The sequence below is a fragment of the Setaria viridis genome, chromosome 3 (assembly GCF_005286985.2).
Source record: "Setaria viridis chromosome 3, Setaria_viridis_v4.0, whole genome shotgun sequence".
Taxonomy (NCBI): Eukaryota; Viridiplantae; Streptophyta; class Magnoliopsida; order Poales; family Poaceae; genus Setaria; species Setaria viridis.
The window spans coordinates 36,957,098-37,027,562 of NC_048265.2; the positions used below are offsets into that span (position 1 = coordinate 36,957,098).

The following is a 70,465-nucleotide window of genomic DNA, read 5'->3' on the forward strand; positions in this document are numbered from 1 at the left end:
CCTCCCAAGTTGCATGCATTTCATGAGCATTTGCACTCATAGCATCATCTCTAATGCATGCACACATTTCATTCTTTTAGAGAGAAATTTACCGGAGAACGTAACCCTTGAGCCGAGACCGGCATAAAAGTCTAATTTGAGCCCGAAAAGAACCAAGGAAAGCCGCTAAACATGTTTGTCTCCTACTGTTTAGAATGAAAGTGTTACTATGTTTCACTATGGGTTGCATGCGGTCACCTTATTGCATTAGCAGAACCTAGGTTTTTATTGTTATGGACTTCCTTGCCTTGTTATCATACACCTCGTTGCTCGAGTAGTGTGAGTTATAATAACTTAATCTTGCAAATCGCTTAGTCCTGCTTAGTCATAAAATGATCACTTAGTAAAAGAATTAGTTGTAGGTTCATCAAAACCTTTTCTAATAAGGTTCTTTAACGTCGTTGAACAATTGAATATGATGGGTAATGTTAGATACGATACTTAAGCAGTGTGTAGGAGTTGCAAACCAAAGTTCACAAGTTTAACACATAGGGCACAATACATGTTAAGCGTCTTACATCACAATACAAGACTACTCAAGTTAACGGTGCAACTTATCATCCAATCTTAACCAACAAGTGCTTCTAAAAACATCCCTAAGTACTTTAGGACAACCCCCACATGAGACAAGATAAGTTAAGAGCATCTTAAATAAACAAGTAAGTGAATACAAACAACGGGAACATGATTAAGTTGGAACAAAACTTGTATTCATCGTTATTTCACAAAAACTTCATTAAGAGGGTTGAAACACTCAAGTAATAAGTAGGGTCCATTAAAGGTAGAAAACGAAGGGACATCGTTGTAAACCTTAAAAAGTTCTAAGGGTCGTGCTGTAAAAAGAGGAATTTCAAATTTGAATAACATGCATTGAAATGGGTGAAACTTTGGAAATCCGTAGAAAAGCATAGAGAATAGATAAAAATGCAAGATAAATGTTGTTAGACTCCTGATGTACATATCTGACTAGGAAAAATAATGGCTTCTATAAAATGTGTGCTTAACATTGCTTAAATAAATACATGTGGTTTAATGTACTTACTATGTGATGAATAGTTTTCATGCTTATAAAATCCTGATAAATTCATAGTAGTTTCTCTTAGTGTTTAAAACCCTACCGTAAAATTTGTAGAGCTAAAATGATAATAGAACTCCAGTTATAAATCATTCTTTATAGATGCAGAATAACCATATTTATTTTTTAATAAATTATGTAGAAGTCAAATGCATCTCAAATCATATCTTAACAAATGCTTCCAGAAACTTTTGTTCATGTTTAAAGGCTAATTTAATAATAACAATTGTAATTAAAAGGGGTCACCTAGTAAATGCTTAATTGTATTTGTTTAATAATTCAGAAATAGGATAACTTTCCAAATAAATGCCAAGCAACACTAAAATGACCCCCACCTTTCTTTTATGAATTCTAAGCTATTCAATCTTATATGTGTACACAATCACCATCAACGTAAAGCACGATTTTTAATCACGTCACACCTTACTTTACAAGAAAAGAAATGGTTATAACCTTGTCTAGGTGAAGTGGTCAAAATGAAAGAAACGTTTATAAACTTGTCCAAGTAAATATGGTCCAAAATACACCCTATACTTGTGCAATAATTAACGAAATGAAACCTATGTTATAAAAGCTTGTAATTAAAATCTTGCATATGCATCTCATGTAGGAGCTAACCTTGCCAACGGAACGTACGAGCTCGGCCCAGAACGTGAAGAAGGACACCCTCCTGCTGAGTTGAATGTGATCAAGGCAAATCAAGGCCCAAACCAAAGTTCGGAAGAGCCCAAGGCTAAGTTAGGGCAAAAAGGCAAGCCCCGGAGCATAACCTTGGTTTCTAAAATTTTGCACTACTCATGCTCGTTATGTTTGTGCATTAAGTTTTCATTGGAGTTGCTTGAAACCTTAGTTGCATGATCCTAAGTACCTATGTTTGAATACTAGCTTTATAGGTTGTGTAGTTGCTATGCTAAATAGGAACTCGGTAAAAGTCGAGTGATTTCCAGTCACTCGCGAGTTATAGGAGTTGTCTGTTTACTTATGCTGGAACCATAAGGATGACGGGCGGGGCCAGGCAATTGGTTCTGAATTGGTGGATTGCCCCGACTATCTAGAAGAAAGCTGCTAAGGTCGAAATGTGTTTAGAGTTGTGCTCAAGTGTTTGAAAGTACTATACTCATACCTAGTATGGGATAGGAAACCTAGTACTTGATTGATCCGGGACGTGGGCATACCTCCCCACTCTCTCTGGAACTAGGTTCCCCTGCTGCAGCATGTGGGTACAAGTGCAGTCATGGTACGGCATCGTTCTGGGACCGTGGGGTATTGCATCCAAGGGAAGTGGGCCTGACCATGTGCCTGAGGATTGATGGGGACAGTTGACATGTGTGGACCCATCGTGGTATGCATCTGTCGTGGGTTTAGGTCACCTTGCAAGGTTAAGAAACTTGATTCGAATCATCAGCCGCTCACAGTTTGAGACTGCTTGACCGCATTTCTACACTGAGTAAGAAGTCAAACAAATTATTATGATTAATAATAATGCTTGAATTAATTGTTTGTTCACCATGCTTGCTTAGAATAGGTGCTTACCTAGAATGGATAATCAACTAGAACCTGATGCTAAAACTTGAAAGTAAGGATCCACTTTAAAAGCTTTTGGCAAACAAACCCCTCAATCAAAAATCCTTGCATGTCTAGGAGTCGGTGGAGTAGTTACCATCTAACAGGTAAGTCTTGCTGAGTATTAGTATACTCAGCCTTGCTTGTGGCTTTGTTTTTCAAGTTTTGTTGTTGAGTTGGCTGCTAGTGCGACTTGGCCTGTAATAATTATTTGGATTGTTGTAATCTATGGACTCGCCTTCGTGTGAGTATATTTTGTTTCGATCCGAGACATGTGGTTTTATAGGGTGAAACCCGATGGACTGTCATTTTAGTTCGATTAAATTGACCCTTTGCATTTGAGGCGAGGTTGAGTACACTTTAGCCGGGTTAATCTGGGCGGCTCCGCCAGAGCTTCAGTGATAGGCATTGGCGATTATTCCCTTCTACCCCCACAATTTTTTCCCTAATTACGATTATCAATTTTCTATACTTCACATTTCCTTGTATAGTCTTTAATTCATGCATGGTAATTTATCTCCGCCTAACCTCCGGTATATCCAATTTTGTTATTCCTTTCCTTCTATAAAGTAGACATGACTTGCCTATATATTCCGTCCAATTACCACTTCACAACCGTTCTCTCTTTTTCCTCGTGCACGCCACCCAGACGTGTACCTGCAGTTTCCTCTTTGATGTCTCCTATTAGCGCATCAAACAAATGGAGGTTCATGTTCCTTTACTCTCCAAATGCCTCACAATTGTATCACTTTAAGTTGATGACGAAAACTTCTCGTGCTTGTGATTTTCTTTATATTATAGGCTTTCTTGATTTTTGCTATTATAATATAATGCAGGGATACGTTGCTGCATCAGATGATATTGATGTTCCTTCCGAGCAGGACACAGGGTTAGGTGAAGGAGGGCTTGCCAATGGCAATCCGGAAGAAACCACCATCGACATGTTCAAGTCAGATGGGTCTACTATCACCCAATGCCTGGTACATATATATTTCATCTGTATCTATACTTATATGGTGTTATGATTACTCGGTAGGTTTTATACGTATTTCATCTCGGTTTCTACATGTATTAACCGTTGTTTATGAAACATGTAATCGCAAAGGCCTATAAGGTTAGTTTGATTATAGATGTGGAAGCCATTTTAAGGACCTATTATTTTCAGATTAGTTTAACATGTCATTTCAATTGTGTTGTTTTCCCATTGCTCCGGATGCCTTATCTTCCCATTGAATTTTCTTATTACCTTCCAAATCATGGTAGTGCATGAACACTCATGCTTTTTTTTCATCTGATGTTTAATTAATATTTCTTCTTTGTATTTCATCTGAACACTATGGACCTTTATTTCTCGAACACTCATGTTGTATTTCACGCACATGCACATCCACTACATCAACATCTGTTATATATTTATTCAGAACAATTCTGGTGATTTCATGAATCTAGCGACTGCGATGGCTCGACCTCATGGGACTGAGGTGGATGTAATAGTGGTGGTAGCATTTGTTGGTCCAATGGACTACAAATTACTTCATCCATATGAAGCAAGGGAGATCTGTTTGGCGCGCACAAAGTTAATTTTGTTTAGTTACACATTTATTTAAATAAGTACATTATAAACTATCTCTATTAAAGTACACTAGCATTCCTCCGATTGGTGGTCGATCAAAACAATGTCGATGGGCATAAACAAATTCTCGCAACAGATGTTCACAACCACATTGCAATGGTTGCAAAGGTTGTTGTAGACCAGAATATGCGTAAGTACCAACGTTCCATCTATTTTGTTGTGGATTATGTTTATTTTGACTTGTGATGCATTTTGATGTTATCATGATCTCCAATTATAAGGTGCCTGGCGGGAACTACATTCACTACAATCACTTTTTGTGAAACTGCAGCACACATGTGGATGACATCACTCGAAGGTAAACCATTATCATTATTTTGATATAATTCAATAAAAAGTATTGCTTGTGAAAAAAATGGCGTTATTTTTTTCATATGTTAGAAATTCTTTATGAATGGACTTCGAGGTTCATGAATGCGTTAAAGAGGCAGTGGCCGCTCGATCTGACTATATTCGTATATACTTCAATACACCGCCCTTACAGTCTGTGGGAAAAAAATATCAGACAACCTTTGAAGTATCTTTTTGACTATATGTTTAGGTCAGGTGAAGAAGACGGTAAATGCACCCGCGTTCTATAGCCCAATCTGACAATTGTCCAATTGTTTATTTTCAAAGTTTTAGTTTTCCATATCTAAACTTCTTGTGGGAGTGTCAACTGATGAATGTAGTTTGTTTAATTTTTAATAAATATTTGAATTTGGATTGTTAGTTATATGTTATTTCAGTTTCAATAATATAATAACTATTTATTATTACATTATATATGTTATGCAATCCTTTTTATATCACATGCGTGCTGCAGTGCACGTCCACTGGTGACTTTTTGAACAATTTCACCTATAAATTGAAAAATGAGAGATCCCATTATATGTTAGTCCATTCAATTTTTCTATGTCTCCAATTGCCAAGCAATCATAACCACCCGTTCTTTGACAATAGGATATTGCATTTCTGAGCCTGCACTCCTCGAATCTGTCCACCATGGATAATGAGAGATCCCAATGAAATACTACCTCCATTTCAAATTATATATCGTTTTGGCTTTTCTAGATTCATAGTATTTACTATGTGAAGCATATACTCCCTCCATCCTATTTTGATAGTTTTATTCCACCGTGGCACAATGACAAAGGTAAAACAATCTTGCGTATCATCCATTTAACCATGTCATTAGCTACTTCTCGTAAACAAGCGATTCATTAAAACTCAGACTTCTTGATGCCCACGTGGCCAATCTCGCGTGGAAGAATGAAGGATCGAGCCCGGGATAACAATTAAATGGATGGACAATTCAATTGAAATAAGACTATAAAAAATTCAGATTTAGAAATATCCCTATCAAAAGAGAAGGGGGGAGTACCTAGGTGCATAGCTAAAACTACGCACGTAGAAAAGTCAAAACGACTTGTAAATTGGGATAGAGGGAGTACCAGCAGATGTCAGCATCCTTAGCTGAACGGGCTGAGGATGGTCAAAAGGTAAATGATCCAGGGTTTCTTCCTCCGCTGTTGCACATAAAAAGGTATATACTTGTATGATTCAATTTCAAAGGTTTCTTCTGTTTTATCTGTCAAGCAAGACTGCAAGAGGAGCAAAAAAGAACAAAAACGTATGATTGCTTCAGCATGAGGATATCCAAAGCCAATTGAAGTAACTTTTTTTGGGGGGTGTCTATAGCTGAAGCCTCTACACTCGAATTTTTCCACCATTGGATGCCCATCCAACGATTCCAGGTCATCTTCAACCTTGAGCTGCAGCAGGTCAACCGGCAAGCCCCCGCCCCCACATGTTGCTGCACGTACCTCCGGCGCGACCCTACCCCGCCCGTAGCTCCCTCCTTCCCCATCCCCGCCTCCCCACCACCACCGTTGTCGCCATTGATACCCCCACCCCAGCTCCGCCCACCAGATATCCACCGCTGCCCTCGCCGCCCTGCGCCCGCCACCGCCGTCGGGCCCTCCTGCCACCCCCAAAACTGTTCCGGTGAACCTCCAACCCCAACCCCGAAACTGAACCCCGAACGCTAACCTTATCAGAGCCGTCGCTGAGGTTGGGAGGGATGAGCTCCTCTGCGGCTCTTGCTGCGGTGGCGGCGGCGCGTGCGCTTGGAGAAATTCTGGTGTGAGAGGCCTCCCCAACACTCGTCCGCTGGATAGCTTCCCCCCTTTTTCAGGGCACAGTTGAAGTAAGTTGTCAATTGGTAAGAGCAACGCCAAGAGTTCCCAAAAAATTCTTCATCAAAATAAGGTATCGGGGGCTATGCTAAAAAAAATTTCCCTCAAAAATATATTAGAGCATCTCCAAGAGTTCCCCAAAAATCCTTCCCCAAAACGAGGTATTGGGGACTATGCTAAACAAACTTTCCCCAAAAACATATCAGCCCACAGCAGAATTCTAGAAACTACACCCCAATAATTCAAAATAGGTCATGTCATTGTATTGGGCCCATTATAATCTGTTGCTTTTATTTTTCCACCACCGTGACCAGAAGCCCTGCACACGGACACCGCCAGCCCTGTGCACGGACGCCGCGACTCACGCCGCCAGCCCTGCACGGCAGCCCCCTCACTGGCAGCCCCTGCGCAGGACAGTCACGCCGGCAGCGTCCTGCACCAAGTAAGGATTGACGTTGTTTTTTTTTTCATTTTTTTCTGGTTTATAATGACAAAATCAGAATTCCCTGGATTGGTTTCATTCATCATCATGTTGGAAAAATATTCATTTCCTACCCAGTGGATAGAAAATAAACATCAAGAATTTTAGCAAGGGTCTAAGAAATTACCAGTGACATTTAATAAGAAGTCATACCAGAATATGAACAGCTATAGACGGACAGAGACAACGTTTGTTGTGCTCATGCCAACACATCTATAAAATTTAAGCACAATTTAAAACTACTTGCAAACACAAACCATACTGTTTGTTGTGCTAGATGCTGTTGCAACCATACTCCAGGTTGCAACTCTCCCCTCTGCCCTCCCTGTTGCCTAAAAACTTTGGCCATGTATTGTGACCCAGGGCCCAAAACAGGAAACCAAGGTGCTGCAACAGGAAATCAATATGCTCCAGAAGGGTCTGAGGTAATTATTCTCACATCTTTGCCTTACAGTTTGTAGAAAACAATCAAATCGGTGTAAAAAACATCTAGGTTTGCTAACAAGTTTGAGCTGTGACATGGATTCAGTACATTCCATGTTTTTGTTTACGTGTAGCATCACTAAATTACCAAACCAAGCAAGCAACATAAAGCATTTGTGTGAAGAGACAGAAACTTCAAAACCTAAGAAACTAACCCTTGCCCTTCACACTAAACACTGTTCAATAGAAAACATGAACTACCATCTGAAAATAGGACAGCTCAAACCCAGTGTATGTGTTCTTCTTTGTTTTTGTGCATCTATCTATCTATCAACCTGGACAGCGATATGCATCTTCTCCATTGTTCTGCCCGTATATCTTGTAATCACTGACACTGAAAAGATTTTTCTGCCACAGCTTTTTGCCAGGAATATGCACAAGACACACCCTTGCAGGCTGATTTCCCCCACCCATTTCAGGCACAAACAGGGCTATGATAGGATCAATGGGTGAACAGCAGAAGTCAAGTAAACTTTCTACTTCAAGGATTTCTTATCAATAAGGGAGAACGTATCTGTTTCATAGACACAGATGATATTCTTCCCAAGCCCGGCATGCTTGTACTTGAAGAGTTCAATTTCACAATTCCTAGTAACATTTTAAGATTCTGTTCTACAAACTACACTATCTCTCCAATGATAAGCCGACAGGCAATGCTTAATCTGGATTACCGCAGAGAATTGAAATAAATAGCTTATGATTCATACCATTCCCAAATGAGTGCCGTTGGCCGCTTGTTCGAAGGCAGCAGAGGGGTCGCTGGGTACGGAATCGAAATCGTCGCCGGCAAGGGCTGCCATCAAAGGACCATCGGGCAGGTCGAGGTCATCAACACTGCACCTCTGCAAATTTGTGCTACCGCCGGTCCATTGAGGCATGTGGTCGCCGCCGGGCCATTGAGGGTGCTGTTGAAGCACCACGCGCCGTTGAAGCATCCCTCCACTGCGCCTTACTTGGTCCTGCCGGACAGGAGCGGTTGGCTGTGGTGCTTGCATCTGCACAGGCAACAAAAGGAATTGAAATCTGGACAACTTCAGCTACCGAATCAGGGGAGGAAGAAAGATGGACTGAGGAAGAGGCACCTGGCCGTCGGGAGAGGAGGGGAGCGCCGCTGGGAGAGGAGGGGAGCGCCGCCGGGGGGAGGGCCACCGCCGTGAGAAGGGAGGGCCGCCTTGGGGAGGCCCGCCGCCATGGGGAGGCCTGCCGCCGTGGGGAGGGAGCACCGCCGTGGGGAGGCACGCCGCCGTGGGGAGCACCGCCATGGGGAGGGCCGCTGACGTGGGGAGGGAGCGTCGCCGCCATGGGAAGGGCTGCCGCCGGGAGCTACCACCTGGAACCAGCACGGGAGAGGAGCGTGCGAAAATAAAAGAGCGTCGGTAGGGGGCGCGGGAAGGAGCTCGGGAGGATTGGGGGAGATCGCGGGTCGCGAAGATATGAGGGGCGAGGGGTTATTTTTTCGCGTTGCTAATTTTTTGGGGGAGTTTTGGGTGGACTGTTGGAGTTCGTTTTTTCTCTTTTTTTCCCTAAACAAGGTATTGGGGGTAAGATTAGCAGCCTCTTGAAGTTGCTCTTAGCCCACAGCAGAATGCTAAAAATTATCCCCCAATAATTTAAAAAAAGACCATGTTGTCATAATTGGGCCCATTTACTTGGCCTGCCCACCTCCCGACCCATGACACCAGGCACATTCCTTCCCCTCTTGGAGCACTCCAGGCACTTGGTCAGCACAACCTCGACCGCTGGCGCCGCCTTCCTGCCGCCATCTTTCTGCCCGAGCCCGCTACCGAGGCTGAGGCCTAGCCCGAGGTCGTTGTTGCTGCCACCATGTAGAATCTGGTAATACGAACTTTGTAGAACCTGGCAAGATTTGCAATCCTATTGAGACGAGTTTTGTTGAATCTGAATGAAACGAGTCGTGTCGTCGCCCCGTCGCCGCTTCGAATGCCACCACGTTCCTACCGGACAGCAGCACCACCTCCACCTCCGTGCCCTGGAATGACAACAGCTGCACGTCATCGCGTGGCATCCAAAACCTCCTGTTGGACACGGTAGTAATGGCACTCGTGCACTCCTGCTCTGCCCGATTCCCCGCCTCGACGTCAGAGTCGAAGTCAATCAGCGGTTGCCAAGGTCGCTGTAGTATCTCTGCGACGGTGCCTCCCAGCCACCGTGCCCGTCGAGGCGGAATACGACGACGTTGTCGTCAGCGCGCACGGTACAGTGGAACGTGCCTGTGGTGGAGCCGATCTCCCACCAAGCGCTGTCGCCGGGGCATAGCACGAGCTCAACGCGGCCGATGCCGGGGTTGTACCCAACCGTGGTGCCGATGCTCGACCGCCACCACGCCATCCCGTCGATGGCCACCCCTGACACAGGGATGAGCCCCTCGGCGGGCGCAACCGCGTCGGCAACCCACCACGCGCCTGGGCGGAGGAACCAGTGCGAGCTGAGTCTGAGGCTGCCGCGCTGGCGCTCGTCCGCGTGCAGGGCCGCGGGGTGGCATGACGGGGACCGGAGGCGGTGGTCCATGGGTGGGTAGGTAGGTGACGCGGTGGCGTTGCCGCCCCTTGCTCGAGTGCGCGGCGGGGCGAGGGGCGGAGTGTCGGTGTTTTAACCCGGCAACCTATCAAGGGAGTACCCGAGATAGTGTTTTGGTTGGTGGGTGTCGCCAAATTTAAGGAGTCAATGGTGACGCAGGGACACAATTTAGAAAGGTTCGGGCCGCTAGATCGCATAATACCCTATGTCCTGTATGTTGTATGCTTGTATTCAATTGAACTTATTTTGAGGGGGTCCCTGCCCGCCCTTATATATCGGGGGAGCAGGGTTACAGGGTAGTCTTTGGTACAAGAGTACTAGTCGGACAAGACTATAGAGTCCTACTCTAACTCGGCAAGTAGTTTCCTTGTATTCCGACTAGTCCTTCAGGAGTTCCATGTAGTCTACATTGCCTTGTAGCATAGCCTTCATGTCCTGATACATCTTGAGTACGTCCCCTTGAGTGGGTCCGTACAGACCTTCTGGTGGGCTCGGGGATGTATGGTCGACAATCCCCCGAGTACTTTGTAGTCAAATGAAAGAGTTCCGAGTACTCAGCAGACGTTGCTCGACTAGTCTTCGGTGCTCATTGAGTACTTCGGTCGTGGCTAGTCTCCGAGTACTCGAATGATGTCATGCGGCTGGAAGGTACACCTGCCCCATCCTGACATTGGTTTTGAGTAGTTTGTCTTCAAGTCTTTATATGAAAGTGCGATTAAAATCACACTCCATATGGAGTAGCCCCTGAGCCTTAGGTTGCATCGAAGAATCAGGATGAGGGTCAAACTGAATTTGCTTCGTCTTTCCTTAATCCCTAAAGAAAAAGAAAAATTTGTCCAATGGGCGAGGTGTATGCAGCCCTCGGGCGCTTGATCGACTACGCCCAAGTGATGAAGGGGTCAATCATGATCAACGTGACCGCTGGACTTCAATATCGCGATAAATCTTGATAGTATTATACCGTTGCGAGATTACTGGCTACGTTCCCAGAATCGCGGAGCCCTTTTAGATCTGTTGCGCTGTTATAAAAGATAAGGCTGGTAGCCTCCGTGGTTTACGCTACCAACCATTCGCATCTATCATTCTTCGTCTTGAAAACCCCTAGCGCCACCGCTTGCGCCGCCGCCACCATCAGCCAAAGTTAGCGACCTCAAGTAGCTTTCTCTTCCTTCCCTTACGCATCCCAAGGTGATGCGTGTGAAGAAGATGGGAAAGAAGATCAAAAATTCTAAGGGAAAAGCCATGGAAGGATCGATGAAGGAATCCAAGAAGGGGAAGGAGCCACAGCTTCCTCCACCCAAATGTGGGCCTACCGATCAGAACGCTCCCCCAAATCAAGTATCCACTTGGAAGATGTCCACCATGAAGAAGGAAGCAATCCAAGACTTGGTGGATGCAAAATTGCTACAAGAGGAGGCCATTGTGAATTGGAGGTGCGCCTATGCCAATGCCTGGAACTTTGAGACCCATCCAAAAGAAACAGTGATTTGGGCTCATTTTATGGAGAGAGGACTCGTTGTTCCTACATTGGAGTTCTTCAGAGGTATCCTCAACTTTTATGATCTTCAGCTTGTTCATCTGAATCCCAATGGGATATTGCATATTGCAATCTTTGTTCATCTCTATGAAGCATATTTGGGGATACAGTCCCATTTTCAATTGTTTCGCAAGCTTTTCCACTACAAGCCTCAGCCTAGTCAAGATAGGATGGCAGTACTCGGAGGTGCGGGATTTTAGTTGAGGGACTCCAATGTGTATTTGGAGTACAAGACTCCGACGTCCCATGGCGCCTGGAAGCAAAAGTGGTTTTACATTGAGAACCATGAGCCTCCGATGCCAGTGATCACGGGGTACCGGCCGAAGTACTCAAGTTAGTGGCTTGAAGAGCCTAGCATTGAGGATAGTCATCAGGTGGCCGAGTTGCTACAGAGGATTGCAGAGTTGAATAAGGTAGGTTTGACTGGGATTAATATGGCTGCCAGTTTTTTGAAGAGAAGAGTACAACCATTGCAGCTTTGCAAGACTTGGGGCTATGAGTACTCAGGTTTTGATGATCCTTCACGGATGTCTGTTGAAGATACATCTAATGAAGCAATTGAAGACTTGTTGGGCAAATTTTTCAAGAATTTCCAAGGAGTGCCCGAAGTTGATGAGTCCATTCAGGAGTTTGACAGCTGGTATAAACCCAGAGAGGTAACTTGCTTTCCTTTTGAGTACCCCTAATTAGTAGTCATCATGTTTGCCAACCAGTAATTTCTTATGTAGGAGGATGTCCTTTTATACTTTTCTCCTCCTCCTCCTCCTGATGCTGATGTTGCAAAAAATGTGAAATATATGTACTACGTGCGCTTGCCTGATAATCCCTTAGAGGAGGAGGAGGCTGATGGGGACTCTGAGCTGCTTGGCGATTCAGATATTGTGTCGTCTGACTCTGAGTTGTCTGATCTTGTTTCTATGCAGTCTCGAGTTCTTAAAGGATATAAATTTGGAACCGACACCTCGAAGCATCTAGCGGGAGATGTTGGTGATGAAGAGATTCAGGCTCCAATGCCGAAGAAAAGACAGACCTTAGTGCATAAATGATCAATCAGAAGGCACTTGGAGACGTTCAAAGCTTCGTCGCCGGTAATTACTTTTGCAGAACAGCAATGTGCTGAAATATGAGTACTTATATAGCTTCCTTGAGTAGTCGAATTGACTTGTTTTGACGTTCATGTTTGCAGGTTGTTGATGATGTGGATGAAGACATTGAGGAGGCCGCGGATGCAACCTACAGAGCTGCCGAGACTACTTTTGATGACTCGGACTTCTGATGATGTAGTCGTGATAACTAAAGACGTGGCTGCTAGCGTGGTTTCTTTGGAGACATCTGCTGAAGATGCAGCTATGTCGCCCGAGACGGCTACCACTCAAGTAGCCGTTGTTCTTAAAGTTGCGAGTGGTGGAGCAGGCGACCCATCGAGACCACCATAAGTGAGACTATGAAAACGCCCGAAGCAGTCTCTTACGCTACTTTGCCTAAAGTCCCCGCCAACGGTGAGTACGTGAGTACTGGTAGTAGTCGCGCGTATGTTGTCTCTGAGTTGGTTCTTTCAGGTCTTGGTGAAAATACCGAGGAGTTGCCACCCGTATTGGCTAGTGAGCCAGCTCCGAGTGTACAGCCAGTCCCCGTGGTAAAGAAACATCATCGAGTTCCTCGCCGGTCCACCAAGTAAGTACTCTATTGTGATGGTTTGATTACCGACTTCACGATCAGTAGTCACTTTCTTAATCTTGAATCGTGATTGATATCAGGACTTTCGGAGATATTGTACTTGAAGAAGTGAGCATGGGACAGGTTGAAAATCCATCGGGTATGGACTCTGCTGCGGCACCTATTGTCGATTTGACAAGTGAAGACCCAGCGGAAACTGGAGACATAGGTGCAGTGACTCTCGCAACCGCCATACTGCGGGATGTAATGTTTTCACTTCAGGATCCGGCACTGCCAGCCCCCGAGATTGTTAATGACAATCCTCCCCCCGCAGCCAAGATTGCAGCGACTACAACAGTGGCAAGTATCGAAGAGGGCGTTGTAGTAGTCTCACAGGGAGTCAAGGCGTCTAGGGAGGAGGTTGAGCCAACTACTGTGCTTGAGCAGACGGCGGGCAAGGATGTTTCTGAAGTTGGGGCTTCTTTTCCCCAATAGTTGGTCCATACGCCGAGTGTGAGGGCTAGTGTAGCGGCCGAGGCTCCAGGGTTGTCGCAAAAAGTCAAAAATTTTGAGAGCCCTCTCGAAGACCTGCCGCCGATACCAGACTTCGTGAGCTTGAATCAACAATTGATGGCATATACTCAGGTGAGTTCTTGGTACTGCATTTGAGTGCTTAATTTTGTAGTCTGGTGCCATTTGCACTCGTGAAGGGTAGTAATTGTTTGATTATGCAAGATTTATATGAAAAATCCCACAAGAATATCCAGATTGTCCAAGAACAGAGTGAGGCTATGCGCCATGTGGCGCAGTTGGAGAAAGACATTACTGAAGAGCGTCGCCGCACTGCTGATTTCTTGAAGAAATATCAAGATGCTGTTGAGTCTTTTCGAATTGAAATGCATGATTTTGAAGTGGAGAGGAGCCGTCTGGCGAGCGCAACAAGTCCTTGCAGCAAAAACTAGAGGGTGAGTACTTGTACTCGTATCTTGTTGATAATAATTCTGTTATTCAATCGGCCTCTCTAACCGCATTGTCTTTTTTCTTGTAACACCCAAAATTTTGAATAATTCAAATTCATTAAAATTTTGCTCAAATTAGGGTGTCATTTAAATTCTAGGCATTTAATTTCATTTTCTTTAATTTAATTAAATTCATCATAGGAGTTATTTGTGCATTCATGCTGGAGCATAATTTTTGATTGTTGGGGTTTGAACCAAAATTTGATTTTCAAATTTAAATTCAATTTCCAAAACCATTTCCTTTTCTTTTTTTCTTTTCCTTTTCTTCTTCTCCTCTTGGGCCGCATCTTTCTTTCTCTCCCTTTCTTCTTCTTCTTTCAGCCCAGCCCCTTTGCCCCTTACTCCCGCCCGGCCCAGCCGCAGCAGCTCTGCCGGCAGCCCAGCTCCAGCCGCTCGGCCCACTCCACCTTTCCTCTCACCGGCCCGTGAAGCCCCCCCGCCTTCCTCGCTCGCCGGCCCCCTCCGTTTTCTCTTCCACCGGCCCGCGAAGCCCTTCGCGGCCCATCGCTCCGCCTCCGGCCTACCACTCGCCCGACGCCTCGCGGCCCGCGAACGCGCGCCAGCCCACGAAGTCGCGCCGGCCCGCCACCCGTCATCTTCCTCCTCCGGCCGTATCCGGCCGGGACTCCCCGCAACGGCCGCCGTCGACTCCGCAACCGCCCGCCTCCGCTCCGACTCCTTCGGGGAGTTTAAACTCGGGCCCGCTCTATCTCCAAGCACCGCCCCTATATAAGCCGCTGCCACCTCCCGGCCTCGAGCACCCACGCCGAAGCACCCGAAACCCAAGCTCCCCGAAGCTCCAGCGCCGCCGCCTCTTCCCCGCCGTCAAGCGCCACCTCCGGTGAGCTCCAGTCGCCAAGGACCCCCAAAATGAGTTCGCCGTGTTCCCTTCTTCCTTCTGGTGCAATCCACGCGCCAAACCGTGCCCTGGAGCGCCTTTTCGGCCAACTCCGACGACTCGCCGCCGCTCGCCGTCGCACGCCGCCGCACGCCGCCACCGACCGATTCTTTTCCGCCGCCGCCGCGAGTCATCGCTCACCGCGACCGTCAGATCTTGATCCGACGGCCGATCTCGAGTCAATCCGGCCGCGTACCGGTCAACCGTGCCGTTTTTGCTCTTAAGCCCCCGCCTTTTTCGCAAATCAACCCGCGGTCCAGATCGCGTTGAAAAGTATTTACAGATCTGCCCTCGCACTTTTCAGTTTAACCCTTGGACTTTCCAGAAATCAACCCACCGTCCGAATTTGAGTTTTTGCACGTTTGACCTTCGGTTTATACGCATAATTACGTATAAGCTCTCGGTTTTCGCGGTTTGGTCCTAAAAATTTTTTTTTTCTCAAAGAAAAGCCCCTGGATCTTGTTTTAATCATATCTTTTGCATCTTAACTCCGTTTTTCGCGTTCTTTATATCCACGTGTTCATTTTGAAGCGTAGATCAACTTTTCAAGCTTGTTTTCTCTGTTTAACTATGATTGGTGTACTGTTTTCTTACCTTTTTGCCCATGTTTGCTTGTATGTGCTCGTGTGACGCGTGTAGACGTCCCGCAGTTCGAGGGAGTTGAAGACCAAGCCTTCGAGGAGTACGAACAGCAGGAGCAAGGCCAAGAAGGCAAGTCGTGTCCTTGATCACCACTTTTCGTCCTATACACCTTTACTTTCTCGTACTCAACATTTATGCTATGCACATGTTAAGATTAAATTGATGGGTCCCAATTAAGGTTCGCCTAGATTGAATTACCTTTGCCTTGACCAATCGGTTTACTTTATGTTGGGTAGCTCATGCTTAGTGCTTACTTGGTATGGTGGTTTAACTAAACACAATGTTTAATCTTGCTTTACTTCTATTATACCTTTCATTAAGACAAGATCATTATTGTTAATCGGAACATGGAGCGACCACCCAGGAAAACAGTGCTACCACAAGACTAAATGGCTCTGGTCTTGGCTGAATAATTAGAAACTCTAGTTTGGGGTAATCTTACCAAAAGAGCAAGAGGGGAGGCATTGATGGGGTATAGCACTCGCTCTCTTGGGAAGTGGGCTTGGCTAAGACACTATACCCACTAGGGGACTGCTATGTTTCACTTCGACCTGAAACCTTAGCGGGTTACCACATTGCTAGCGAATCTTTGTAAAGGCCTCGTAGCGTCCCTATGCAATCACACCTTGGAAGTGTGGTATGGTGCCTTGCAAACACCGCATGGTTGGGTCCAAAGTTCTTTTGAACTTTTACGCGACTTGTGGGTAAAGATGTGCCACCTCTGCAGAGTGTAAAACTGATCGATCAGCCGTGCTCACGGTTAAGAGCGGCCTGGACCCTCACATGATAATATTATCAGAAGATGGATTTAACTTGTTGTCATTTCATGCATATGCTGTTTACTTTACTTATGATCATGTTTAATTTTGGGTGGTATGAACTTATACTTAGTTAATTGCTAATAGAACTTGACCAACTTAATTAAAAGCGAATGCTAATTATGCCTTAGCCATACCTTGATTGCCTTACACTACACTATTCCCCACGACTTGTTGAGTACCAACCATAAGTGTACTCACCCTTGCAAAACCGCTGTTCAGACCAAGCTAATTGGGAAGAGGAGTATCTACACGACTTTGAGGAGTTCTAGGCGTACGTTTCTTCAGTCAGCTGCCTGTAGAGTCGTCGTCGTCTTTGGAGTTCCGCTGCGTAATAAATTAGGCTTATGTTTTATTGAGACTTTCGGTCATGTAATAATGTTTAATACTCTCTCTATTCGATTTAGCACTGTCTTTGATATTCACTAATGTCGTACATGTGTGTAACTTGATCCTGGCGCACATGTATTTAATGCACTCAATTTTGTCCTTCAAATCGGGTGTGATATTTCTTTATAGAGCTAAAGGGTTAGGAAACCAGCAGTCAAGTGCTTGACTGGAGGAATGCTCATAGTCGTGCTGTCGACGAGGTTTAGCAGCTCAAGGCCCAGTTGGCGGAGGCAAGGGAGGACTGTGAAAAAGAGAGGGGGAGGCGACGAGATTTCAGGATTATGTTGGCCGAGGCTATGCTTGCTGTCAGAAGTCATGCGGTTTCTTTAGAGAGGAAAGAGCAAGATCTAAAACAGTTATCTCACACAGCTCAGGCCTTGGTTGAGGTGATGGAGCCTCCCGAGAAAGGAATAGAGTCCCATCCCTTAATTGCGAGATTGAGGGATGCACCGGCCCAAATCACCAATATGGCGAAGTCCGTTTGCAAACAGGTGCTGGCGATCGTAAAGTCTTTTTATCCAAAGGTGAACTTGGCGCTGGTCGCAGACGGTATCGCCGGAGATTGTAGCGATGAAGCGTACACGCAGTATTTGGAGGATCTGGAGCCAGTCGCTGAGCTTGTAGCGGGCTTTATCAATTTAGAGTAGTCTCATGTTGCTGTATTGACTTGTAATTTTGCCAATGAACTTGATGTGTTTGAACAAGTATCTATTGTTTCTCTTGGGGTTTGGTCATTGTATATTCAATGAGTACTTGCTTGTAGATCTCCAATGGGTAGTCTTGCGAGTAGTCTTCCATGTAGACCCCAATTGAGTTGGCGATTAGTCTTCCATGTAGACCCCAATTGTTGCAGATGGTTGTGGAGAGTGCGCATGTGATCGTAGTGATCGTTGCATTATTGCCGTAAAGTTGCAAGGACACATGAGTGTACTGTGAAGGACTTGGCGGTTTGTGTTCTGAACGATTCACGTGCAAGTTTTGATTTTGCTCAGGCAGGCTTTCACGTGGGTTTTATCCTTGAGTAGTCACGGATGCGCTATTCTGCCTGGCCTTCCGGCTATAAATAGTCCCCCCAGCTACCCTTGCTGAGACATGGATCCGATTATAGAGATGGTTGGCCTTAGGTTGCTTCTCTTTGATAATAGCAAATTTCCAATGAGCACCCCGGTGCTAGAAGATTCCTCGTAGTGAGGTTCCACATTCCCTCCACAAATCTCCTCGCTAGGAGAGATAACTGCGATGCTAGAAGAATCCTCGTAGGAGGATTTGCTGTGTGCTCGGTCTTTTCCCCTACTCTTTGGTAGTAACCATGCTGGAGCTCGCGGGTGAAGGATGATGAGCTTTACGGTCTTTATCTAGTTGTCTGGTCGAGGATGGAGGCGTGGTGTCGACTGCTCACTCTCTCTGCAACGTCTCGGGATGAGACTCAAGTACACGATGTGTTCTTGAAGTCCAGCTCCGAGTACTTGTAGGAGGGAGAGGGTGTTGATGGAGGGCAATGGAACTGGAGTGCTGGAGCCCCAGTCTCCGTATATGCCACCGCCGAGGGGAGGAGAAGGGTACAACTGCCTAGAGCCCAGCTTCCTTACGTGCATTCCCTGCCTCTTGGTGGTTCTTCCTCCTGAACTGCGAGTAGTCACCAGGCTCAAGTGTATCCTTATGATATAATAAAAGCCTGGGACTTCTGTTATAACTGCTAGTAGGCAGTTGCTTGCAGTCGTTGTTGTGCACTTATGTTGTACTCTGAACACTCCAACCTCTTAGAGTAGAGTTATCTGTTGTAATCCTACAAAATTTTGTTAATATGAAAGTTCATAAAAGAAATGAGATGAGTAGTTTTGTGTACTCTTTATCTGTCTGTTGTGACAAACTGATGCCTATGGAACTGAGTAGTTCATGCAGGCTTGTTAGCCAAAAAAAAGTCCAAGTTGCAGCTATAAGATATTGTATGAGTTGTAGAGAACTTGTATAGACTTGTGTTTGACAAGTCAAAAGTAGAGCGCTAGGGCTCGTAGAGCTGAATAGCTCAAGTTGTAGCTGACTCGCCTTTGTGAGCCGTTAGACTTGTTGAAACAAGTCAAAGTCAAAGCGCAGAGGCTCGTAGAGCTGAGTAGCTCAAGTTGCAGCCGACTCGCCTTTGCGAGCCGTTAGACTTGTTGAAACAAGTCGAAGTCAGAGCGCAGAACTTCGTAGAGCTGAGTAGCTCAAGTTGCAGCTGACTCGCCTTTGCGAGCCACTAGATTTGTTGAAAACAAGTCGAAGTCAGAGCGCAGAGGCTTGTAGAGCTGAGTAGCCCAAGTTGCAGTTGACTCGCCTTTGCAAGCTGTTAGACTTGTTGAAACAAGTCGAAGTCAGAGCGCAGAGGCTCGTAGAGCTGAGTAGCTCAAGTTGTAGCTGACTCGCCTTTGCGAGCCGCTAGACTTGTTGAAAACAAGTCAAAGTCAAAGCACAGAGGCTCGTAGAGCTGAGTAGCCCAAGTTGCAGCTAACTCGCCTTTGTGAGCCGTTAGACTTCTTGAAAACAAGTTGAAGTCAGAGCGCAGAGGCTCGTAGAGCTAAGTAGCTCAAGTTGCACCTGACTCACCTTTGCGAGCCGCTAGACTTGTTGAAAACAAGTCGAAGTCAGAGCATAGAGGCTCGTAGAGCTGAGTAGCTCAAGTTGCAGCTGGCTCACCTTTGCGAGCCGCTGAGTAGTCGGTAGTTGTCGATATGAAATTTATTAATCAAAAATGAGAGATTGAGGCCGGTGGCCAGAGTACAGTGCTGCTTAGTCTGCAGACTATGGGTAGTAGTGACATAGGTGCTCAATGTTTCAGGAGTTTGCGACTTCTTTGCTGGAGAGTTGTTGTAGCATGTACGATCCTGGTCATGTGACTTTGGACACGATGTAAGGCCCCTCCCATGGTGAGTTGAGTTTGTGTAACCCCGTTGTGTCTTGAATGCGCTTGAGAACCATGTCGCCAATGTTGAAAGAATGTTCTTTGATGTTGCAATCATGGTAATGGCGTAGTCCTTCAAGGTATCTTGATGACTGTACGAGTACTGCACAGCGTGATTCTTCCAAGCTGTCGAGGTCTAAGTGTCTTGTTTCCTCTACTTCCCCTTCGTCGTATTGCTCGACCGTAGAGGATTTCCACATGACGTCAGCAGGGAGTATGGCTTCTGACCCATAGACAAGAAAGTAGGGCAACTTGTTGGAGGTACGCCCTAGAGGCAATCATAGAGATGATAATATTCCATTTGTATCCATGATTTGTATATTGTTCATTGAATATCTATTAAAGGCTACTTGAATTGATTTGAAATTATGTGAATTGTTTGTGAAACTCTTTACTTGTATGGTTATTCTAAAGTTGTCCCTAGTCGGAGTTCATGTGAGGACACACATGAATATTAGACTAGCACATGTATTAGTTGATGACTATGTTTCACAAGTCATGAACATGGAGATGTTAAACTAATAATGTGGGCACATGTGGAGACATGTGCTAGGACTGACCCAACACGAGAAGTAGTTCTCTCTTTACACAACATGTACGCTTTGTCCTTAGACCTGAGATTGTCGCATGTACTCAAGATGTGGATCGACTTACTTAGGGGCTATCAAACGCTACACCGTAACAGGGTAGTTATAAAGGTAGCTTTCGGGTTTGTCAGGAAGCATGCTGTGAGACATGGTCAATCAAGATGGGATTTGTCCCTCTCTGATTGAGAGTGATATCTCTAGGCCCCTTGAGTGATCAGATCGGAAAATGCATGGCCATGCCACGTACGGTTAAGAGTTAACCTACAAAGGGATTCCGAATCACAGGATCGAGAAAGAGCGGTCAGCTTGGAGCTAGACCAAATATCGTGAGGCAAAGGGAATAGCATGTACATAATATTGTGACGGTTCGCCTGATATGATCTTCGTGTGCGTATGGGAGTTGGCACGTCTTGCTAGAGGCCGCTACCGACTATTGGGCCGAGTAGGAGTACTCGGGCCATGTCTATACATATCCGAACCCATAGGGTCACACACTTAAGGGGCTGGAAGCCCAATTCGAATGTGATCCGAGTTGGATTAGGTTTAGAAGTACTAATGGGCCTCAGACCCAGAGGCCCATCAGGAACCTCTATAAATAGAGGGGTGGGGGCGCCCTAGGGTTGATATCTTTTTGGCGAAACACATCTGCCGCGCCTCCCACGCCCTCGCCTGTTGCAACTCGCGCATCTAGCAATCCGGCTTGCGACGCTTCCTCCCTGCACGTGTGGATACCTTGGAGGTGTTGCGCCTGCAGCACTTGGACAAGCCACCGACGAACTACGGCGAGCCGCCGACAAGCCGCCGACAAGTCGCCGACGAGCCACAACGAGCCGACGACGAGCCGCGGCACGAGGGCGATCTTTGTGCATGTGGACAAGCTGCTGAGGAGCTGCTGGACATCAACGTCATCGACTACGTTCGACTACGCTGATCGACTTCGCTGCATCGACGCGAATCTACATCTTCTGCATCAGTGCGTCGAGTGGTAATCTCGTGATCCTTATACGGCAGTTTTCCTGGTTTACGTGGTAGAAAATTTTAATTTGCGCTAGTGTAGCCTACCTCGTATCCCAACACAACTTCCCAGTAGGCTTGCACGATTGAGTACGTAGCCCCCAGAGAACATTGGGTAGTTTTTTAAGCTACTTGCCTCCTTTGATGTTACCAATGCCATACAGCCTTTTCTTGAGAACTTCAAGTAACATGCCGTTGGCACGCTCACCCTGGCCGTTGGCTCTTGGGTGAGCAACAGAGACATAAGGAACGTCGATTTCGCTATTTAAGCAGTACTCCAAAAATTCGTGATTGTTGAAATTTGAGCCCATGTCTGTGATAATCCTGTTTGAAAAACCATAGCGGTGAACTATTTCATATAGGAAGTCAAGAACCCTGTCAGCCTTGGAGCAGGTGACTGGTTTCACTTCGATCCATTTGGTGAACTTATCAATGGCGACGAGTACTCGATTGAATCCTCCTAGGGCTGTTGGGAGTGAACCAATCATGTTGAGCCCCCAGCATGCGAAAGGCCATATTGGAGGTATGGTGATGAGTTTGCAGGTAGGGACATGTTGTTGTTTGGCAAAAAACTAGCAGCCTTGACATCTGTGAACTAGTACCACTGCATCCACCAGTGCAGTTGGCCAATAAAATCCTACTCTGAAAGCTTTGCCTACTATTGTTCTTGAGGATGCGTGATTCCCGCAGATTCCTTTATGTATTTCCTCCAAGATATCCTAGTCATCTTCGCGAGTGACGCACTTCATAAGTACTCCCGATGACGCTCCTCTTCTGTAGAGTTTGTCTCCAACTAGAATGTAGCTTTTTCCTCGTCGTGAGACTCGTTCTGCCTGTGTCTTGTCGGAAGGTAGCTTGTGCTCTTTAATGTAGTCGATGAAGGGAGTCCTCCAGTCTACCTCGATCATCATGATTTCTCGGTCAAGTTCTGGTGGACCCTTATTGGTGGTTGCTGGATTTATTTGTTTTGTTATGGATGGTTTGCGAAGTTCGTGAACAAAGATGTCTGCTGGGACTTCCATGCGTGTTGAACCCATTTTGGATAGAACGTTGGCAGCAACATTGTTGTCGCGGACCACATGGTGAAACTCGAGGCCTGAGAACTTGTTCTCTAGTTTGCGGACTTCCCTACAGTATGCGTCCAAATTTTCCTTGTTGCGGTCCCACTCATCATTGACTTGATTGATGACTACTAATGAATCACCGTAGACTAGTAATCTTTTGATACCAGAGATTGCTAGATGAAGACCTTGTAGAAGTGCTTCGTACTTGGCTTCGTTATTTGATGCTTCCCAAAAGATTTGAAGAACATACTTGAGTTGTTCACCTTTTGGGAATATTAACAGTACTCCCGCACCGGCTCCTTCAAGCTTAAGAGATCCATTGAAGTACATGACCCAATGTTCTGGGCGTCCTGCCGGTGTAGGCAATTGATTTTCCCTTCACTCTGCCATGAAATCGACTAGAGCTTGGGACTTGATTGTTGTTCTGGGTTTGAAATCCAAGGATAATGATCGGAGTTCCACTGCCCATTTTGATATTCTTCTCGTGGCATCCCGATTGTGGAGGATTTCACCGAGCGGAAAGTCAGTGATGATGGATATGTTGTGTTCCTAGAAATAATATCGCAGTTTCCATGAACTGAGTAGTATAGCGTAGAATAGCTTCTGGACCGGTGGGTACTGTGTCTTGGAGTCTGAGAGTACTTCACTGACAAAGTATACTAGTCTCTGACTTTGTAGACGTGGCCTAGCTCAGACCGTTCGACTACTACTACTGTGCTAACAACATGAGTGGTTGCAGCGATGTACAAGAGCAAGTATTCATTTGGTGATGGAGCTGTGAGGATCGGTGGCTTTGATAGAAAATCTTTCAACTGTAATAGAGCCTTATCCCCTTCCTGTGTCCATTGAAACTTGTCTTGTTGCTTGAGTAATTTGAAGAAAGGTAGACCCCGTTCTCCAAGTCTTGATATGAATCTGTTTAGGACCGCCATGCAGCCTGTGAGCTTCTGCACATCTTTTACGCCGGATGGGGCTTGCATATTAGTAATGGCAAAGATTTTCTCAGGATTTGCTTCGATGCTTCGATGGCTGATGATGAACCCGAGTAGTTTCCCTGATGGTACGCCGAAAACGCATTTGGTAGGATTGAGTTTCCATCGGAATGCTCACAGGCTTGTGAAAAGTTTCTACTAAGTCTGCGATCAGATCATTTGGATTTCTGGTTTTGACTACTACATAATCCACGTAGGTTTCTACGTTGTGGTGTAGTTGTTTCTTAAAGCACATTTGAATTGTGTTGTTGATAAGTCGCACATGCGTTCTTAAGCCCAAAAGACATTGTCTTGTAGCAGAATGCTCCAAAAAGGGTGATGAATGCGGTCTTGGGTTGATCTTCTTCCTTAAGTGCTATCTGGTGATATCCCGAGTAGCAATCGAGGAAATAGAGTAGAGCGCATCCAATTGTGGATTCGACTACTTGGTCAATTCTGGGAAGCCCAAAGGGATCTTTGGGGCAATGTTTGTTGAGGTCTGTGTAGTCGACACACATTCTTCACTCGTTATTGTTCTTCTTTAGAACTAAAACTAGGTTGGCTAGCCAATCAGGGTGAAAAACTTCCTTTATGAAGCCTGCCACGAGTAATTTGGCTAGCTATTTCTTAATTGCGTCTCTTCTATCTTGAGCGAATCTTCGTAGTCGCTGTCTTTTTGGAGTAGCTTTAGTATCGACATTGACTGAGTGCTCGATCAGTTCCTTGGGCACACCTCGCATGTCGGTCGGTTTCCACGCGAAGATGTCTTGGTTTGCCCAAAGGAAACCGACGAGTGCGCTTTCCTATTTAGGATCGAACCCTGATCCGATCAGGGCTGTTTTGGATGAGTCGCCAGTCTCGAGGTCAATTGTTTTGAAATCCTTGTCATTTGCTGGCTTGACTTTACTAGCTCCCGACTTGTTCTCTGGAATTTCAAGTTCTGCCGGGGTAAGCTTCTTTGACATGGTGAACACCTGTTGCATGGAGCTAGGAACTTGAGTAGTCGCGGCTATCTCAACAGCTTCCATGTCGCATTCATAGGATCGCCGCAGGTCTCCACAAAGAGATAGTTCTCTTTTCGGTCCAGGCATCTTCAGTAGCAAGTACACGTAGTGTGGGATGGCCATGAACTTGGCCAGGGCTAGTCTTCCGAGGATGGCATGGTAAGAAGTCTCGAAGTCAGCCACCTCGAACTTGATGTACTCTGTGCGGTAATGCTCTTTGGTGCTGAAAGTGATAGGTAAGACAACTTGTCCTAGTGGGATAGCTGCGTTGCCTGGGACAATCCCATAAAATGGAGAATCCGTTGGGGTAAGCATTTCAGTGATGTCGAGGCCCATCTTGCTTAGAGTTTTGGCGAAAATGACATTGAGTCCACTGCTGCCGTCGATGAGTACTTTGGTTAGTCTTGAGCCTGCGACAACTGGGTCTAGTACCAGAGGAAAATGCCCTAGTTCTAAAAAGTTGGTCCATTGACTCTTTCTCCTGAAGGTAATGGGTACCTCAGACCATTTGAGAGGTGTAGGGGTGGCTAGTTCGATAGCCATGATTTCTCTGAATACTAATTTGTTGGATCGCTTGGAGGTAGTGCCTAGAATTCTGCAAAAATGGTGTTGACAGTCTTAGACATTGTTTGAAACTTGTTTTCGCCGTCTTCAATGTCATCCATCTTGCCCTTGCCTTTGTCCTTATTGTCGTTATTGTTATTGTTGTTGGCGGGAAGTTCTGGCAACTCTTGCATAACTCTGCGAAGGCTGTAGCAATCAATTGCAGTGTGCTTGTTGTGTGGGTGCCATGGACATTGTTTCTTGAGTAGTTCATTGAATGAAGGGCCATCATTGCGTTTGTTTGGTCCTTTCTTGCTTGAGTTTGACATTGCTACGACGGTATTGTCTGGTTTGCTCTTGCGATTCTGATTGCCTGAGTAGTTGTTTCGGTGATCACCATTGCAGTTTTTGTCTTGTTCTTGGTTATTACCTTGGTTATTGTTGTCACGTCCGTGGTTACGATGTGAGTCGAACCTTTCTCGTTCCTTATCTTCTTCGTCTACCCATGACTGAGCCATGATTTTGAGTTCTTTGACATCCGTTGGGCGGCGTCTGCCAAAGTCTTGGAACATGCGTCGGTCCCAAAGGCCATTTTGAAAACATTCTATCACGTCTGCTTCTGAAATCTCAACAAATGTAGCCTTTTTATCGAAAAAACAGCGTAGGTAGCTACGTAGAGATTCATCCTTTTGCTGCTTAACCTGGGCCAAGTCAATTCTGTTGCTAGGGCGCTGCACAGCTCCGGCATAGTTGCTGGTAAAAGCTTTCTTTAGATCAGACCATGAGTCGATGAGTTAGGCTTCAAAGATTCGAGCCAAGTTAGTGGCGCTGGTTCCATGCATACGGGAAAGTGGATGACCTTTGTATCATCACTTCCACCTGCAGCTTGGACTGCTAATGCGTAGCAGCGGAGCCACTGAACTGGATCTTGTTTGCCATCATACTTAGTGATACCGATTGGTTTGAATTTCTCTGGAAGAGTAGTCTTCATGATTCGTCTTGTGAAAGCGGGGAAGTGGTCATTGTCATCACCCTCAGCTTCACGTTCACGACGGCGGTTGTTGATTATATCTCGAGCATCACGATTGTGATTTAATATTTCTCGAAGATCACTAATGTGCGAGGGTTCTGGATTAGCTCTACAGTGACGTGGACTTCCGCGGAGGCTGTACGACTACCTTCGGCTGCATCTCTATTTCATCTTGGAGATTCGAGTACGCCCCTATGTTGTCTTGGTTCTTCATGTGGTTGGTTTGAATGTCTTCCATGATCTCTATCATCATGGTGACTTGGGTTACGAGGCACAGATGGGATTGGTGTTTCCTTGTCAAAGAGTTTGTATGCGTGTTCTGCCAAGTATGACAGGAGATCGCTGTATTTGTTTGGAGGCATTGACCGGGCGATAAGGTCAATAGAGGCAATAGTGGCAAGTGGCGTGTTGTGTTCTCGTGTTTGTACTGCTTCGAATGCTCTGTCAAGGTTTACGATGGCAAGTCTTGCAGCTAGAAGTCGACGACGTTCCGCTCTTTGAGTGTTTCTTGCTCTTCTTTAAGTTCTCTGGCAGCTAGTTTCGCCCTTCGGGGTGTTGACTAATAATTCATCTTGGGAGACTTCTTCAATTTGACGTTCCTGACGAGGAGTTCTTTGGCATTGATTGCTGGTTCCTGTTCCATCAGCTGGCGAAACAACAACAAAGAGTTCTCTATCCGGAGAGTAGCTTCCAGAGCTGGATGTGATGACTTCAGTGGAGCCATCTTCTTCACGGATTGGTGAAAGTGGAGTACCCTCTTGATATGGGAGGATATCTAAGTGTGCGATGAGATGTGACTCGTTATCTTGGGCAAGGAAGGATGGCTTCATGCTTGGCCAGTAAACGAATCTGCCTTCTGGTGTTGAAGTGATTACCACGCCCTGCTATGGACCTGATAAAGGGAGTTCTTCGAGAGAATCCGAGTCGCAGTCGTGGTCCTCAATTGGTTTTAATCCGGATTGGATTTTGGATAGGGCTTTTTGATGAAACGTGACCGCATTTCGGAGTCTGAACGCAAATTGGCTTGGAGTTGTATCCGATCCACACGATGGCTGAACTGCCTGCTCGCGTGGACTAGTCCGAGTTGTGGTTGAGTCCAAGTTGTGCTCGAACTCGGTGTTGTTCAGATTGAAAAATTCAAAATTTTCGACAAAATCTTCCACCTCATGTCGACGAGAGTTTCCGCCGAGATATTTCTTCTTCGGTTCTTCAATGATGCGGTGTTGGAAACCTCAAAGGTCGTTAGCGATGCAGAGCCAGGAGCTGAAAATGAACGTTGCACCCGCTTCGAACACGAACGCAGGCTTAATGATGATTGGAGCCATTGATCTCGCGCAGAGAATTTCGGCGACTTCCCCTACCTAGCGTGCCAGCTGTCGGTGTTTTAACCTGGCAACCTATCAAGGGAGTACCCGAGATAGTGTTTTGGTTGGTGGGTGTCGTCGAATTCAAGGAGTCGATGGTGACGCAGGGACACGATTTAGACAGGTTCGGACCACTAGATCGCGTAATACCCTACGTCCTGTGTGTTTTATGCTGGTATTCGATTGAACTTGTTTTGAGGGGGTCCCTACCCGCCCTTATATATCGGGGGAGCAGCGTTATAGGGTAGTCTTTGGTACACGAGTATTAGTCGGACAAGACTATAGAGTCCTACTCTAACTCGGCAGAGTAGTTTCCTTGTATTCCGACTAGTCCCTCAGGAGTTCCATGTAGTTTACGTTGTCATGTAACGTAGTCTTCATATTCTGATACGTCTCGAGTACGTCCCCTTAAGTGGGTCCGTACAGACCTTCTGGTGGGCCTGAGGATGTATGGTCAACACGGAGAAGGCCCGGTAAAAAACACGATTGGGAGGAATTGGGGAAAACCCGCCATCCTGAGGGCGAGGGGTGTTATCTTTTAAGGGGTTTTTAGGTGGACTATTGGAGTTCTTTTTTTCTAAAGAAGTTTTTTCCTAAAGAAGGTATTGAGGTAAGATTAGTAATTTTTTGAAGTTGCTCTTATACGCCTGTTTTGACGGATAATCCAGTCAGTGAACCCCGTATGTGTTGCAGATTGTCAATCGATTTATTGGGCTGGTTGAGTTGGTATATTATTATAAAGTTTCTCGGGCAGAGGAGGGAAAAAAGGAGATGAGTTCTCCCTGAGCGAGAAACACTCGAGTAAATTATTATAAAATTATATATTTTTAAGAAAAACTGGAATTACCCAACACGTCTAAATCGGCCCAGCCCACCAAGCGGCCCGTCCCAAATCGCTGAAAACGCCACGCCCTGACGCCATTCTTCCTTTCGTCACTGTGTTATCTGCAATTGCCATGGCCTCCCCCCAACAACCACCGCGGCGGCGCCGACGGCGAAATCCCAAGCGTCCACCGGCACCACTATCCACACCCTCAGCGACGACCTCCTCCTCGACATCTTCCTCCGCCTCCCCTCGCTCCCTTCCCTCGTCCGCGCCGCGCTCTCCTGCCGCGCCTTCCTCGCCGCCATCCGCTCGTCCCCGGCCTTCCGCCGCCGCTTCCGCGCGCTCCACCCGCACCCTCTCGTCGGATTCTTCTTCGAAACCTACGGCTACGACGTCCCCTCCTTCTCGCCCATCCGCCGCCGCTCCGACCCGGACCTCGCCGCCGCCGTCCGCGGCGCCGACGTCTTCCTCACCCACCTACCCTACCACGAAGACGCCGATCCCGGATGGACGATCGTGGATTGCCACGGCGGATGCCTCCTACTCCTCAACAGCGACACCGGGCAGATCGCCGCCTACAACCCCCTCACGCGGGCCCTGCATCTCCACCCCACGCCGCCCGACGAGATCTCCAAAGGCCGCCGCGGCAAGTTCAACCGCCTGGATTTCTTCTTGCTCCTATCCGACGAGACCCCAGGCTCCTTCCGCGTGATCTGCTTGTGCCACGACAAGTCGCGGGTGCATGCGGTCGTCTATTCATCGGGGACCAGGGAGTGGCAGATCCTCCCCTGGTCGGTGGCCGCGCCGGCACAGCCGTCGGGCAAGAAGCACTGGCTTCTCAAGGGCAGGCTGGCGAACGGGAACCTGTACTGGGCACACGCGAGAGAGGCCTACATGATGGTGGTGCTGGACACCGCGACGCTTCAATTCTCCTTCATGGATCTGCCGGATTTCATGAAGGTGCAAGGCCACCTCTACGCCATTGGAGAGACCAAGGATGGGAAGCTCTGCATGGTCTTCACATTGGGATTCATACTGTTCATTTTGGTCCGGAGAGTAGACACTGATGGTGTTGAGAAGTGGGTAATACATGATGGGTTCCCGCTTCAGGAAGAGATTCTTCGGGCTACCGAGGGCACACGGGATGATGATGATGAGCTCAAACTCATGGTGTGGGCAGTTATGGACAGCATTGTGTATTTGTCGCCTTTCATATGCGGAGATCCTCATTTACCTTGTTGGTTCCTATCCTTCTGCCTGGAAACAAGGAAGCTGGAGAAGCTCTTTCATAGGACATTTGACTACAGTTTCTTTCCCTACATCATGGCCTGGCCTCCATCTTTGGCAGGCAGTGATGCGAGCCCTTGATGCCAGAGATTTTTGTCAACTGTGGAATAATAAACTTAGGAGGAAGAGGGAAACTAGAACCGGTACACTTTGTTTTTGCTTTGTTTATATCGATGTAGTCCTGTTTGATTTTTTTAATAATATCAGTATACCAAGGTATATTTTAGAAGTGACTGTTCATTCATGTATCTTTGAGTATATCAGTTATGCCAGTTCACTCTGCATATTGGAGCTGTTACATAGCTTCTCAAACGCTCATAAGAGCACTAGGCCCTGGAGTTGCTTTTGCTTGTATGACAAATGAAGCTGAAGAAGGTACAAGATTTCGAGAAGCTTAACTCCAGGATTATATGGAACATCAATATTGAGCTTCATTTAGCCACCCTTCTGGTCACATTCTACTTTTCAAATCAACCCCAAAATCCTATCATGTCTGAGGGACCAGAAGAAAACTGAAATCCCGCATCAGTGGAGTGTATGCTTCACGGTGTGTCCTTGGCAGATGATACAATCCTGCTACTGTTAGGATTAAGATGACTTGCTTTATCTTGCAGCTGTACCTTGCATATAGATCAGTCAGATCCTCTGCTAAACTCAAGTATACCAGCCCTGCTGCACAAGCAATTTTTTTTTGCAAAAGTTTTTATTCCACCACCACCTTGTATGTCATGAGAACGGCACAGTGGATCTGACAAAAGGTTAAACTTGGATTTTATTCTATTTCTCAAAGGAGAATTCTTGACGATGATCCGCTTGAAAAAACGGTGTTTGACATCAGTAAAATAAGTGGCCTGCAAGATATGTGTTGAGGTGTTTTAGGTCGATTTATTTGAAATCCAAGTCATTTTACGGTGACCATTTAGCACTTAGGAGCTTCAGGTGTACTAGCATTGAATGAGTTCCTTATCTCCAGTAGTGTTATTGAATAAGTTTATCTAATCTGTATTATCAGCTGTGGTTTCCCTGAATATCAGTACATGGTGATAAAGTGTGTGCTCTTGTACTGATGATCGAAATAAAGGTATAGGAAACTTCACATATTGTCTTTGGCGTCGAAAGAGCTCTCTTAAGTTTGTTAGCCAGTAGCCACTACACACCCAGAGAGGTGTTGAGCATTTTCATTCCGATCGCAAAAATAACAAGTAGTCATACTCCTTGTTTTCGTTTTTATCATGGTATCCTTTGTCAACAAAACTCCTTGATCAAGGAACCACATAATTTTCTTTATATCACTGGTAGTTATGCCCTTCCATATGTGAGGAAGAGAGATATTAAGCACTATCTCTCGAGCCACTTTGCACATGGATTTCAGAGAGAGAATTCCTTTTCAATTTCCAATTTTCTTCGAAGTTCGAACCATATGTGTCGTTAGTTAAGAAGAAGCATGTGCCTTTTATGTATGTCATCCTGTTAATCTCGCAAGATGTCAGGTAACCACCTTCTAAAGTGTAAACCACAATCTGTTTCCTGACAGCCGGATCTGGTATCTTTATTAAAATCCTGTTTGGCATGGCTCCAACTCCGAGTAGAGCTGCTCCACTCCACAACTTCAAGTATAGCTAGCTCCACTCTAGAACTCCAGAACAAAAATGGGGTGTTTGGCTAGATGGGTACTCTCAACTCCAAAAAAGATCGATTTCAGTGTGGATTGCCATTGTTGCCCCCAATTCAGGCCCCACTTGTCATCCTCTCTATCCCATCTTCTTCTCCTGCCACGTTTTGCTCAGTGTTGTCCAGGTTCTTCTTCTCCTGCCATTGTTGCGGGGCTTGGGTAGCAGGCTAGGCGGTGACGGGGTCAGCCGGCGGGGCTTGGGCGGCAGGGCTGGGCGGCCACGGGGCCGGCCAGCGGTGGGCTGGGCGGCCACGGGGCCAGGCGGCGACGGGCGGCGGGGCTCGGCGGCGACGGGGGCGGAGCTCGGCGACGAGCGGCAGGGCTCGGCGGTGACGGGGGCGGGGCGGCGACGGGCGACGGGGCGGGGCGGCGACGGGTGGTGGGGAGGCGGCCACGAGGTCGGCGACGACGGGGGCGGGGCGGCGACGGGCAGCGGGGAGGCGGCCACGGGGCCGGTGGCAGCGGCGACAGGGGCGGGGCGGCGACGGGCGGGCCTCGACGACAGGCGGGGCTCGGCGACGGTAGCGACGGGGGCGGGGCGGCGACGGGCGGCGGGGAGGCAGCAAGCGGGGCGGCAACGGGCGGCGGGGAGGCGGTAGGCCACAGGTGACGGGGGTGGGGAAATAGGCACGGGTGGGAGCTCGGGAGGAACAGAATGAAATGTTTTTTTTTTGTAACCAGTGGCATTGGTGGGTAATTACCCACCAACTCCACGAGGAGGTTCGAAATAGAGAGTTTTGGAGCAGCAAAAGAGGTGCTCCAAAACTCCACCTCCATTTGCACTACAGCTTCATGGAGTTGGCTGCTCCATGGAGTTTTGGAGTTGAGGTGTTTGGCTGGATTTTTTGGTGGAGTTGCTGGAGTTCTGGAGTGGAACCATGCCAAACAGGTCCTAAACAGCGCACACTAGTGGCTTCTCAGGGCATGTTCAACATGTTACAATAGGTTAGATGTCTATTTGAGTTGCTATGTCACATAGAGACAACGACGACTTATATAATGGGTTGTCTATTTAGATACTCCCTCCATTCCAAATTACTATTCGTTTTGGTTTTTATATACATCACTTTTGCTATGTATGTAGACATAAATACATATCTAGGTGCATATCAAAAAGTGTGTATCTAGAAAAGTCAAAGCGAATAGTAATTTGGAACGGAGGAAGTATCTACAACTATTTAATGTATTTGTGTATCCATGCTCGAGCATGAACTAAGATCTTTGTATGCCATAGTATTGCTTCTTTGATATACACAACGTTTAGGTTCACACTTTCTACACTTGTCGAGTCAACTTCACATTAGTGAACATAAAAATCAATTTCATATCCGTAAGAAATGCAAAATAACATAAGAGACATGACTGATAAATTGTCTCGCATGACATGAAACAGCAAGCCCATGATATTGTAAATAGATCAACGCAAAGAAATAGATAAAAAAAGTTCAGAACATATGTAATTGTAAAGCAGAACATATGTAATTGTAAAGCTCAGTTTAGCACTACTAAAATCACTAGTTTCAGAATAGGGCGCTGCATGCTAGCGCTCGGATATCCAAAAGGAATTTTTTCATCGGACGCTCTGTTGCAACATCAAAATAAAATATACACAACAACAACAACAAAAATATATGGTTGTAATATTGAAACGTATGTGAAAAAATGACTATATCATTCAACTCTGGGATAGAAAATTCTCGCCGCAACGTGAACACAATGTTTCATACAACCATTTACTGTGAAATATGCAAAAATAATAGTTATAATATCGATACTTAACTATTGCAACATATGTCGAGCCGTCGGATGTTTTAAGATTTCGGACATCAGTCATGTAGCATTACCGTTCAGAAAAACATTTCAAAACCAGTTCAGAACCGTGCACAGGCAGTGAAAATGAATGCATGCGAGGTCGCTTGGTATATAATCTGTGCAACTAATCACCGTCGAACCATGAACCAAACTAGCTGGTGTTGCACGCGCATGGCCTGGTCAGGGGTTCTCTGATGCGACCCTGCCCCTGTCTCAGCAGAGGGGGTGTTTGGAAGACAGAGGCTAAACTTTAGCCCTGTCACGTTGGATGTTCGGATGCTAATTGGGATGACTAAATATGAGCTAATTACAAAACTAATAGTAGAACCCCTAGGCTAAATCGCGAGACGAATCTATTAAGCCTAATTAATCTATCATTAGCGAATGATTACTGTAGCACCACATTGTCAAATCATGGGCTAATTAGGCTTAATAGATTCGTCTCGCGATTTAGCCTAGGGGTTGTGCAATTAGTTTTTTAATTAATCAATGTTTAATACTCCTAATTAGTGTCTAAACATCCGATGTGACAGGGGCTAAATTTTAACCCGTGTCTGCCAAACAGCCCCAGAGAAGACAACCAATCAGGCCCCTGGGAGCACGCGCGCCGTCGCCTCATGAGAGGATGGCCTATGTCTCTCTCTTCATTGATGATAGTTCACGTTGGATGGAATTGTTGTGTTGGTTGGGTATAGACGGGTACTGGCTGTGTCTAGGGGATCCTCCCGGTCCCACAGGCACTCCGGCCTGATCCCCATTTTGCAAATTAATTGCCCTAGACTAAATGCAAAAAAAATTCACATTTACTAGATCTCTCCAACAAGGAGAACTAGCAATCTCCCTGATTCATTTCTGACTTTGGAGAACTATTTCACTTCAAAACTTGGACAATTGGTCCTGCCATTTGGAAAACGAGTGTTATTTGAACTTTGAAGCTTATTGCGCAAACCCTTTTTGGTCCCAGTGCTTTGATCCCGTTTCTCTCTTGGATTGAAATTGTTAAGGAAGTGCCCTCCTGCATGATTTGATTACTTGAATCTTCCTGTTTTGTTTCTTTAGGCGTTGCTTGCTTTGAAGCACGTCACGATGCTTGTGTTTTTGTATGAAATAATATTTAGGTCCTATTTGGATCTACCGGCTAAACTTTAACTGCTAGGGATCCAAACAAGGCTGCTAAATAACAGCTAAACTTTAGCTGGAAGTCAAAATATATACAATCCCTTTAGTTGTTGCAACCCAGCTAAAACATGTTTAAAGACGAAATCACCTCTCTATCTTTTCGTGTCTGTATCGGACTCAACAAAAGTAGGGGTAGCATGGTTAATAAACACCAATTAGCTTGAGGGTCAAATGACCCGGCTAAATTTTAGCTTACTAAACTTTACGCGGTCAGCTGGGTGGATCCAAACAGACCTTTGCTTTAAAGTTTGCTTGAGCGCTGCATATTAGCCGTTATAGGCAATGGATCGGAAAAGTGACTAGTTATCCACCTGCGGTAATATAGAAGATAATCAGGTGATGGAAACGTGACTGGTTATCCACTTGCAGGGCCGGCCCTGAGGGGGGGCAGGGGGGGCTGCCCTGGGCCCCTAAATCCCAGGGGCCCCGGTGTCAGGTAGCTGGACGTCAGGTCAGGGCCCTCTGTTAGGTACTCAGGTGCCTTTAGGCCGGCCTAAAGGCCAAGGCCAACGCCTAGATTGCCAGGCTAAACAAGTAAACATAGACTATAACCGAGACACTGCTCCAATTGGTAAAACTTTTTCTCGTGGGTCTCTATATAGTGGCTGGTACGAATTGACCTGCCGATTACCTTCGCCTGTTAGTAGATTGCTCTCGAGTACCACTCCCGTAGCGCCGCCGCCACACGCGCGCACTCGAGTACCGCAGCGCCGCCCAGGGCCGCCGCCGCACGCGTGCTGCGCCCGCACTCCTGCCGCCTGCGCGCGTGATCCCCGTCGTGCCGTCAAGTTGTTCCTGTCCTGTTCGACTGCGTCGGACGAGATCAGACTGTTCCTGTTCGACTGTGTCGGCACCCAAGTACGCTACTGGATTGTAAATTTCCTAATTCTCCGTATCATTAATTATTAATTCATTATCACAAGTTATTCAATCTCAACTGATTTGTAACAATTATGGGAAATATGAATCAGGCTGCGAGAAAAGAAAAAGGAAGAGATGTGTGGATGAGTTGATAGAATCACAGGGAGAAGCTATAGATAAATTTGGCAAGAGTTATCAAGGCCCTGCGAGGAATACGGGCGCTTCGACGAACCCAAATGAGTTGGCAATAGTTGTTGCGGATGAACCAAGAAAATGTTAACACCAACGTTGATGATGACAATGTAAGTGACTCTAAGAACACAGTAAACGCATCAGGTGCACATTATGCATCATGAGAGGTTAAATGATTTTGGCAACATTATGCATCGAGAAGAACTTGTTGGATGAGATTGACATCATCCTTATCATAAGTGATTTTGCATCGAGAAATGTTAAAAGAAACTTTTAAGGTAATATGTATAAATAATTTGATATAAATATTGCTTTTAGATACATTTAAGTATTAATCGGTAACATTTTATATATATTTGTTATATTGTTTATATGAAAGGGTCCCGAGTTTTACTTTTGCCCCGGGCCTCCCAAATCTCAGGACCGGTCCCGTCCACTTGAACTAGTATAGCACACTGAAAATGCACCTTGTTTATCTGTGCGTGGGGCATGAATTTAACGCTTTGTGTTAGTTTGTGCACGAGCTAAATTTCCTAAAAATTCGTGCAGTTACCGCCTCCGGTCTGCTTGATGTTTGGACAACAAAATGGTGGTCAACGCAGTGTGCAACAGTTTTCAGAACATAGCGCCAACATCCATCCCCACGCCGAGCACCGCCTCTCTCACTCTGATACACATGCGAGCAGATAAGAGGCGTGTTGGTTCCCATTTGTCTCAGGCTATGTGCTTAGCAACCGGCTCCTCACTCAACTCTTACCATACGTTCTTTCTCCTATACTTCTCTCCTCCATGTTGATGTTGGAGAATGGAGAAATTCCGGTTGAGCGGTCATCATAGATCCCCGTTGGGGACGCTCTAACTATGCTACTATGTTTCCTTATCAGTACAAAAAAGATTTCAGCGTCAAATTAAGCTAGTCATATTGACATACTGATGTTTTAGATCTGCGTTGGATTATCGATTTGCCTCCACTTCATACTTATGTATCACGAAGGTCGTTTTGTCTTTTCTAGACATAACGTACATCTAAGTGCATAGTAAAATTTATTAATTAAAAAGTTAAACTGACCTATAATTTAGGACGGAGGGAGCATTTGTATAAGTAACTTTCCTCATGTGTCATCACTTATATATCACTTTAGCCATGCACAATCGAATTGCTATGCTATCTATCCTCCAAATGCACGAGAGATATACATAGCATAGGGCATGATTTGATCTTGCTATAATACAGAGTTCAAAAGGTTATGTAATATGGATATCACATGCCCGTATCAAAGAGTTTTAACCTCGAGTGAACCGCAAACACAAAAATATTCATTCCATGCTAAATTAAAGGTTGATTTAATTTTTTAAATTTATAGATTTTACTAGACATCTAAACATACCGTGTGTTTAGATGCATAACAAAATCTATAAATCTAGAAAAGTCAAAACGACCTCCAATTTGGAACGAAGAGGGTAGTTAACACTACAAGAGAAAAACAGCTCTAATAGCGATCCTTTAGTACCGGTTGTGCAACCGGTACTAATAATCTGGTACTAGAGGGTGTTAAAAAATTAAAAAAATCTTCGACCCCACCGCCCCCCCTCCCCTCCGTCTTCTCCTCCTCCTCCTCCTCCACCCTCCACCCGCTTGAAAAGGTAGAACCGGCGTCCAATCTATCAATGGAAAAATGAAAAGCCTAGATTTGGGGGGTTTTGCTTTTAGCATGCTGAAGTTGGTTAGATGAATTTCTGTTACTCCCCGGATGTGCCGTAAAAGCCTGGCGATAGCCGTGGTGCTGGCCTTTCTGTTGGTTTTTGGCCATGTAAACGCGCTGTGCGCTGACAACTGAACTCGCTGTAAACTCCCCACCGGCCCCGCCTCCCTCCGCCCGCTGCCGGCCCCCTCCCCCTCCGCCTCCCCCTCCTCCACCCCGTCCGCCCCTCCTCCGCCTCCACCCCCTCCGCCTCCTCCGCTGCCTCCATCTCCTCAGTCCCGATGCTTCCTCCGTCTCCTCAACCCCGTCGCCGCCTCCGCCCCGCTCCCTGCTCTGCCCCGCCGCTCCCGCCGCTGCGCCCCTCCTGCGCCATCGCGGCCACCCCGGCCCGCCACTGCCACCTCACTGCCGGTGAGGGGCGAGCGGAGGGGGGAGGGGAGGGGAGGCAGTAGAGGATCAGAGGAGGAGGAGACGTGAGAGAGAGAGGGAGGAGGCAGAAGTGAGAAAGAGGAGGGAGGGATAAGGAGGAGGAGGAGTTAACGTCGCGTGGGGAGGTAGTGTCTAAAAAATTCTAAGTCCTCGCGGCGCGTGAGAGAGAGGACGGGAAACCTCCCACCCGGTACTAAAGGGCTCCCTCGAGGCCTATTCCTTAGGCTTGGTACTAATGCTAACATTAGTACCGGATCAAAAAGTGACCGGTACGACGGCTCGGGACGAGATTAAACGCTCCAATATTTATTAGTTCAAAAATTAAAAATGACATCCGAGTGCTTATAATAATCTCTAAAACCTATTATAATTTATGAATGGATTAGTTACCCATATAATTTATGTTAATCTCTAAAATGACATCGAAGTCATCAAATATTTGCTTTCCAATAAAATATTTAGGTTTTATTTGGGTCCGTTACTCTGTTTTCGGTTTTCATCCCAGTCCCTATGCCCCCTTATGTCAACCTCCTGATCGTGAAGGGGGAAAAAAAAGAAAAGAGACGAGGAAAACACCTCCGACGAACACATCTGGAACGCTCGACTGAAGAAGCCTCCTTCGACGCCGAAGCACGCCACCTCAACTTCCTCTCGCGCAGCCGCCGACCACCTCCGCCGACCTCAATTTCTTGAACTGCTGGAAGCGTGGATCCATCCGGCCTCGGATCGACTGTTCCTACTGTTGGCGAGGGGGCCCTAGTTTGCTTGGATCAATTTCTTCTGCCCCGACCCCGACCTGCAACCGCGAGCGGAGGATGAACTGCGAGACCTGTCAGCTGAAGGAGCTGGTTCGATTCTTATCCCATCCCCCTGCCTCGGTTTCACTACGGTTCTTTTGGTTCCTTTCTCCTCGCTGATTTTGACTAATTTCTTTTGTTCTTGTTTGCTGGTTGTTTGGGCCGCAGGAGCTAGAACAGACGGAGATTAGGGACGTGCTGCGATGTGAGTCCTGGTTTTAGTTTGCTCTTCCTTTCCAATCCCTGCTTCTTCGTTAAAAAAGTTTCCTTTATTTGGCTCAACAGAACATATGACTCTCTAGTAACGTGACACTGAAACCTTAATGTACTGGATTCGTTCAAATGCTTATTTGTTGTTTTGGGTTCAGTAATTTGTGAAATCGACTAATCTCAAGGGGACAATGGTGAAGATTAACTAGTGAATTACTAGGCTGAAATCATGTAGGTTCCCCTCATGGGGTGAAATAAATGCTGGATGCCAATTTTTGGTAATGAACCAATTGGTAGCCAAAATTTATAGGCATGCCATGATTTTGGTTGGGCAAAAATTGGAACCCAACCAAGCAGGCCCATATTGCCAGTGGAAACTCAACAAGAATCAAGAATTGCATATATTAACTAGCACAATAAGGATTCTTACTCTTCATTTTGGGTCTATTATGACACTATTGTTGTATATTATTCAAAGTCATCGTGCTTACATTGGTGCTATAGTCCTAGTTATTGCGAGTTCTTGACATTTTCTCTGTGCTTGGTCTCCCTATGTTCTACGAACTAAGTTTTCATATTTAGGCTACGGTAATAGTTCTACAGAATTCTGAAGTGCACCCATCACTTAGACGAACTCTTGAGGTTTCTCAGAGGATGCATCTCTTTTCCTTAACTTTGGGCCTGCTGTTAGTAATAAGAAAGAGGAGTATGTCTGTGTCTCCTTTGTACTACATAGCACTTGCTAATGGATGTGCTAAATATGACTGTCCTGCAGGCATTTTGCACACCATATTCTTCCATAGAACCCTCAGCCTTGTTCGCCCCAAAGAAGTTGACTGTAAAATCCTTGAGATCACATACGTGAGTATTTCCCTCCATTAAGATCTGGATTTATTTCGTTTGTTCAAGGCATGTGGTGCTGTTGTGCTGCAAGTTATTATATTCAATTACTACTTCCATTCGAATTTATCAATGCTTTCACCTTTCAAAGTCTCCGAGATGCACTTTCACTACTACTTATTTCAGAATATATGAGTGTAAGCCATTTTTCCCCCTAAGGGTGAACTCAATCTATATTCTTCAAAGACATAATTATTCCGAAGGTCTGATAGTTTTTCTTTTGAAACAAAGATCTGATAATAGCGGTCTGAAGTTAGTAAGTTACAAGATTATGTGACTTGGGATTATTCAGAACATGTCTGGAACGCAAATCTGTGACTAGAGTGTTTATTGGCATTTCACATATTCTACAACTGGAAAGCGAAACACAAGAATGCGTGCTTCTCCTTTTTCCTAGTATTCTTATGGCCAGTCTAATCGATTGTGTCATCATAATGCTTCAGTTAGCTGTAGAGCTTGGACCATTGTTCAGTATTACAGCTAGTAACAAGTAAAACACTCTGATCTACTTTAACTGGAATCAAAATAGGAGCTAACTGATGTTAATGTGTAGCTACTAGCTGTGAAACTAAGAGTTTAGGTATGATACTATTTTTGGAATCAGCAGAGGCAAGGATAACAACTGATTTATAATTACCACAGACAGCAAGTACATGTTTTGTATGTTAGAAATATATAGTTTTCACTGTAAAACATTTGAACAATCATCTATTTTCTGTATCAATATCCAACATTGTGTCGCGAGACTTGCTTCCAAATGTATCTTGCTATGTTTTGTAGCATAGCAACCTTTTTTGTAGTTATGATTGCACATTATTTGCATTTTGTTTGCCACTGTTTACTTTCATGCTTCGGTGTGTTTAGGTACAATGTGGCCTACCAGAACTAGAAAAGGAAGTTGATGAAAAGATAGACTTGTTCACTGCTTGGGTGGAGAAGCACCCAAATCGCAAAAGCCAAGTCAGAACTTCTACAATTAGTCATTGTGATATTATTCTGCAGTCTACTTTCTTTGCTGCTAAACTAGATTATCTTCCTTCTGATTAAATGAGTGTTTGATCTGAATATCTCAGGTATGCCTATCCTTCTTCGACGAGAAACACAAACACCCAGGTTGGTTTGTCAATAAAACAGAACGTATTTATTGGGAACAATGGTTCATCAATTTGCATGTCATGAGCCCAAAAAGATATAACAAATCAAACAGCTCTAAAGGGCTTACAAACATTGGAGGTAATTTAGTTAACTACTATACTTTTATGGCCTTCATGAAGCTATCAGTCATACGGAACATAACACTGCTATTTTATGCAATATGCTTCTAGGAAATGTCTTGGAGGAGACCAGCTCAAGGCGTGCTGCATTGGTGTCATTGCTTAACGAAGTGCTATTCCAGATCATAAACTTTGCCAACGAGAAAAAGGACCACATTCCGGCCATCCCTGACAGAATATTCAATCATGAGATCATGATCCCAAGGTGAGTGATATGTTTGCTATTGATTGGCCTGTGATAAGGCGCCTATCCTTACCTGGCCCAAACAATTTTTGTTAAGATTCTCTACATATATCTGGATCTCCAGGTGACCCCTTTTCCTTGGAAGTGTTGACAGCTCCTCGGATTCTGTGTTTGGATGGAACACCGACGCCTTTCGCAGAGTGCTGAATAGTGGGCACCCGTACTCACTTTAGCTGAAGACGAAGACCGGTGTCGCCATTCTGTGTGGAAGGTTGTCATGTGGGGACGCACCTACATTAGGAGGAAGCGGGCCCGCGACGTACGCCGAGCCGCCGAACGCGCAGATCGCGCGGTGATCGCGGCCAGGAGCGAGGCTGGCTCAACCGACGCTCGTGGCTAACCAGGGAAGATAGAGTTGGATTCTATTTTAGTTAGAGTTGGATTCTAGATTAAAGGAGTCTGTTTCCTATTTTAGATTCAGGCCACCGGCCATATATATTCATTGTAACCCGTACATGGGTATTAAGGAATATCAAATCAATCTACTCCTCTCTACCTTCTTCAACCTAAGCCCAGCAGATCGTGAGGGGTAAAACCTCCGTCCCTGGAAGACACGGCAGGAGGCTACGAACTTCGTAGTCGAGGGCCAGCTACCCGAGGGTCTGAGGCCCTTGACAAAGGTGCTCTGCTAACCATCATGGTCTAACCACATTATATGCTTAAGGAGAACTAGCGATGTGTACATAATCGTGTATGCTTAAGGAGAACTAGCGATGTGTACATAATCGTGTATGCTTAAGGAGAACTAGCTTGTAAATATTATGTGTGAATCTTAGTTTTTCATTCCGAACAAGTTGCGTGTTCCGGACTGTGGTGACCAGATGTTCAATGCAGTATCAAGTATGGTTAATTCACATTGTTCTGTGGATTTTGGTTGAACTAATGTAGTGATCTGATTTAGTGTTTTCGCTGAGATACTCTGAAACGAGGATGGTAAGTGTTGATGGAGTACATCTGGAGGTGCTATATGATGGTTGCCGTACCCATGCCCTATGAAAGATGGAATTCACATTTCAGCTTCGTTGATGCAGAAAGATGAGGTGGAATTGGCTTTTCAAGGGCTCCCAAAATCTGTGGGCACGCATGGGTCTGGTCTGGGCCGGTATCTCTTCGATTTTGCGGGACACTTCGGCTTAGATCAGATATGTGTTCCTCAGTGTCTAGACTTCGGTTTGGTATGGCAGATACTAGTTTTTTCTTGAGAACAAATACGTATTTTCGTAGCCTGGGCCGTATATCCCTGTCTTGTACTCTAAGAAAATACTGACAGCATGCTCCAGAGTCCAGACCGACGCCTTGTACGGTTGTACCTACATCCTTAGACTTGAAGCAAAGCAAAGGAATATGCCTCAGCTTTCTATGGCAAAGGAAGAATATTCTACCGCTGCTCACAGTGAATCACAGGTAGCTGCTTGCTAGCATGTGAGAAGCGACGCATGCTTCAGACTTGTGTTTTGTTCTCGCGTCAGAACTTCACACCCTATCCGAATCATCCGACGCATCCCGTTTCTTGCTCAGAACGTTCCACTTGTATATTGCTCTCTTTAGAAAAGTCATGAGAAAGTGAGATCTGGGAGTTCATTGTCAGTCTAATTTTGTTGCTTCACACTCTGGATCTAGCTTCAAGAGAAGTGGCAATCGGTCCCTTTGGACTTTGGTGTTCTTTTTTTAGATAAGGACAGCTAGTGACAAGTAAAACCCTTTTCGCCATGATGGACAACCTTAACTCTTTGTAGTAGGGATCACTACTGGTGGTGCAAAACTGCTTTGCTAAGTAATGGTCAACCAAGAAAAAAGAATGTCGTACTTATTTTATTTATAAACACTAATCAACTAAATCTTTGGCTCAATAAATATGTAAAAAAAGCATGCCAAATCAACATTTCTTGCAAAAAAATGTTTGAACCAACATTTTCTATTCAAGTTTGTCATATAAAAAAGTTGAATCCCTAAAAATGTTGCACCAACATTTCTTGGAAAATGTTGAATCAACATTATCGGTAAGCAAAGAAACAAAAATTGACATGGGAAAGAAGCATCCTAAAATGAAAGATGTGGAAGTAGTTGCTTGATGAGAAAAAAAGTGAGAAATAGGAAAAATCCCGAAATAACCATTATGGTGCACTAAAAAAAAGTATATAAAAATTCCTTTGTAGTCCTTCATTTTCTTTTTAAATTGCAGATCGTTTTGAGTTTTCGTATAGCATCCAACCCGGCCCAACCTAGCGCAGACCAGCCCAGCCCAAATGTTTGGAGAAAGTCTTTGCCCATGTGTCAACCGGCATCAAACGAACGCAGGAAACCTCCCGAGAAAGAAAACCAAAGAAGCCTCCTGAACCCGAAAACCGCCACCGTTCCCGTCAAGGCGGCAACCCGCGTCCACGATCCACCAAGTCAGCCCAGCAGACCTCGGCCGTCACGCGCCGGGCCCGTGACCTACCGTGCTGCGTCAGTGCGCCTCCCTTTTCCCTTCCTCAGAAAAAAGGCGAAGCGACCCACAACCCCCCCTCCAAGTTTCCTCCCCCTCTTCCTCTTCACATCCCCAAAACACCAAACACCGCAAGCCCCCTCTCCCCCCCTTCCCTCACGTCGCCGCCTCTGAATCCCCAAAGCCCCCTTCCTCCGCCGCCGGCCTCCCCCGCGGCCGATGTGTGTGCCTCGCCGGGCCAAAACCCTAGAGGTACGCGCGCCCGCCCTCCCCGCTCCCCTTCCCCTCTTCCCCCGCCGCCGCGCCGCCATCGCCTCCCCCGACCCGTGCGGGCGGCGATCGGGCCCGGGCGGGCTAGGGTTTTCGTGGGATTTCGAGTGGGGTTTTTCATCCTCCTTCCGCTGATTGAGTTTTTGGTGTTTGTTTTTTTTAAATCGCAGGTGACGCGCAGGTGAGGGGTCCCGATCGGAGATGGCGGCGGCCGCCATGGCCGCGCACAGGGCCAGCTTCCCGCTGCGCCTGCAGCAGATCCTGGCCGGGAGCCGCGCCGTCTCGCCCGCGATCAAGGTCGAGTCCGAGCCGGTGAGTCCCCCTATGTCCTCCGCCCCGCCTCCCCACATCGGGGCTTCTTTGCTCGCCGTCCTTCGTCCTAGGGTTTTGATCGGGGGCGGGCGCGTGTGGTTGTGCCGCGGCTTTGCTGGTTACGGTAAAATCATCGTCTCTGGGTATGCGGTGCTAGGGTTTAATTGCTCGGGTGGAGGATCTCGCTTGTGATTGCTCAGAAGGTGGGCGTTGGTGGGCCGCTGGGTAGTTAGTGCTGTTCGAAGAGGATGTTTGGGACTGGGATGGCATGGTAGAATCTGTAGTGCTTCAGTTCTTCTATGAATTCGTTTGTCCTCATGGGTCCTCTTTTGTGACGATGCTGTAGTGTCAGTACGATACTTAAGTGGCGTCTGCTTATGTCCTTTCAGTTGCTGCTGTACTAGGTTTAAGGAGTTTTAGTTACCCCATCTTAGGGCTGTTGTTTTTTTGGGCATATAATATTCCTTATTGTTCTTAGTTAATTATTTGTCCAGACCAAAAGTTTATGAGCCAGGACAGATGCCATACCTTGCAACTTTATGGTTGAGGGCTTTATGAATCTGCTTGAGGCCTGTCACTGTAAATTTGTGGAACAATCGTAAAACCTATCACTGTTTGATGTTTTCAGTTTTAACACCCAGTTTGGTGGCTTTTGTGCTATAGTACTTTCACATATTGTTATGTTTCCATGATGATTATGATCAGTTTTTCCCACGTGTTCTTATGGGTGTTTTTTAGCCAATGTGGTTGTTTATGTTGTACTTTGAACACCTATTCTAAAATACGACCAGTGCTATTGTGTAGTTGTAAGATTCCGGATAGCCCGTTCCATACCGATATTGTTCGCACTTCACCTGATTTTGTGTAGCTGTGGTTGAGGAAACTTGCTTATTTACTCCATTCTTTCTTAAATAAATGACGCTTAGGACATGCTAATTAGTTTATTCTTGAACTACTTAGCTTGTCCTAAACTGTCATATATTTAAGGATGGAGGTAGTACTACAGTTCTACTTAGGTTCTGCATGTGATTCCACATTCTTATTAGTTACTGCTAACTTTGGTTCTCATCGTACTGGCATTGAAAGGTAAAATATGGAAATATGCATCATTAGTATTGTATCTGATTTCATCAATAAGGTGGTTGGTCACATTCTACAGTGAGCTTTGGTTGTTTAAGGGACACTTGTTTCATCACTGACAAACTAATGGTCTTTTCACCTTGCCAAGGAGCTAGCATAGTCACTGGTTTCAGCAAACTTCTAGATTTGTTCACCTCAATGAACTTGCATAGCCACTGCATCGCATAGATACACAATACAGTGTACTGTATTGTAACATATATGTGTAGTCATACATCAGTTTTTAAGGTTAAAATGGTTTCATGTGAAGGACCTGTATTATTTTCAATATTCTTGTTTCTTCAAACTCTTCTCTGTTTCCTGTGCTGCCTGTCTGAACTTATTTGCAAATTTCCTTAAAGTTCTTACCCTTGGTGCACCTGTGGAAACAACTTATTGCTGATAAATTATTCTTATTTTGTTTGGATTGCAGCCTGCAAAAGTCAAAGAATTTATTGATCGAGTAATCAATATTCCACTACATGACATTGCCATACCACTATCAGGTTTCCGTTGGGAATTTAATAAGGTGACTTTCTTTAAAGTGGCAGCCTATTTTATATTTTGCTTGCTTGCTTTCTTGCAGTTGCTTACTTTTGGTACTTGGTAACAGGGAAATTTCCACCACTGGAAGCCTTTATTTATGCATTTTGACACATATTTCAAGACATACCTTTCTTCTAGGAAGGATCTTCTTTTATCTGATGATATGGCTGAGGCTGATCCTTTGCCAAAGAATACCATCTTGAAAATTTTAAGAGTTATGCAGATTGTTTTGGAGAATTGCCATAATAAAAGTTCTTTTGCTGGTCTTGAGGTGAGCTTTTGCTTGTGCTATTACCTCCTCCTGACTTCAGAAGATGTGAGTTATAACCACCCATGTTTTTTTTTACTCGCCTCATGCTAATTTGTTGCTTTTTTTTTCAGCATTTTAAGCTTCTCCTGGCATCGTCAGACCCTGAGATAGTTGTGGCAGCTTTGGAAACTCTTGCTGCATTGGTGAAAATAAATCCTTCAAAGTTGCATATGAATGGAAAGCTAATTAGCTGTGGAGCTATAAACACCCATCTTCTATCATTGGCCCAAGGATGGGGCAGCAAGGAGGAAGGTCTAGGCTTGTATTCTTGTGTTGTGGCAAATGAAGGAAATCAGCAGGAGGGCTTATCCTTATTCCCAGCAGATATGGAGAACAAATATGATGGCACACAGCACCGTCTTGGTTCAACTCTTCATTTTGAGTATAATTTGAGTCCTACCCAAGATCCTGACCAAACTAGTGACAAGAGCAAGTCATCTAATTTGTGTGTGATACATATTCCAGACATGCATCTTCAGAAAGAGGATGACTTGAGCATACTGAAGCAATGTGTGGACAAGTTCAATGTGCCCCCAGAGCACAGGTTTGCATTGCTTACAAGGATAAGATATGCCCGTGCTTTCAATTCTGCACGAACTTGTAGGCTGTATAGTCGCATAAGCCTTCTTTCTTTCATTGTTCTGGTGCAATCCAGTGATGCTCATGACGAACTCACGTCTTTCTTTACAAATGAGCCAGAGTACATAAACGAGTTAATCAGGCTTGTCAGGTCTGAAGATTTTGTTCCTGGACCCATCCGCGCACTGGCTATGCTAGCGCTGGGAGCACAGCTAGCAGCATATGCGTCATCTCATGAGCGCGCTAGGATATTGAGTGGGTCAAGTATCATCTCTGCTGGTGGAAATCGTATGGTGTTGCTCAGTGTCCTGCAGAAAGCAATATCATCACTCAATAGCCCGAATGACACGTCAGCTCCTCTAATTGTTGATGCCCTTCTTCAATTTTTTTTGCTCCATGTACTGTCTTCATCAAGTTCTGGGACTACGGTTAGAGGCTCAGGGATGGTTCCTCCTCTGTTGCCCCTCCTGCAAGATAATGATCCTTCTCATATGCATCTTGTATGTTTGGCAGTGAAGACTCTCCAAAAGCTGATGGAGTACAGCAGCCCTGCTGTTTCTCTGTTCAAAGACTTGGGTGGTGTAGAGCTTTTGTCTCAGAGGTTACATGTAGAAGTGCAGCGCGTTATTGGTACTGTTGATGGTCATAATTCAATGGTTACTGATGCCGTGAAATCAGAAGAGGATGTCTTGTACTCTCAGAAGCGATTGATTAGAGCTTTGCTCAAGGCCTTGGGGTCTGCTACATACTCTCCTGGGAATCCTGCTCGTTCTCAAAGCTCCCAAGATAATTCGTTGCCTGTTTCACTTTCCCTTATATTTCAGAATGTAGAGAAGTTTGGGGGTGACATTTATTTTTCAGCAGTTACTGTTATGAGTGAAATAATTCATAAAGATCCTACATGCTTTCCTGCTTTGAAGGAACTTGGTCTTCCAGATGCTTTTCTGTCATCAGTGACTGCTGGGGTAATACCATCTTGTAAAGCTCTTATCTGTGTTCCTAATGGCTTGGGTGCTATCTGCCTCAATAACCAAGGACTCGAGGCTGTCAGGGAAACTTCAGCATTACGTTTTCTCGTGGACACCTTCACTAGCAGGAAGTACTTGATGCCGATGAATGAGGGTGTGGTCCTTTTAGCTAATGCAGTGGAGGAGCTTCTTCGTCACGTGCAATCCCTGAGAAGTACCGGTGTCGACATCATTATTGAAATAATCAACAAACTCTGTTCATCTCAGGAATATAGAAGCAATGAACCAGCCATCTCTGAAGAAGAAAAAACAGATATGGAAACTGATGTTGAAGGCCGTGATTTAGTAAGTGCTATGGACTCCAGTGCGGAGGGCATGCATGATGAACAGTTCTCTCATTTAAGCATTTTCCATGTGATGGTCCTGGTGCACCGGACAATGGAAAACTCTGAAACCTGCCGGTTATTTGTTGAAAAGGGAGGTCTACAGGCTCTTTTGGCACTCTTGTTGAGGCCTAGCATTACACAGTCATCTGGAGGAATGCCTATTGCTTTGCATAGCACGATGGTGTTCAAGGGCTTTACTCAGCATCACTCTACTCCACTTGCACGTGCATTTTGCTCATCTTTAAGGGAGCATTTGAAGAGCGCATTGGAGGAACTTGACAAAGTTTCTAGCTCAGTTGAGATGTCCAAGTTAGAAAAAGGAGCAATCCCATCTCTGTTTGTTGTTGAATTTCTACTATTCCTAGCTGCCTCAAAAGATAATCGTTGGATGAATGCTTTGCTCTCAGAATTTGGAGATGCCAGCAGGGAGGTCCTGGAAGATATTGGACGAGTTCACCGGGAAGTGCTTTATAAAGTTTCACTTTTTGAAGAAAACAAGATTGACTCTGAAGCCAGTTCATCTTCTCCGGCATCTGAAGCCCAGCAGCCTGACTCATCTGCCAGTGACATTGATGATAGCAGATACACTTCTTTCAGGCAATATCTTGATCCACTTTTAAGGCGAAGGGGTTCTGGGTGGAACATAGAGTCTCAGGTGTCTGACCTCATTAATATTTACCGTGATATTGGCCGGACAGCTAGTGACTCACAGAGAGTTGATTCTGATAGATATTCTAATCAGGGGTTGCCCTCAAGTTCCCAGGACCAGTCTTCCAGTTCATCTGATGCAAATGCTAGCACAAGATCAGAAGAAGACAAGAAAAAATCTGAGCATTCCTCCTGCTGTGACATGATGAGGTCTCTCTCGTACCATATTAGCCATCTTTTTATGGAGCTTGGGAAAGCAATGCTGCTCACATCTCGTCGAGAAAACAGTCCTGTAAATTTATCCCCATCTGTTATATCTGTTGCTGGCAGTATTGCTTCTATTGTGTTGGAACATCTCAATTTTGAAGGGCGCTCAGTAAGTTCTGAGAAGGAGATTAATGTTACCACAAAGTGCCGATATCTCGGAAAGGTGGTTGAGTTTGTTGATGGAATATTATTGGACCGGCCAGAATCCTGTAATCCAATCATGGTGAATTCATTTTATTGCCGTGGTGTCATTCAGGCCATCCTGACCACATTTCAAGCTACAAGTGAGTTGCTCTTCACGATGAGCAGGCCACCATCTTCGCCTATGGATACAGATAGTAAGACTGGAAAGGATGGAAAGGAGAAGGATTCTTCATGGATTTATGGCCCCCTCTCCAGCTATGGGGCAGTAATGGACCATCTTGTGACCTCATCATTTATTCTCTCTTCATCTACTAGACAATTACTTGAGCAGCCTATTTTTAATGGATCTGTCAGATTTCCACAAGATGCAGAGAGGTTCATGAAGTTGCTTCAGTCAAAGGTGTTGAAGACAGTTCTTCCCATCTGGGCTCACTCCCAGTTTCCAGAATGCAACATTGAGTTGATCAGTTCAGTCACATCCATCATGAGGCATGTTTGCACTGGAGTGGAAGTGAAAAACACTGTTGGCAATGGTAGTGGTCGTTTAGCTGGTCCACCCCCTGATGAGAATGCAATTTCACTGATTGTAGAGATGGGGTTCTCTCGTGCCAGGGCTGAAGAAGCATTGAGACAAGTTGGGACGAACAGTGTTGAAATAGCAACCGATTGGTTATTCTCACACCCAGAGGAACCACAAGAGGAGGATGATGAACTTGCTCGGGCGCTTGCAATGTCTCTTGGTAATTCTGATACATCTGCACAGGAGGAAGATAGTAGGTCCAATGATCTTGAGCTGGAAGAAGAAACAGTTCAGCTGCCTCCCATAGATGAAATATTATATTCATGTCTTCGACTTCTTCAGACAAAGGAAGCATTAGCTTTTCCTGTCAGGGACATGCTTGTCACTATCAGCACACAGAATGATGGCCAAAATCGAGAGAAGGTGCTTACATATTTGATTGAGAATCTGAAACAGTGTGTGATGGCATCTGAGTCTTTAAAGGATACTACATTGTCTGCTCTTTTTCATGTTCTTGCTTTGATTCTCCATGGAGATACTGCTGCCCGTGAAGTTGCCTCAAAGGCAGGTCTTGTGAAGGTTGCTTTAGATCTGCTTTTCAGCTGGGAGTTGGAACCTAGGGAAAGTGAGATGACTGAGGTTCCAAATTGGGTAACTTCCTGTTTTCTTTCTGTTGATCGAATGCTCCAGTTGGAACCGAAGTTACCAGATGTTACAGAGCTAGATGTCCTGAAAAAGGATAATTCTAATGCAAAAACATCACTTGTGATTGATGACAGTAAGAAAAAAGATTCAGAATCTTTGTCAAGTGTAGGGCTATTGGACCTGGAGGACCAGAAGCAACTTTTGAAGATCTGTTGCAAGTGCATTGAAAAACAGTTGCCTTCTGCTTCTATGCATGCTATTCTTCAGCTCTGTGCTACATTGACGAAAGTCCATGCAGCTGCAATTTGTTTTCTTGAGTCTGGTGGTCTGAATGCGTTGCTGTCATTGCCGACAAGTAGCTTCTTTTCTGGATTCAACAGTGTGGCTTCTACAATCATTCGTCATATTTTGGAGGATCCTCACACCCTTCAGCAAGCAATGGAATTAGAGATACGTCACAGTCTTGTCACAGCTGCTAATCGGCATGCAAATCCCAGGGTCACCCCACGCAATTTTGTCCAGAATTTAGCATTTGTTGTATATCGGGACCCAGTGATATTTATGAAAGCGGCCCAAGCTGTGTGCCAGATTGAGATGGTTGGAGATAGACCATATGTTGTTCTTTTGAAGGATCGTGAGAAAGAAAGGAGCAAGGAGAAAGATAAGGACAAGTCAGCTGATAAGGATAAAGCAACAGGTGCAGTCACGAAGGTAACATCAGGGGACATAGCTGCAGGATCTCCTGCAAGTGCTCAAGGGAAACAGCCTGATTTGAGTGCACGGAATGTGAAACCTCACCGCAAGCCACCACAAAGCTTTGTCACTGTTATAGAGCATCTCTTAGATCTGGTCATATCCTTTGTTCCACCACCCCGATCAGAGGATCAAGCTGATGTTTCTGGTACTGCCTCATCTTCAGACATGGATATTGACTGCAGTTCTGCAAAAGGGAAGGGGAAAGCTGTGGCTGTAGCGCCTGAAGAGAGCAAGCATGCTGCCCAAGAGGCTACTGCATCCCTTGCCAAAAGTGCATTTGTCCTTAAGCTGCTGACAGATATATTGTTAACTTATGCATCATCCATTCAAGTTGTTCTTCGTCATGATGCTGACCTGAGCAGCATGCATGGCCCTAATCGACCAAGTGCTGGTCTAGTCAGTGGTGGAATCTTTAATCATATCTTGCAGCATTTCCTTCCTCATGCTGTAAAGCAAAAGAAAGATAGGAAAACTGATGGAGATTGGAGGTATAAATTAGCAACAAGGGCTAATCAATTTTTGGTGGCTTCATCTATTCGTTCTGCAGAGGGCCGGAAAAGGATTTTTTCTGAAATCTGCAATATATTTCTTGATTTCACTGACTCTTCTACGGCTTACAAAGCTCCAGTGTCAAGGTTGAATGCGTATGTTGATTTGCTGAATGATATTCTGTCAGCCCGCTCACCAACTGGCTCCTCTCTATCAGCAGAATCTGCAGTTACATTTGTTGAAGTTGGACTTGTTCAATCGTTATCGAGAACCCTTCAAGTTCTTGACTTGGATCACCCTGATTCAGCGAAGATTGTTTCTGCTATTGTGAAGGCCCTGGAAGTGGTCACTAAGGAACATGTTCATTCAGCAGATCTTAATGCAAAAGGAGACAACTCGTCAAAGATTGCCTCTGACAGCAACAATGTGGATTTATCATCTAATAGGTTCCAGGCTCTTGACACAACTTCTCAGCCCACAGAAATGGTTACTGATGACAGGGAAACATTTAATGCTGTCCAAACTTCACAAAGTTCAGATTCAGTAGAAGATGAGATGGATCATGATCGTGATATGGATGGAGGTTTTGCTCGTGATGGTGAAGATGATTTTATGCATGAGATGGCTGAAGATGGAACTGGCAATGAATCCACAATGGAAATCAGATTTGAAATTCCACGCAATAGAGAGGATGATATGGCTGATGACGATGAAGACACTGATGAAGATATGTCAGCAGATGATGGTGAAGAGGTTGATGAAGATGATGAGGATGAAGATGATGATGAGGAGAATAACAATCTTGAGGAAGATGATGCCCATCAGATGTCTCATCCTGACACAGATCAGGATGATCGTGAAATGGATGAAGAAGAATTTGATGAGGACCTGTTAGAAGAAGATGATGATGAAGACGAGGATGAGGAAGGAGTCATCCTTCGCCTGGAGGAGGGGATTAATGGGATTAATGTGTTTGACCATATTGAAGTTTTTGGTGGGAGCAACAATTTGTCTGGGGATACACTGCGTGTGATGCCTCTGGACATTTTCGGTACAAGAAGGCAAGGACGAAGTACCTCCATATACAATCTTCTTGGCAGAGCAAGTGATCACGGTGTTCTGGATCACCCGCTTCTTGAAGAGCCTTCTTCGATGTTGAACCTTCCGCATCAAGGGCAACCAGGTATCTCTTAACTCCATTTTAACCCATTAGATTGTTATTTACATTATCATACTAGCCTGTTTCTGGTAGTTGTATGTATATGTTGTCAAGTCTGGCATAGATTTGCTGATTCATATTATTACTTTTTTACACAGAAAATCTGGTTGAGATGGCTTTCTCTGATCGAAACCATGAAAGTAGCTCCTCCCGTTTGGATGCTATATTCCGCAGCTTGCGAAGTGGGCGGAATGGACACCGTTTTAATATGTGGCTGGATGACAGTCCGCAACGCAGTGGATCTGCTGCCCCTGCAGTACCTGAAGGCATTGAAGAATTGCTTATATCTCATTTGAGGCGGCCCACTCCTGAACAGCCTGATGACCAGAGAACACCTGCTGGTGGTACTCAAGAAAATGACCAGCCCACCAATGTATCGGAAGCTGAGGCAAGGGAAGAAGCACCAGCTGAACAAAATGAGAACAATGAAAATACAGTAAATCCTGTGGATGTCTTAGAAAATGCTGGCCCTGCACCTCCTGACAGTGATGCACTTCAAAGAGATGTGTCCAATGCAAGTGAGCATGCTACAGAGATGCAGTATGAGCGTAGTGATGCTGTGGTACGTGATGTGGAAGCAGTCAGCCAAGCAAGCAGTGGCAGTGGTGCCACTTTAGGGGAGAGCCTCAGAAGTTTGGAGGTTGAAATAGGAAGTGTTGAAGGGCATGATGATGGTGACCGGCATGGGGCTTCAGGCGCTTCAGATCGGCTACCTTTGGGTGATATGCAAGCAACTGCTCGATCACGGAGGCCATCTGGAAGTGCGGTCCAAGTAGGTGGCAGAGATATATCTCTGGAGAGTGTTAGTGAGGTTCCTCAAAATTCAAACCAAGAACCTGATCAAAATGCTAATGAGGGGAATCAGGAGCCTGCTAGAGCAGCAGATGCTGACTCAATTGATCCTACATTTTTGGAGGCTCTTCCTGAAGACTTACGAGCTGAAGTTCTTTCTTCACGTCAAAATCAAGTGGCTCAGACTTCTAATGACCAACCTCAGAATGATGGAGATATTGATCCTGAATTCCTTGCTGCACTCCCCCCTGATATACGAGAAGAGGTGCTAGCTCAACAACGTGCCCAAAGGTTGCAACAACAATCACAAGAATTAGAAGGACAGCCAGTTGAAATGGATGCCGTTTCAATTATTGCAACATTCCCCTCAGAAATTCGTGAAGAGGTATATTTAGTTTCATCATCTGTCCCGTTTCTGAACATTTTGCTTCAACTGTTTTCTCATGGTCTCTTTACATATGCTAATTGCAGGTGCTTTTGACATCTCCAGACACACTACTAGCTACACTCACACCTGCACTAGTTGCTGAAGCCAACATGTTAAGGGAGAGATTTGCTCATCGGTATCACAGTAGCTCCCTTTTTGGTATGAACTCCAGGAACAGGAGAGGTGAATCCTCCCGACGTGAAATAATGGCAGCAGGCCTTGACAGAAACGGTGATCCCTCCAGATCAACTAGCAAGCCAATTGAGACTGAAGGTGCTCCGCTGGTTGATGAGGATGCCCTTAGAGCTCTTATTCGGTTGCTTCGAGTTGTTCAGGTAATATTGCTGTTTCTTCTATGAGGTCCGTTTTATATAGAATGCTGGTATACTTCCTGTAATTGTTTCTCCTATTATTATTTTCAGCCTTTATACAAGGGTCAACTGCAGCGGCTTCTCCTGAATCTTTGTGCTCACCGGGATAGCAGGAAGTCCTTGGTTCAAATTCTAGTGGACATGCTTATGCTTGATCTGCAGGGTTCCTCAAAGAAATCAATAGATGCAACTGAGCCACCATTTAGGTTGTATGGATGCCATGCGAATATCACATATTCGCGCCCTCAATCTTCAGATGGTAATTAAATCTTTCACCTTTCTTCAGTTCTTTTGCACAGTAAAAGTGCATAGTTTTCTGAAGTTGCACTGTATATTAATGCATCCTCCTTGTTGCTTTGAATAGGTGTGCCTCCGTTAGTCTCACGTCGTGTGCTTGAAACTTTGACATACTTGGCCAGAAGTCATCCAAATGTTGCTAAGCTCTTGCTCTTTCTTGAATTTCCGAGCCCATCAAGATGCCACACTGAAGCACTTGATCAGAGACATGGCAAGGCTGTTGTAGAAGATGGTGAAGAACAGAAAGCTTTTGCGCTTGTTCTGCTGTTAACTCTGTTGAATCAGCCACTGTATATGAGAAGTGTAGCTCATCTTGAACAGGTGAAAGATTTTTATTGTTTCTTTATTGTAGGTATTTATTTTAACCTTTTCACCCTCAATTTACTTAGCCTTTTGCAAAATGTGCAGTTACTAAACCTTCTTGAAGTTGTCATGCTGAATGCTGAGACTCAAATTAATCAAGCTAAGTTGGAAGCATCATCTGAGAAACCTTCTGGACCTGAGAATGCAGTACAAGATAGTCAAGATAATACCAATATTTCTGAATCATCTGGATCAAAGTCAAATGCTGAGGATAGTAGCAAAACCCCTGCTGTTGATAATGAAAATATCCTGCAAGCTGTTTTGCAAAGTCTTCCCCAACCAGAGCTTCGGTTGCTATGTTCATTGCTTGCGCATGATGGGTATGTACTTGAGCAAATTTCTTCAGTGATACATGCAATAAATCATTTTCCTTATTGTTTGCTATGTTATCATAAATTGACCTTTGGTAGCTTACTTTTTTCATTGGCTCATACAACTGTTTCTTTTTCCTTGTTGGCTGTACTACCACTCTTTCTTCGTGGTTCATGTAAAAAATGTGTCATACACTTTATTATCTTCTTTGGACCTGTTTTTGTTGGATAACCATCTATCTACTATAATACTGTATCAGATTATCTTACATCAGTTTTTGTTTCCTAACATGGTAGTGGATCGTCCTTTTGTCTTTTCAGATTGTCAGACAATGCCTATCTCCTTGTAGCGGAAGTGTTGAAAAAGATTGTGGCTCTGGCCCCATTCTTCTGTTGCCATTTCATAAATGAGCTTGCACGTTCAATGCAAAATTTGACACTTTGTGCAATGAAGGAGCTTCGCTTGTATGAGAATTCTGAAAAGGCTCTTCTTAGCTCTTCATCAGCCAATGGAACAGCAATTCTAAGAGTTGTGCAGGCTTTGAGTTCTCTTGTCACCACTCTTCAAGAGAAAAAGGATCCAGAGCTTCCTGCTGAAAAAGATCACTCAGATGCAGTTTCCCAGATTTCTGAGATTAACACTGCATTGGATGCTTTGTGGTTGGAGTTGAGCAACTGCATAAGCAAAATAGAAAGTTCTTCAGAATATGTGTCGAATCTAAGTCCTGCTGCTGCCAATGCACCTACATTAGCAACAGGTGTAGCACCTCCATTGCCTGCAGGAACCCAAAACATATTACCATATATAGAATCATTTTTTGTGACATGTGAAAAGTTGCGTCCTGGGCAACCTGATGCTGTACAAGAGGCTTCAACTTCAGATATGGAAGATGCTTCAACATCTAGTGGTGGGCTGAGATCATCTGGTGGCCAAGCCAGTCTTGATGAGAAACAAAATGCTTTTGTGAAATTTTCAGAGAAGCACAGAAGATTGTTGAATGCATTCATCCGCCAAAACCCAGGGTTGCTGGAAAAATCATTCTCGCTAATGCTGAAAATCCCTCGCCTAATTGATTTTGACAACAAACGTGCATATTTCCGGTCTAAAATCAAGCATCAGCATGATCATCATCATAGTCCTGTGAGAATTTCTGTGCGCCGTGCATATATTCTTGAGGACTCCTATAATCAGCTCAGGATGCGCTCACCTCAGGACTTGAAGGGTAGGCTCACTGTTCATTTTCAAGGAGAAGAAGGAATTGATGCTGGTGGGCTGACAAGGGAGTGGTACCAGTCGCTGTCACGAGTCATTTTTGACAAGGGTGCCCTTTTATTTACTACGGTGGGGAATGATCTCACATTTCAACCGAATCCTAATTCTGTATATCAAACTGAGCACCTTTCATACTTCAAATTTGTTGGACGAGTGGTGAGTTATGGTGCCCCTTGTTATAAGCCTTTTACATTTTGTGAATGTGAATATTATTCTAGTTTCTGAAGTTTACATTCCACCAGGTTGGCAAAGCTCTCTTCGATGGTCAACTTTTAGATGCCCATTTTACTAGATCTTTCTACAAACATATACTTGGTGTCAAGGTTACATACCATGACATTGAAGCCATTGATCCTGCATACTACAAGAATTTGAAATGGATGCTTGAGGTATGTTTTTCTCTGCCTACACAGGCTATGTAGCATGTTCCTCTAATTTTGGGTTCAGTTGATCATTCAGCTATAACTTTTTTAAATGATCTGTGTGCAGAATGACATAACTGATGTTTTGGATCTCACATTTAGCATGGATGCAGACGAAGAAAAGCTGATACTGTACGAGAAGGCAGAGGTATCCCCCCCTCTCCTCCTCTCTCTCTGTGTGTGTGTGTGTGTGTGGTCTTTACCTTTTTACAAGCGACTCCCTCCGTCCCGCAAAGAGTGTCCTTTTAGTTTTGTCCTAAGTCAAATCATCTTATGTTTGACCAAGTTTATATAAAAATATATCAATGCTTTTGATGTCTAACAAGTTTCATTAGCATACCTATTTAGTGTTATAAATATTGATACACTTCATTGTAAACTTGGTCAAACTTAAGATAGTTTGACTTAGGACAAACCTAAATGGACACTCTTTGTGGGACGGAGGGAGTAGATCGTTATCTTCTACATCCTAAGTCATTATCTTTTTGCAGGTCACTGATAGTGAGTTGATTCCTGGAGGGCGTAACATCAAGGTAACCGAGGAGAATAAGCATGAATATGTGGACCGGGTAGTAGAGCATCGTTTGACCACTGCAATCAGGCCTCAGATTAATGCCTTCCTGGAAGGGTTTAATGAACTCATTCCACGGGAGCTAATATCTATCTTTAACGACAAAGAGCTTGAACTTCTAATTAGCGGACTTCCGGATATTGACTGTAAGTTCTACAAATATGGTTTGGGGGTTAATGTTCTTTTGCATTCAATCTAACTTCCTGTTTTGATTTCAGTGGATGATTTGAAAGCAAATACAGAATATTCTGGCTACAGCATAGCCTCTCCGGTCATTCAGTGGTTCTGGGAAATAGTGCAAGGGTTCAGCAAGGAAGACAAAGCTCGGTTCCTCCAGTTTGTGACGGGCACTTCAAAGGTATGCTGACAGTTGCTTCCCTGATTCTTTGATGTGTTGATTCAATTTCTGGATAGCAGTCTGCAACTCTAGATTGGCTTACAACGTGTTGACTGCCACATTGGAATCTATGAGGCCACATACATTTGTTGTGCTTACACCTTGAGTTGAACTGTAGGTACCGCTAGAAGGTTTCAGTGCACTGCAAGGAATCTCAGGGCCACAACGGTTTCAGATACACAAGGCCTATGGCAGCACGAACCATCTTCCTTCGGCTCATACTTGGTAACCTATCTTCTTATTTTGCTTTGTATCACTTTACTATGAAAAAGACTTGGCTTTGTGTCGCTTACTATGAAAAAGACTTGGCAGTCACCATTATGTCTAGTTTTTACTAACACCATGTTATCTTTGCTGACTACAGCTTTAACCAACTAGACTTGCCTGAGTACACATCCAAAGAGCAGCTCCAGGAGAGGTTACTGTTGGCGATCCATGAAGCAAATGAAGGTTTCGGATTCGGCTAACCGGTCATCCCTGTGCGTGTGCCCTGTTGGGGAGTCTGTACAGATACTGAGATTTGCAATAGGTGAGCAGGACGTGCGCTGACCTTTTTCCATATTCTGAACTCCACTGGCTGCCGACACCAAGCGATGGCACTTGTCCCTGCAAGGCCCTTGCAAATGATAGTTGGGAGGGACGGCCGTGATGGAAGAACATGCCCAGGATTGAGAATTTTCAGGGAGGAGCGGGAGTGTAGAGAGATGGCAACTATTTGATGTTCATAATATTCTTTTTCCTTTTTTATGGTCGTTTTTCGGCCGTTGCCCCATTAATAGTTGTCGCCTTGACACATTGGACTTTGGCTCCTAAGGGTTTTTTTGGTTTACTTTATTTTTCACGTTTGTCTTGGGGCATAGACTGGTGTAACTGAACATTATGTCGAATGCAAGTTTTCTGTCTTACCCCTGTTAATCTACTCGCTTTGTTGGAAGGAAAAATTAGATGGCGCCTGTGGTGAATATGCCGTCTGCGGAGCACTAGGAATCTGTAGTGTTGGGTTTGATTACGTTTATACTGTCTATCAGCCGTACCCTGTGTAAACACCGCTATTACCAACGATTACGTGCAGGCACGTTTGCTTCTCGCTCGTACCAATTTCGTCTCATGTCACATGTGAGTGATTCTTTCGAACAAAAACTTCCAAGGAATGTACAGCAGATTAATGGTTCAATTGAGTTACTGAACAAGGGTGAAGAAAGACATTGAAAAAATTACACCATTACTTTCAGAATGCTGAGAGCCTTTACACTCCGACATCACTCTCGCTAAGTAATCCGACATTTGATACGAAGGAGCTTCTTTGGGGGAGTTCGAATTTTGAGAAATAAATCATTGTATAATACTCTTGGTTTGCTTGTTTTTGTGCTAATTGTTCTTCGTACCTTGTTGAGATTTTGAATATGGCGATGTTTGGAATAGCCTTGGTATACTCTATCGAACCCTTAGCCTTTGGATTAACTGCGTAGGACTTGCTATATTTGAAATTTGTATTTTGTTATATTGATATTCCAGATTGTATTCAAAACTTGTAATAGATGTTCCCGACTCAACCCGGAACATCAGATTGCATACTTGGTCCAATTGCTAGTTGGCAATATTTGTACCAAAGAATATTATTACAAATAATACTTAGAGGGTGTTTGGTTCCACCTTGCTAAACTTTAGTTGCTAAAGTTTAGCAACTTTTAGATGCTAAACTGCCAAAAACTCTTGCTAAAGTTTGCTAAAGTTGAGTTGCTAAAGTTTAGCACTTTAACAAATTTTTGGTTGCTAAACTTGCTAAAAGGTGGGCTGGACAACCTATGCCCCTCATTTTATTGCTTGTCTGCCCCCTGCGCACCTTCTCTCTCCCCTATCCCCATCCGCACCCGCACCAGACGCCTCCGCACGCATCCGCCGCCGGCGCATTGCTGCCGTCTGCTCCTGCAAGCCATCCTCACCGCCGCTCTACTGCCACAGGACCCGCTGGTGGTGGTGCTCGGCTCGGCTGCCGGCCCACATGCAGCCTCCCGCCCGGCCATGGCGGAGGCCTAGCGCGGGTCCGCCGGTGCCGCCGGCATGCATGTCGGCGGCGGCGGCTGGCTGGCCGTGGCTGCTGGCTCCTACCCAATCCGCCGCACCGCCCTTGCACCATCCACTTTCCCGCCGCCGTTCTTCCCGAATCCATCCCCATCGCCGGTGGCACGGTGGTCCAGCCTCCGCCACCGGATCCATCTCCGTCACTGCCGGATCCACCATCCCCGCCGTCGCAACCCCCGGACGAGTGCGTCACGGTTCGGCGCGTCGGCGAGGGCCACGAGCGGCAGGTCGGCAAGGTCCAGGAACGCGAGTGGAGGAGGACGGGAGCGCTCGGCATTGGGCTGTAGCGGCAGTCGCCGGGGACCGGCGGTTGGCGCGCTGCTGCTGCTAGGGGCGCCGCAGGTAGCTTCAGCGGTGGCGGGAGCTCGGCGAGCGAGTCATCCAGCAGGAGGAGGGAGGAGGGAGAAGAGAGAGAAGGGAGGAGAGAGAGGAAAGGAAGGGTACCATTAATAAGGGTATATATGTCTTTTTACAGCTCATTAAATGCTGTTTAGAAGGAAAACCAAATAGCTTTTGCTAAAGTTTAGTTTAGCAATTAAATTTTAGCAAGAGGAACCACACAGGCCCTTGTACTGTGAGCCAAATAAGCTAATAGGTCACTATTCGCCCCAGTATCGTCCACACTAAGCAACTCGGGTGGCTCCCCCATCCATCGCCTCCCTCTCCCTGCCTCCACCGCCACTGGAGCTGCTCGTACGAAGCAAGGCAAGTAGCGAGGAAGGTGGTGGCGGGGCCACCACGCTCTTCCCCCTCCCACAAGCCCCACTCCTCCCTCTCTCTTCTTGTTCTGGTGGCGCCGACATGGCTACCGGCCAGATCCTCCTCGGGGGTGGCCCAATCCATGTGAGGATGCAGGATCTGTACACAACTTGTGGTTCCTGCCGGGCTCTGGTGGCCGACAATGCTGGCTTCACTGACGGCTGGGCCATGGGCGGCGGTCAGGGTGTGCAGCTCTCTTCGCCACGTCCTGCGGTGTGGGGGCGCTTGCGGCCTGTATCTGGTGGCTGGCATGATTGCCGGTGTGGCGATCGCGGCGTACCTAGCTTCCTATCACGGCGAGCGGTGTGCCGCCGCCCCGTTAAGGCCCCCTGGTGGCTAGCAACTCAACGGGGTGCCTTGCAGCTGGGGGCGGCACGGACGAACTCAACGGGGTGCCTTGCAGCTGGGGGCGACACGGACGGTGCACAGGACCGTCGTTGGCGTGGTACTAGGGGCTGCGACGGAGGTGCCTTGAGTCCGTGCCCACGGTAGCATCATCAGTTGGGGTTGTGCGGAGGTGTGTCGGTGGCTTCGCGACTGCGACATGCTCGGGTGCACAGGTACACGCCAGTGACGGCATGGTCGTGTTGTTGGCTGCGACCAATGGAAGGCGCGCCTGCAGCGCCGGTGCCTCTTGCACCATAGGTACGCGTGGCTGGGTCATGCTCCGGCCCCTCACTTTTAGATGAGTTAGTTGAGGTCGAGACGAAAGCCTAGATGATAACGTATGTGGGTGCCACTTCCTTCTCGGAGGCATCCTCACTGAACCCCCTGCCCCGCCCTACTGTGAGATGATGGTGTGGGTGTCGTGTCCTTCATGAAGACAACATTGAGCATGTTCTGGCATGGTGGTTTGTCGTATGCTCCTTAGTTATGGTTGAAGTTGTTTCTCTTTTTTTTCTTTTTTACTTTTCTTTCTTTCGTAAAAAAGTGAAAACCAGAGAGAGAGAGCCGGTGGTGGTGATTGGGGCAGCAGGGGCCACATTTTTGTGGAGTGGCAGCTAGAGGTGCAGTGGTGCCGAGGCTGTCGGCGGTGGAGTTATGGAGTTGCAGCGAGGTGGTGGTGTTATGCGCCATGGGTTGATCTTCCAGTCCAACTGGTTGAATGATGTTTATTGAGTTGAGCATGTGATGCATGGTGTGGCACGGTCGATGTCCTAATCCAACAGGTCCATGTTTTCGTGTAGTTGAGTTGAGTTTGAGTAATGCGATGACGTTGTGCGGCACATGTTGATGTCCCAATCCAATCAGACTGTATTGTTTTGCCCGGTGTAGGCTTATTCTTCTTTTTAATATATTCGAGAGTTAGGCTGATTCGTCTAAAAAAAATCAAAACTAATATGAGTTGCAGAAAACATATATTCGTTAAACGGAGAACATGTTTTATAATGGCACTGTGCGAGTCCAAGTAAATAATGTCGAAGGCAGATATTTCGAAACTGGGAAAGGGCTTAGACAAGGGGATCTGCTCTCCCCCATGCTTTTCAATCTGGTCGTAGATGCGCTAACAAAAATGATGAAGAAAGCCGCTGACCAGAATTTAATCAGAGGGCTTGGAACAAACCTTATCCCACAGGGGGTGATTAGTCTGCAATACGCAGATGGCACCATTCTCTTTCTGGATAAAGACCTTAGGATGGCAAAAAATATGAAATGGGTCCTGACCTGCTTTGAGTTAATGTCTGGGATGCGAATAAATTATAATAAAAGTGAGATGATTGCTCAAAATTTAGAGGATCAGGAGATAAAAAGAATGGCCGAAGTGTTTGGATGCCCTGTAGGGGTTTTTCCAATAAATACCTAGGCATTCCTTTACATCAAGAAAAACTGAAGAGGGAGGATCTGCAATCTTTAGTAGATAAGATAGTTAAGAGAATAGCCTGCTGGAGAGGAAAGCTTCTGTCATATGCAGGGAGATTAGTTCTCATCAAGACCTGCTTAGCTAGTATGCCTGTGTATCTAATGTCCTTCTTCAAGTTTCCCAAGTGGGCCTTGGACTTGATCAACACACACATGGCTAACTGTCTCTGGAATGACTACGAAGGGCATGGTAAAATCCACTTGGCAAATTGGAAATTGGTGAATATGAAAAAAGAACATGGAGGTCTAGGAGTGCCAGATTTGAGAGATCTCAATCTAGCTTTACTCGGGTCCTGGGTAAAAGGATTTCTGACTGACGAGGGAAAAATATGGCATGCCATCATTAAGCAAAAATACATTAGGAATGCAATTAACATTTTCTGTCTTCCACACTCACAATCCTCATCTTTTTGGAAGGGGGTGCTGTGGGCAGCAAAAGACTTAAAATTCGGGTATAGATGGAAAGTTGGGAATGGTAAAAACATTCGGTTTTGGGAGGACACCTGGTTCGGCACGACTCCCTTGGCAGTGCAATTCTGGGAGCTTTTCTGCATATGCAACCAGACTGGTGTGTCCCTGGCCAGTGTGTGGGATGGATCAGAGCTTAGACTAAACTTTAGAAGAAACTTCTCTAAACCTTTGATGCATAGATGGTGTGAGCTTGTGGAGATAATTTCTGGTGTAGTCTATAGTGAAGAGGGAGATGCTCTTGTTTGGCAATATGATAGTAAAGGGCAGTATACTACTCAATCTATGTATGCTGTGATTAATTTTAGAGGCGTGAAACCAGTATATATTCCAGCTGTGTGGAAGGTTAAGGTCCCTCCTAAGATTCAAGTTTTCCTTTGGTTGCTCTCACACAATAAGCTCATGACTGTTGATAACTTACTGAAAAGAAATATCATCAAGCTTGAGGAATGTCAATTCTGTGCAGAAAATGAAAGCATCCACCATCTCTTTTTTGATTGCCTTGTGGCTAGGAGAATCTGGTATTATGTCTATTGTTTTTCTGGAGTACATATTGAGAACTATTTGGATATGGCGAGTAAATGGATTACTGGGAAAAAATATGACCTGATTAATAGCATCTCCGCAGGAGTATGCTGGGGCATATGGCTAACTCGAAATGATATGCATGGTCTTTCATAAATAGGATTGGAGGGACTTAAGATGGTGATGCGTCGAGTATGGAAGTGTGTCACTATGTGGAAACCAGTGTGTCACTTGAAGTAGGAGTGTGTCACTTGAGTAGGGGTAAATGACGCCTCTCGAAATCCATGATCGCTTATCTACTGTGAAAGGAGGGGCTGCCAAGTCCTTAGCCTAACAACATTTTTCAGATCAGCTTCACCTCGATATTTTCTTCCGAACTACTAGCCCCTAGTAAAACTCTATACAAGTAGATTAGTCTTTACCTTATATCGTTTTTTTTGTCAAATCGTCTCTTGTAGGTATATAACAAGACAGAAATATTCCAGCAATCCATAGAAAAAGGAAGCAACTTTATTCTTTCCCTTCTTTCTTTTCAATCCCCCAAGCAGGTGATTGTCTTTACATACATGGGTGCAAAAGAAGAGGTCACATGCAACGACGCAGAAATGCTCCGCCAAGGCTGTAGAAACGCTCCCTGCCACCACAGTTCTCAGGGCCAAACTACAGTATCCTGATCACATATCATCTCGAGGTTCTTTGGTAGCCAATGGCAGGGAGCACTCGGCCTCAACTGCCAAATCCTTTACGACTTTTTGGCATGGATCGCCAAATACATCGTTGGTGACACTGATGGAACATTTGTTCTGGCCGACACATGCCTGGAGACATAACAAACAGAGCATTATGGTTCGTGTGTGGTGGACATTTGCAATGAAATCAAGTTATTGAGTTTGGCATCCCTGATCTAACAGGCTGAACATGTGCAATGGTAATATGGGCCTGAGTTGCTGAGAACATATGTGCTTACAAGGTGCTGGGTGGTGCATGTCAGCTTACCTCTGTAACCAAATCCAGAGTAGTCGATGCATGGCAATTCCCGACAGAGAAGTTCTGGCAACTACCTGAAGGGGTTCCGTAACTCGCAAATGTAATCTTCGAGATCACATGCCCCTCATCACACTGTAAGTGAAGCTCGGGTGCTGCCGTATTCACAGAGGCACGACCGTTGGCAGCACGTGACCAGGAAGAAAGGGGGGGATAATAAGTCTCGGATATTTTTGAGCAGATAGTTTTGGTGTAATGAGCCTCCAGCGATATCTGAAAAGGGTCTCCCCCTGTTTCCTCGAAGAGTACCAATAGATTGCCTGACTCTTGTAACCATTCGCGTGGTATATGGTACCTGAAAGGAAACAAAGTGCTTACTAGGTTATATTTGCACAAGTGCATTGAAATATTATTTAACTTAATGACAAAGTGCCAAACATCTCAGTAATTCTGCAGTCTGGAACTATGCAAACTCACTATTCTAATTCAAAATCATCATCACTCAAATTTCATAGGATGTAGAACACAAGTTATAAGAAAATTTCCTGATTTGGTTCATTTTCAAAATTCTGTAGATATAAGGATTCTGTTGTCCTATGGCTGGCTACTGCAAGATTCTCTATGTCCACATGCTTCAGTGCGAGTTCTAATATAAGAACAAAAAAGACTCCAACTTGTGACTTGTCTACATGATGTATGTTGCCATGTAATAAATGCGAAGGACAGCAAAGCATGACATTAAATAAGCATACTAAAGGTTCTGCTGTATTATAAACTTAGTTTTCTTAATACCAGCTTTGTGAAGCCATTCCACAATTCGATCGGCACTTGCTGTCACTGTATGCTCCTGCGTAGTTGCATGAGGATGGGCACCCAGACTCTGGCGCTACTATCGACCAGTAGCGCCCAATGAGATGCCCATTCACCCAAGCCTGGCCCTTGCCCATGCTCCCAAGACCAATGGCAACAGGGTCATTACCTTCCGGTGCATCAAACATTGTCTGCATATACAGAGAAGTTGTAAAGACATGAAATGATGAAATAAAAGATGCAGATTGAATTTCCTTGAAGTGCAGCTGAAATTAAGGTTCAAATAGATTAACAGTGAGCCCCAGTTCTCCTGCCTGAAATGGTCCAGGCTATTTAGAAAATAATTTGTTATCCTACAACAGAAAGTATGATACCATCGAATTAGCACTTCATGTGGTAAAAAAAAAACTTACCTTGAACCATGTGAAGGGTGTCTGCTTGTCATCATTCTGCATGCTACTCCACTTAGCATATCCTTGGTTCTCAGAAGAATAGATTCTCGAAAACTCACCTTTCAAACCAATCTGCAATTTGAAAAGATAATATTTAGCAAATTATCCAGCTAATTCTGCACTAAAATTCGGACTTCGTGCATGATTCAAGGCTTCAAGCACATAGCACATAACTCTAGGTGACTATGTGCAAGACACTAGCACCTAGTGGACACAACATGATAAAGAGATTTTGAATGAAAACTTTGTTATAGGAAGACTGTGGCCTTCTTATATCTATAACGTAGCTCATAAGTAAACAGTATGAATATACACGAGTGAACAGAAATGAAAGCAAAAGCATCTGAATCACAACAAAAAAAAATGTAGAAGAGGCTGAAATTCAAGCTTCATCATGTCATAAGAGTTAAAAAAAATCAATAACACTAGTCACTTTTACCTGATATGTCCAAAGTGAATTAGTGAGGTCTATATCCCCATTTGACAAACCAGTGAGTTTTACTTGACCTCTAAATCCAGCTCCATCCTTCTCCAAGAAAGCACCGTAATTCTTGCGGATGTCCAATCATTATGAAACAAGAAACATTTTCACATCTCATGCCTGATGATCAAGCATACAAACATAACAAAAAAGAAATGTGGACAGAGAACAAAATGAAATGATGTATCATATTAGATATGATTAATTAGTTTGTACATTATTCAATTGAGATAATCAACATAGGATACTCTCATTAGTGTAAACACCAAACAAGTTGTTAACAACGAATAACTATATAGTCCACTAATAGGAAATTCGAGTCCACTAAAGGAAACAAAAATAATAAGTTTAATTTAGAGAAGATAATATTTTTTCCATTTAAAAAAATGTTTTGATCAAATCACAGGTCCCAACATAATGTAATCTGGCCATGGTGGGTCAACTACATAATTCCAAAGAGAGCCACTCTAATATCATTTGCAACATACCAAGTACCAATAACAAACAATAACTTTGTGCACTTGATAAAATCAAGCAAAAGCTTAATTACTACTCCCTCCGTCCCAAATTACTATTCGATTTGGGTTTACTAGATACATAACTTTTGTTATGTATCTAGACATAGTATATACCTAGGTACATATCAAAAGCTATGCACCTAGAAAGCCAAAACGAATAGTAATTTGAGACTGAGGGAATACCATCTATGCATAAACATCAGAACTATGAAAATGGCCGATGCCTGCGAATATAATGATACACAGCTCTTCTGCATATTCGAGGAAAAAAAGGATCGGAACTATTGCTAAATGCTAATCTATTAAAGTTAAGGGTCAATGCCTCAATGCCAGAGTAGTAAGCGATTAATCATGTCCACATAGGCTTTGGCATGCTAGAAACTACACATTAAGCTCAAAAGACAAAGGAATTTTGAATACCTGCAAGCCAACAATCTCCGACAACAGTGTCAACTCATTAGGTCCTTGAACCAATTGAACTGGTTGATTCAGTGAGACCCAATGACCAACCTTACTACCTTCATATTGAAAGATGATATGGATTAATGAATAAGCGAATTAGATATTGGCCAATAAGTAAACATAATACAAGAGTACATAAGACTATTTCCAGAAACTATATTAGACAAGTAATTCTCTGCTCATTAGCTATAAAGAAAAACAAAATTACAGGCATGAAGCTCAATTTCTACCTACAACATATGAAATCCCAAAAATTAAGATATGGAGAAATCTACAGCTTGGGTACTATGTTTTTGAAAATGCTATTAACATAAATCATCCAAAGGACTATGAATTGCAAATAAATACCTGCAAGCTTCCCATTTACAAATACACGTGCTACATCACGAATTTGGTCTATGGTTATTGATGGAAGAACGCCTTTGGAATTCCAATATGCAACATCCTCATCAGAAATGTTCACACTGTTGAATCAAATATGTGTATAATAATTACATATCGAAATAACAAATGGACTGTCAACACAACAGAAAGTGAAGAACACAAAAATGCAGAACAGTAGAGCCAAGAACAAAAAACAAAACAAATGAACACTAGTGCAAACCAATAGCTTGTGCAATTAGAGAGACTTTTGGTCATGTATCAAATCAACATGAACTTTTTCAAAAGAATTAAGAGAGGTATTCCTCTTTTTTCCATTAAACAGGAGGGGAAAGTGGGAAACCCCCCTACTGATATATTTTTTATTAGTAAGAATTTAGAGAGGTATTTCTCAATTTAGCCAGCCTCTATGAACAATCAATAAGTCATAGAATTAGCAAAATTAGGAGGAATTAACCAACAATAAAATCGAAAAGAATAAAGTTACTTCACAAGGCAAACTTCTCCTTCTAGCAGTTCGTATTTGGTTTAACATTGAATTTCATAGAGAGTAAAAGTACTTCACAAGCAACCCCCCGAGTATTACTGGGACTTTTTAAAGATCACTTGGTGCGTAAAAAAAAACGTTCGAAATGCTGCATACAAATATTGATTTGCACAAGATCCGTAATCTTTCATGTCATGGAAATGTTATTATGGTGCCAACTACCCATTAATATATATATGTGTGTGTGTGTTTTGATAAGGGAAATTTAATTAATTTCCAAGGTATATGATTATTGTTTGCCCCTAGAAAACAACAATTGAAGGCAGCATTTACAAACGAACATCCTCCAACAAAGCTTGCTCAATTGTGTCATTTCAGCAATACAGTAGAACCTATAGGCCTGCTCCACAATTTTGTAAGCCAACCTACAAATCTGGGGGTTTCTCTTTCTTTTTTTTCTTGGTTGCTAATTCCATTGCTAGGTCAAGTGGTGAACTGACTTGTGCGGTAACACATTCGTACCACATGGCAGCGAACATGCACATTTCATTCTTTCAAATGTGTAGAAGTGTCATGTGAATCTTGGTCACTGTTACATGCAGGCTTAGCAAAAAGGCAAAGGATGTTTGGGTTCTTATAGTATTTAAGTATGATCATTTTCTGCTACTAGTTAATATACTTATATACATCTTGGATACATGTAGCATTATGATTCCTCTGGTATGTCAGTTGAACGTGTTGGACAAATCATGATACCTTTGGCATGTTCCGCACTCTTGCACAAATAGAAGACGTAACCAGAATGCAAGAATGGATCAAGCATAAATGGACCTATAATTGTAACATTCAGCCAAGTTTGGAATGTCAAATCAACCATGCGTCATCTAGTTAAAGTAGACTTATCTGCAGGTTCTTAGTACAGTATGGTCTGAGGTAAAAAAATTATGTACTCCAACAGCTTGTAGGTCAATATTCACCTCGTAGTATATGAAAGGTAGTCAGAGATGTCTTTTGTCACATTTAAGTGCTCTAATATCCCCTGAGCAGCAAAGCTGCCTTCACCCCATTTACCAATAGGCTCTTTAGAAGTCCACCAAGTACTTGAGAGATATGGACCACCAATAAGGGGTAGACTCCTACGCTTATGTCTACTTGAATAACTGGGGGAACCTGATTCCACAGTAAAAATTGAAGTCTGTGTACCAACCTGAAAAGAGCTGAGCTAACAATTAAAAAGTGATCACATATGAAATGTTCAGTTTCTCGGTAAGCGAGGTATACTCATGTTTATCATCTTGAAGTGGGGCAATTAGATAATAATGTAAAACCTAGTCATTTTTGTTTAATACAACTCATGTTGAACATAAAAAAGCAAGAAAATAAGAAGCTGACTATTACAGACAACCTTCAAGAGTTCACTATCAGAATGGGTTCCATGAAGACTTGTGGCTACTATAACCATTCCAGCACAGATTGTAGGTGAATTCAAGTGGTTGACACATTTGGGTGCTTATATGGAATCAAGGAACTGAAAATATTCCACAACAGAACCAGGACTCCATTCTCTTTTACAAGTCATGCCAGACAGACTCTGACAATGTAATGCTATCAAAATGCACCTTTGACTATTACCTTTCATAAATACTGAATATATTTATAATGTTTGATCGTATGCATGCTGGAAAGACAGATACTTTAGAACAGATGAAATATCAGCTTGGCAAAACAGAAATTTTGCAGCAGTTGCCAAATGTAAACATAACTTGTTGCTTTATCTTTTCCTTTACAGTTTGGTATCCTTAGTTGCAGTTCAGCATCAAAGCGTATATTAGTCTGAAGTATAAATGGAATCACAGGAGAAACAAACGTCAAAAACTTTTGGAGAAATAATTTTATCAAGATTGCTTGTCAATTATGAGCAAATATATAAAGAATTTCCAAGTACACAGAAAGCAATTTTCCCAATTTCATTTTTTTGTCAAGAATAAAATTTTTCAAATTTTGTTTCTGAGTTTGGACAAAACTACAGGAACACTTTCCCACTTTCACTTCTATGAGCAGCTGTTCATCATGCTTAAATCAGCATGTAAAGATGTGCTCAGAGGTTATAGCATCATAAGAAGCATTATGTTCAGTTAGAGACCACTCACCCTAGCTGTATTAAAAGCCACATTTTCACAGTCTGGTAGTATGCTCACAGACCATGGTGGTAGACTATAAGATTTTCCAAAAATCCAGACTGAAACATATTTATGTTCATCAATGTTGGCCAGAAAAGCTGAGCAAATCTGTCCATTTCCTGAAATGCTTCCATTTGTGTGGACTTTTGCACTGGAATATACGTGAGCCTGAATCAAACAAGAGTAAGCAAAGCATCAGTACATGGAAGGAACACATATGAAGGCATACTCTACTGAGCTTGATTGAAATAATCAAAGCTGTGTACTTGACATGTTGAAGATACATTTTAGAAACTTAAACCTGAGCAATTTTTGGAATCTAGTGGTACAGAAAAC

General features: G+C 44.7%; 5 protein-coding genes across 10 annotated transcripts in view; 3 read left to right on the forward strand and 2 right to left on the reverse strand.

Moving 5' to 3' along the window:
- Nucleotides 1–24,326: 24,326 nt before the first annotated feature.
- Nucleotides 24,327–24,650, reverse strand: LOC117849226 (uncharacterized). The gene has a single exon (XM_034730796.1). It carries the CDS (start codon nt 24,648–24,650, stop codon nt 24,327–24,329), a length of 324 nt encoding a protein of 107 aa, XP_034586687.1.
- Nucleotides 24,651–28,401: 3,751 nt separating this feature from the next.
- LOC117849225 (uncharacterized) lies at nt 28,402–29,806 on the forward strand (the record flags this gene model as incomplete). The annotated part of the gene is made up of 1 exon (XM_034730795.2): nt 28,402–29,806. A coding segment is annotated over one exon (1,257 nt), but the record flags the coding sequence as incomplete, so codon positions are not given.
- Nucleotides 29,807–37,960: 8,154 nt separating this feature from the next.
- LOC117848610 (autophagy-related protein 101) lies at nt 37,961–41,355 on the forward strand. Of its 4 annotated transcripts, none has more exons than XM_034730079.2 (7): nt 37,961–38,273; nt 38,391–38,427; nt 39,208–39,293; nt 40,197–40,292; nt 40,406–40,445; nt 40,658–40,811; nt 40,936–41,355. In XM_034730079.2, the coding sequence occupies exons 1-7, from the start codon at nt 38,241–38,243 to the stop codon at nt 41,021–41,023; spliced, it is 534 nt and encodes a 177-aa protein (XP_034585970.1). In that variant the 5' UTR covers nt 37,961–38,240; the 3' UTR covers nt 41,024–41,355. The 4 variants fall into 4 exon arrangements, with proteins under 4 accessions (XP_034585970.1, XP_034585965.1, XP_034585968.1 ...); XM_034730074.2 differs by having other exon boundaries at nt 37,969–38,273; nt 40,406–40,565; XM_034730077.2 differs by having other exon boundaries at nt 37,970–38,273; nt 40,406–40,565; nt 40,945–41,355.
- A 2,017-nt stretch (nt 41,356–43,372) lies between these two features.
- Nucleotides 43,373–58,595, forward strand: LOC117848609 (E3 ubiquitin-protein ligase UPL1). The gene is made up of 17 exons (XM_034730073.2): nt 43,373–43,530; nt 43,719–43,860; nt 45,413–45,508; nt 45,593–45,796; nt 45,907–52,420; nt 52,555–53,633; nt 53,720–54,010; nt 54,098–54,305; nt 54,411–54,664; nt 54,752–55,026; nt 55,339–56,446; nt 56,533–56,679; nt 56,780–56,860; nt 57,204–57,429; nt 57,502–57,641; nt 57,799–57,905; nt 58,045–58,595. The coding sequence occupies exons 2-17, from the start codon at nt 43,750–43,752 to the stop codon at nt 58,145–58,147; spliced, it is 10,944 nt and encodes a 3,647-aa protein (XP_034585964.1). The 5' UTR covers nt 43,373–43,530; nt 43,719–43,749; the 3' UTR covers nt 58,148–58,595.
- Nucleotides 58,596–63,866: 5,271 nt separating this feature from the next.
- Nucleotides 63,867–70,465, reverse strand: part of LOC117848157 (beta-galactosidase 15) — a 12,308-nt gene continuing 5,709 nt past the window's right edge. For 2 of the 3 annotated variants that reach the window (XM_034729488.2, XM_034729489.2), the window contains 9 exons: nt 70,100–70,297; nt 68,927–69,156; nt 67,430–67,545; nt 67,040–67,137; nt 66,060–66,170; nt 65,582–65,692; nt 65,151–65,359; nt 64,371–64,713; nt 63,867–64,192 (listed from right to left, as the gene is read on the reverse strand). In XM_034729488.2, coding sequence (XP_034585379.1) covers nt 64,049–64,192; nt 64,371–64,713; nt 65,151–65,359; nt 65,582–65,692; nt 66,060–66,170; nt 67,040–67,137; nt 67,430–67,545; nt 68,927–69,156; nt 70,100–70,297 — 1,560 coding nt within the window. In that variant the 3' untranslated portion in view covers nt 63,867–64,048. Of the gene's footprint in view, nt 64,193–64,370; nt 64,714–65,150; nt 65,360–65,581; nt 65,693–66,059; nt 66,222–67,039; nt 67,138–67,429; nt 67,546–68,926; nt 69,157–70,099; nt 70,298–70,465 lie in introns of those variants that run through there. The other variant, XM_034729490.2, reaches the window with a different exon arrangement.

Coding starts and splice junctions, on each gene's coding strand:
- LOC117848610 (XM_034730074.2), top strand. CDS start 38,241: ATGAACTGCGAGACCTGTCAGCTGAAGGAGCTG. Junction 38,274..38,390: donor CCTGTCAGCTGAAGGAGCTG/GTTCGATTCTTA, acceptor TTTGGGCCGCAG/GAGCTAGAACAGACGGAGAT. Junction 39,294..40,196: donor AAATCCTTGAGATCACATAC/GTGAGTATTTCC, acceptor CGGTGTGTTTAG/GTACAATGTGGCCTACCAGA.
- LOC117848609 (XM_034730073.2), top strand. CDS start 43,750: ATGGCGGCGGCCGCCATGGCCGCGCACAGGGCCAGCTTCCCGCTGCGC. Junction 45,797..45,906: donor GTTCTTTTGCTGGTCTTGAG/GTGAGCTTTTGC, acceptor TTTTTTTTTCAG/CATTTTAAGCTTCTCCTGGC. Junction 53,634..53,719: donor CCTCAGAAATTCGTGAAGAG/GTATATTTAGTT, acceptor TGCTAATTGCAG/GTGCTTTTGACATCTCCAGA.
- LOC117849226 (XM_034730796.1), bottom strand. CDS start 24,650: ATGGCCATCCCACACTACGTGTACTTGCTACTGAAGATGCCTGGACCG.